Here is a 71827-nt window from a genome sequence, read left to right as displayed (position 1 = left end):
TTTATCCTCTCCAGGATACTTGAGGGTGCATGGGAGTTTGCCCAACCAGTCTACATGTGTTTTGTGGACTTGGAGAAGGCATTCGACCGTGTCCCTCGGGGTGTCCTGTGGGAGGTGTTGCGGGAATATGGGGTGTCTGGCCCATTGCTACGGGCCATTCGATCCCTATACAACCGTTGCAAGAGCTTGGTTCGCATTGCCGGCAATAAGTCGGACTCGTTCCCGGTGGGTGATGGGCTCCGCCAGGGCTGCCCTTTGTCTCCGGTTCTGTTCATAATTTTTATGGACAGAATTTCTAGGCGCAGCCAAGTGGCGGAGGGCTTTCGCTTTGGTGGCCTCAGAATCTCATCTCTGATTTTTGCAGATGATGTGGTTCTGTTGGCTTCATCGGGTGAGGGCCTCCAGCTCGCACTGGAACGGTTCGCAGCCGAGTGTGAAGCAGCGGGAATGAGGATCAGCACCTCCAAATCTGAGGCCATGGTTCTCAGCCGGAAAAGGGTGGAGTGCCCACTCCGGGTCGGGGATGAGTTCCTGCCCCAAGTGGAGGAGTTCAAGTATCTCGGGGTCTTGTTCGCGAGTGATGGGAGAAGGGAGCCGGAGATTGACAGACGGATTGGGGCTGCAGCTGCAGTAATGCGGACGCTGCACCGGTCCGTCGTGGTGAAGAGGGAGCTGAGTGTAAAAGCGAAGCTCTCAATTTACCGGTCGATCTACGTCCCTACCCTCACCTATGGCCACGAGCTGTGGGTAGTGACCGAAAGAACGAGATCGCGGATACAAGCGGCGGAAATGAGCTTCCTCCGAAGGGTGGCTGGCCTCTCCCTTAGAGATAGGGTGAGAAGTTCGGCCATCCGGGAGGGGTTCAGAGTAGAGCAGCTGCTGCTCCACATCGAAAGGAGCCAGCTGAGGTGGTTCGGGCATCTGACAAGGATGCCCCCTGGGCGCCTCCTGGGTGAGGTGTTCCAGGCATGTCCCACCGGGAGGAGGCCCCGGGGCAGACCCAGGACACGCTGGAGAGATTATATCTCTCGGCTGGCCTGGGAACGCCTTGGTATTCCCCCGGATAAGCTGGAGGAGGTGGCTGGGGAGAGGGAGATCTGGGCCTCTTTGCTTAGGCTACTGCCCCCGCGACCCGGCCCCGGATAAAGCGGATGAAGATGGATGGATGGATGGATGGATGGATGGATGGATGGATGGATGGAAAAGAAAACACTAACATTTATGTGAAACTAATTGTAATAAAAAAATGAACAGGTGGTTAACCCTTTACAGCCGATCGGAGCGGGCACGCTCTGTTTTGCGTAACTATTTTTAAATCCCGGTAGCTCTGCAACCACTTAAGCTAGCACAATAATTTTTTTTGCATATGAAACTGGAGGAGTTATACTTACATCTTATGCCATCAGCTTGTCCTAGGTCACAGTTTCCTTCCACATATAGCTTTGCAAAAACTGCATAAAAATCACTTGCAGCAACAAAAACATGATATTCCAGAAACACGCTTCGCCGATCCATCAGCTGTTTGTAACACTTCCTACGTCCATCAGCGGGAACTATCACATGACCGCATGACCTGCCCGAAACCGGAAGTGACGTCATTTTGCGGAAATGTAGTTTTTTACGATCGGGCCCTTATGAGCTTGTGTTTTACTTGTTATGTGTTTTAAAAAGTTATGTTTGAGTTTATGACTTTCTGTGTCGTTTCTGGGATGCTTAAGACTCATATTGCACTGCTGGAAATAGTTTATTTTGATGCATATGCTGTTATTTTGCAAATTTGCACTATAATATTTATTTTCGTTTTTCCTGCAGTATATAAAAATTGGTGTATTTCAAAAATAAAACTATGAAGACACTCAAAATAAATTTCCTGTGGTGGGAAACTAGTTTGTGTAACTTTTTTGTATTTACAGTTTTGAGGGATAAGCCTCTTAAATTTCTCTAACTAGAAATATATGTTAAAAAAACAAAAACGATTTTCAATTTTTTTGTAGTTTATTGCACTTTTTTGCAATTTATGTAATTACTATGCACCTAATGCAGACATATTATTAAAGTTTGGGCTATAATGGTTGTATTGATGTATAGCAACTTGAAATGCTCCCAAAAATGGCTCCACAGCATGTAAAAATATAATATAAGCTCTGGCGAACTTGGTTCTATGGTAGGTCTTAAAGGGTTAATAGATGTAAAAGAAAGAATCTGAAAACAACACTTTTTTGGTCTAAGTGATCAAAGTAGAAAACAGAACTGATGTTCAAAAACAAACCGTAGCTGCACTAATATTACACATCTCCATTGTTGTGGTGAACAGACATGTTGCTTTTAAAACCACATGCAGTGTGTGACCATGACTGTTCACTGAGACCATGGCTGTGTCCCAATTAAGAGACTGCATGCTTGAAGTACGCATTTTAAGTGCGGTTACGTCACCGCCACGCGACGACGGCTGTCCCAATTCGAAGTGTACTTCAAATGCATACTCCAAATGCGCCGTCGATTTCCTTTTTTTTTTTTTTTTTTTTTCAAAATATTAAACTTTATTAAGAAACAGTATACAGAACATGTATACAATCAGAACAAAATTAACATATGCCAGGGGGTGTAATACAAAGAATTACATACATTCAAATAATTTGTAATTACTACAAATAGTAATAGTTTTCATAGCCTTTTTGTTAAGTGATCCACTAATCAATTTTATGTAACATAAAACATCATTATAGTAATGTTTAAAATTAGGTTTTCTGTTACTGTATTTGCATTTGTGAAAATAAAGTTTAGCTAAGATAACTAATAAGTTTATTATAAAGTAAACATCTTTTTTTTGCCTTCGAAAGAAACAAAATACAACATTTTCCCATTTCACAGTAAAGTCATTATAGAGATGTCCAGCAATGAATCTACTGAAGTCTTTCCAAAATGTTCTAGCGTATGAACAGATCCAGAAGAGGTGTTGCACAGTCTCAGGATGGCTTCCACAAAATCCACAGTTCACATTTATGTCCCTTTTGAACTTCGTCATGTAATGATTAGCAGGATAAAATTTATGCAATATTTTAAATGAGACTTCCTTCACTTTATTCGTTACCAGATACTTGTTAGGAATTGTCCATACTCTTTTCCAGTTAATGTCACTGACAAAGGAATTCCAATAAGAGACCACATGTGGGATAGTTAGAGATTCTGTCTGGAACAAAGCACGAATATTCTTATTACTTTTACTGTGGTTTGTTAGACAGATTCTTCCTATGTGTGAATCTAAAGGGTTGGGGAGAGAAACAGATGATATGCAAGGTTGAATACCTTTAAAAAGCATTATAATACCCGTAGGTATTGCATCAAATAATATGGCATATTCTTTGGGTGTGGCTGGAAATTTATAGGTGTTTAAAAATTCTGAATAGGACATGAGCTGCCCATTAGGATTAAACAGCTGATTCACTAAAACAATCCGTTTCTCAACCCACCTAGAAAAAAATAATGATTTATTTTTATACACTATGTTCCTATTATTCCAAATTGAATACGTATGGGGTGTAAAGTTGTGTTTATATATAAGGGACCAAGCTAATAGAACTTGTTTGTGAAACATCGAGAGCTTTTCTGGAAGCTTATCTATATTATAATCACAACCTAAGATAAAACTTAGACCACCAAACTTAGAGAAAATGTAGTGAGGAATAAAATTCCAAATGGATACCGGATTTTTAAGAAAATGTTTAGCCCAATTAATCTTAAATGTATTGTTTAGAGTAGTAAAATCCAAAACATTGAGACCACCGTGTTCATAGTCATTCATCAATACACTTTTTCTGATGTAATGTGTCCGGTTTTTCCAAAGGAAGTTGAAGAGCATTCGGTCAATATCCTTACAAGTTTTGCCGTCCACATGCAGAGAAATTGCTGCATAAGTCAGTCGAGACAGACCTTCTGCTTTTGAGAGCAATACCCTTCCTCTTATACTTAAATCTCTCTGCAACCATTGATTTAATTTGGTTTGAGATTTTTTAATAATTGGGGGAAAAATTAGTAAAATTCTGTCTTTTGTATCTTTGCAGATATTCCCATCCATCCATCCATTTGCTTCCGCTTATCCTTTTCAGGGTCGCGGGGGGCGCTGGAGCCTATCCCAGCTGTCATAGGGCGAGAGGCAGGGTACACCCTGGACAGGTCGCCAGTCTGTCGCAGGGCTAACACACAGAGACAGACAACCATTCGCACTCACATTCACTCGCACATTCACACCTAGTGGCAATTTGGATTATCCAATTAACCTATCCCCACAAGCTGCATGTCTTTGGACGGTGGGAGGAAGCCGGAGTACCCGGAGAGAACCCACGCAAACACGGGGAGAACATGCAAACTCCACACAGAAAGACCCCGGCCTGATGGTGGAATTGAACTCAGGACCTTCTTGCTGTGCGGCAACAGTGCTAACCACCGTGCCACCGTTCTCTTTGCAGATAATCAGACCTAAATATGTTGCTTCATTTTTAACTGTTATATTACAAATACTCTGAACATTACACTCTTTGACAGGTAATAACTGACATTTATTTAAGTTTAGGACCAATCCAGACCCTTTTGAGAAATCCTCTATTACACGTAAAGCAATTGGCACTTGGCTGGCATTTTTAAGAAAAATTGTGGTATCATCTGCCAATTGACTGATGACAATCTCTCTGTCTGCTATGTTTATACCCTTCACAGGGCTATTCGAAATATGAGAGGCAAGAATTTGGGTGCAAAGTAAAAAAAGATAAGGGCTAATCGGGCAACCTTGGCGTACACCTCGATTAAGACTAAAACGAGAAGTGGTGCCATTTTTCATTCTAATAGAACTATTAGCATTGGAATACAGAGTTTTGATAGCTCTGCAGAAGATATCACCAAAACCAAATTTCTGAAGTGTAAGAAATATAAATTCATGCTCAATTGAGTCAAAGGCTTTATAGAAGTCCAGGAGAAGGATAAATGAGTCATCAGATATTAATGCTGAGTAGTCCAGAATATCCAAGACGAGTCTAATATTATTGGAGATGTGTCTGTTTGTCATAAAACCAGACTGTGTCTCGTCTACAATATCGTCCAAAATATATTTAATTCTTCTAGCTAGCAATAGAGCTAATATTTTATAATCATTATTGAAAGAAAACTCCGTCTGTGAGGATCGGGTTTCCTTCGAGACATGGGCAGCGATAAGCAGAGTTCATCCTTTAACATAAACAAAATTAAAATATTCTCATGCATGATCAATGGTTAATCACGGTACCAGCTGGAGTACCGGGAGCAGTTTGGAAAAACAAGAAGACGCGGAGACTGTTCTAGGTTGTCATTCCAAACTGACTCAAAGGTTTATTCATCTTACAACAGTATATATAGAGGAAAAAGGTTCGTGTGTCAACAGATTCTCAGTTCAAACCGGTACAGACCAAATAAGGAAACGTCTTCCTGCCTTGTGAGCAAAGAAGTATCCTTTGTGTAGTTTATCAGTTCAGCTACAATTTATGATCATCCCAGCAAAATACACTCCTAGACATAGAATACAGAGTTCTTTCATTAGTGAATTCTGAAACGAACCACCTGGCCTTTAACAAGCTCCTTTCTAGGAGATAAAGAAGGGGGGATGGGAGTAAGGAAGTGGTCTCTGTGGTATTTTCGACCTTGAGGTACCAACCTGTGATTCTTACACATTAATTCTTAGGTTACAGAGAAAGAGAAAAACAACTAGTAAATGGGCCTTATTGAGTAACAGTTTTCCTGTATAATATCACTATAAAACAATATCCTGTAAATGCTACCATGGTATCAAAATATCACAACAATTATTTAGGAGGCTTATTGGTCTCCAGTTGTCTATAAAAAGTAGGTCCTTCTTAGGTTTGGGAATTAAAGTAATAAGTCCCTGAGTAAGGCTGGGAGGAAGAGTGCCCCTTTTAATACTTTCATTATAAACCTGCAACAAAAAGGGTGCAAGCTGACAAGAAAATGATTTATAGAATTCAGCCACCAGCCCATCTGTGCCCGGAGATTTGTTGTTTTTAAGAAATTCAATAGATGTCAATATCTCTTTTTCAGTAATTGGACTGTCACAAAAAAGCCTATCAGCACTTTTAATCATTTCAACATTGTTTACAGAGTCAATGAATTGGGTAGCGACCTTTGCGTTATAATTGGATTCATACAACTTTGAGTAGAAATTACAACAAAATTGAGAGATAATTTTTGCATCATCACTGACCGTACCATTTATATTCAATTTATGAATAGTATTGGTTTTAGATCTATGTTTTTCTAAGTGGAAAAAATAAGCAGAATTCTGCTCTCCCTCCTCTATCCACCTTTTTCTTGAACGAACAAAAGCTCCTTCAGCTTTCTGGCGGTAAATCTCATCCAGTTTAGATTGAAAGGACCTAAGATGTAATCTATCCTCCTCCGAGACCTCGTCTGGTGGGAGTTGATATATTGCGGAAATTTGAACAATTAGATTTTCTTCTTCTGCTGCCCTTGACTTAGCTATTTTTGCCCCATACTGTCTCAACATTTTACTTGTCTCAAATTTAAAAATTTCCCAGTTTGTGCTATAGGAATTCTCAATATTAGCCTTGTGTATAAAGTGTTTTAACAGTCGTGTAATTTCAGATTTTACAATTGTATGGCTCAGAAGCGAGCTATTTAATTTCCAATAGGAGGATCTATTAATTGCAATAGTAGGAAAGAGTTGCAGATTAATATATATTGCTCTATGATCCGTAAGTGGAGTTGTAAGGATATTGACCGTAACACTGTCCTTTGATAGACTACTTGATATTAACCAGAAATCAATACGTGATTTCCTTGAACCAGAACGGTTACTCCAGGTAAAAGATATATCATCAGGAAATTTGTCTCTCCAAATATCAATTACATTAAGTTTGATTTGTCACCTTCCTTACGTACTATTTTGGTACAGGAAGTGCTGAATGAAAACAGACCAACCATCAACTAGGGCTAGGGTTAGGGCACAATTCAGTGTTGCTTAAAGAAATATCTAAATAACTGATCACTAATCAGTGCCAGTGTATTTAGATTTAAGAAATATTTAGATTAAATATCAATTTTATATTAGTAAATATTTCAATTTAACATTCAGTCATAACACTTGAATTCAGATGTAAATGTTTGTAAAATTTCCTGTGAAAAAAAGGGCGTGTTGAAAACATAATAATCAGAGCCCCATATCCTAAAGATTTTTTTAAACTGTAATTGCTAAAGTTAAGACATATATGGGATGGGTGGGGTTGAGTTGATAATAAATCAGTGCTATCCAGTGACCAATAATAAAAGTTGTCATGTTAAATATAACAAGAAACTAACATCTAACCAGATTATTATGTTTGCAAAGATGGGAATTTCTGCAGAGTAATATTTTATCAAAGGCTGTGTGAATGAGGAAATGAAACCAAGTCAGTCAGCTGGATCAGCTGTAGCAGGACAGGAGGAGTCAGAGAGAAACTCAGAGTTTGTTGAAGATAACTTGCCAGCATGCAGCTTCACTACTCAGGTGACTGTCTCAGAGATCTAGGTAACCCTCTTTGTCGAACAGAAAACCCAGTCGCCCCGATCTTTCACTAAGTCTCTTGTTTAAAAAAAATAATATTTTTATTAAATTGTTGGTAATCAGGTAACAAAGAAAATAATAAATTTAACAGTTACATATCAAAAACAATCACACTTTTAAAGAGTCGATTGTGCCGTTCGAAATATAGAATTAGGGTAGAGTTAGGGTTACAATTGTCACCTATGATGGCTCAAACCCCAAAAGTTAAAAAAAAAAAAGTCTAAAATTAGATCACAGTAAAATTCATTAACAAATAAGGAAATTTACTTTTTCATTTATTTGTTGAGGAAAATTACCCACTAGTGAGTGACAAAGGTTTGTAAATCTCTCTCTATATATATTTTAAAAAGTTCTCGCCACTCGCCATGCAGGTGGTCTTTATCCTTTAAGCCTGGATCTTCTACCAAAGGCTTGGGAGCTTGAGGGTCCTGCACAGGATCTTTGCTGTTCCTAGGACTGCGCTCTTTGGGACAGAGATCTTGGACGTTGTTCCTGCGATCTTTTGGAGCAACTCGCCCAGCCATGGGTCACTGTCCCAAGTGCTCTGACTACCAGGGATCACTGTTGCCCCACTGTTGCCTTCACCCTCCACCACGTTGTTTCATCCTGGATAGTGGTTCTGACACTCACTAGTTCTCAGTCACCTTCCTTAGCATACAATCTCAGGGTACTGGATTTGGGGTAAAAACTTCCATGCACGGTAAAAAGCTTTCTTATTTTGATGATAGTGGCTTCTACCTCTTTCTTTGGTCATCTTATTATCTAAGCAGGGTATCTGATAACCGGCAGGACGTAGGTGTTAATTGTATTCTTTCCATTCAGCTGACTCCTCAGGACTTGCCGGACCCTCTGCAGGTATGTTGCAGCTTTCCTAGCAGCCTTTTCATGATTTGCCTTTGTGATTGGATTTGCCTTCCAATAGCACAATGCCCTTTGTTGTGACTACTTTCCCTCTCATTGATACCATACAATTACACTCCGATATCATTGCTATAAGTGCTCGTGGTTGTATATCACTTGTTTGATATCACATTCACTCCTTAATGTCATGAGGTTAGCTTCTAGAATGAAAATTTTCATCAAACAAATTGAATGACAAATAATGATTAAAAAACAAAACAAAACTGCATGACATCTGAAGCAAATATCACAAATTTTAAAAAATGAAGCAAATATGTTTCTGGATCCAGGAGCTAAATGCATGCATATTATGAATTTAGTTCCTGACAGCCCTGTTTGTTTTTCTGTTTGTTTTTGGATGCCTCATTTCATGAGCTGTCTAAAAGAATAGTGTACTTTGTAAACATATGTTATCAGCCAATTTGTAAATAACAGATTAGATCGTGTTACAGTATTAGCTAAGGTGAGAGCACAGATTGAGCTCAGATAAAAGCACTAGACATAAAGACATAAAGTGAGTAAAAAAACGTCCTAAATGCATTTAGAATTTATTTAGAACTACAAATTAAATTTCTTTTAGCGATTATTGTTTTTTTTAATGTCCCAATTCTAACCCTGCTCCTTTATCTGGGCTTGGACCGGCAAAAGTGACCCGAAATAGGCACTCTGGTGGAGTTACTTTGTGTATGTGTGTGTGTGTGTGTGTGTGTGTGTGTGTGTGTGTGTGTGTGTGTGTGTGTGTGTGTGTGTTTAAGTAGTTTTAAACCTTGTGAGCCACAAAACAACATAACAGTAAAAGAAGAATTGATTGCGTTACAGTCATTGTGGGAGCAGAGGTTTCACTCATGCACGATCATTTGCAGTTTGGACGCATAGGTGGGAACATTTCCTGCCCTGATAGCAGCTGGGGGAGGACTATCCTCTGCCCGTGAGCGCTTTGGCACGGGCGAGGTGCCCACGGCAGCACCCGCTGCTTGTTGAGAAGAGCAATACATACTTTCACGTCAAAAGTTGTCATAAATAAGTCTCCAATAACACCAGAAAAAGTCACCAGATTTGATTTCATTTTGTAATTTTGCAAACAGGTTTTAATCAGGTTCGTACAGTTTTTGGGTTCGGGGACCTTAGTTTTACTGCAACTTAGTGTAGTATGGTACTGTAACATGTAGCTGACTTCACTAATGAACTGAATGAATCAAAACATGTAATAATCACAACCTACAGTTTTGAGATTTTCTTTTTTTTATTATTTTCTTGTAATATTACATTTTTGCTTCATTTCTATTTTTTCCTAAAATTATTATAAATAACAGCACTAGTAATATACAACATGATTTAAAATAAATAGTTTAATATGTGATATCGCAAATGCAAACTCATGTGTTAATTATGTCTCAAAAGCCTTCAATTAAAGGTGTGATTATATAGTGTGAGTGTTGCTGGGCCCTGAGTTAATATGTTACCAAACAACAAAACACAAATATATTCTCCTTCCCCAGATCATCTGAGGTGTTCAACATGGGGCCTCACTCTTTTCCAGCAATAAGAAAACTAAAAAAACAAACCAATTAATGGCCATTTAATGATCTGAATAAAGTGAGATTATACCCACAGAGTCCAATTAACATGAAAAAAGGAAAACAGACAAGGGAATACATTCTGTGTATTTACAGGAACACATCAGAAGTTCACTTCATCCACTTTATGATGTTAGTTACACAGATATCTAAACAAATAACTATCAGATGAGTACCACAACTTTGGAACTTTTATAGCACTGGTAATATGTATAATAATACATAATACATAATAATTCACATAAACTTACCACAAAACATAAACCATGTTTGGCTCATTGTTTCTTTTCTGCAACAATGGTTCTTGGCAATAAATTTTATACAACTGGAAAGCCCATTTATTTGCTTTTTACCAATGAACAATAAAATGTGAAATTTTTCATCAAACAAATTGAATGACAAATAATGATTAAAAAAAAAAACCTGCATGACATCCTAAGAAAATATCACAAACTAATAAAATAAAGCAGATATGTTTCTGGATCCAGGAGCTAAATTCATGCATATTATGGGAGAAATTTTCAGATTTGGCACCCCTGTTTGGTTTTCTGTTTGTAAACACCAGTCAGCCAATTTGAGGTACTGAACGAAGACCATGAAGCACTGTCTGCCTCAACAAGGACAATCATCAACACATTGAAGTTTATCAAGTGTATGATCTACATTTCTCTCAAAGAAACCAGACAGACAGGTTTGTGACTCAGAAAAAGCAATCAAGGAAGTTGGTTTCTCATTTGATGCTGTAGTCTGTATGTGAAGGTGTGCTGCAAAATGATTATGCTCTCCTGACAAGAGGCTTTACAGACGGCAACAACGGCAAAAGGTAATCAACTTAATGTAGAATTTCCATTACTCAGTGTCTTTTATATTGTATTATTATTCCTCATATCTTCAGACCAATTTTAAAAAAGTATCCTAGAATGTTTACCGACATATCTAATATCTAGCTATTTTGCATTTACTGCTATTCAATAAGCAGTATTGAATAGCATACTGCTATTCAATACTGCTAAAAACAAACAAATAATTAACTTTGCAAGCAAACAGCAATAAATTAAATATTTTGAATGTTTGCTATCTGTTATCGTATGACTGTCACGATCCTGGGTCCTAGGACCCAGTGTTTTGAGTTTTAGTTCATTTTGATGTTTATAGTATGTTTAGGTCATTAGGCCTCCTATGTTGATTTGCTTATTAGTTCCCCCTTGTGTTTCAACCCATGTTAAGTCTCCCCTGCCCTTCATGTCTCTCTGTGCCCCCTCTGTTCTGTTTATGGTGTGTCTTTGCATGTTTGAGTTTCTTGTTTTCTGTCACCCTGCATTGTGCATTATGTTCTCATGGTTGGTCTTTTGTTACTCCCTCTAGTCTAGTCTCTTGTGTTCAAAGCTGAGTATTTCCCTCTGTGTATTTTGGTTCTTAGACCTCTGCCTTATGGTTTGTCTCTGTTTCTTAGTTGCTGTCTCCACTGTGTCTAGTTCGCGTCTCTGTGTGATACTTCCTGTTTTACTTTGAAGGTCCATGCCTCATGTGAGTGTTTCTAGTTTTGCGTCTCTGTCTCGTCCAGTCCTGATTTCTCCCAGCTGTGCCCTCCTTCTGTGTCTCATTCCCTCGTTATCCCTCTGTGTATTTAAGCCCTGTGTTTCTCTTTGTCAGTGTCGTAGTCTCCACCATAGCTGTGTGATTTTTCCCTGTGGCTCCTTGTGCTTTAGTTTTCCCAGTTTAGTCTATTTTGTATTGTTTTTCGTGTCCCACTCCATGCCAGCAATAAAGCTGTGTTTTTTGAGTTTACCTTTTGTCTCTGTGAGTTTGCGTTTGGGTCCTACTTTTGCCTGCACACAGCCGTACTGTGACAATGACAGCTGAGACAAGCTTACAACTCCTGCTACCCCGAATAGGGTATGTTGAGGAAGACGGATGGATTAATGGATGGATGACTGGAGATAATACACTTTTCAATTCAGGAACAAACATCAATAACATCAATAACAGATCTGAGACAGTCTCAGGGGTACACATGCGCATTAACTTATTAGTTTCCTTTTAAAATAAATTATAAGACAAAAATCTTATTAGTAAGGTTGAACTCTTGGGGTATAATGCTGCTAAGAACTGTGAAACATTTATCGAGTTCATGATCCAGAACAACTAATAAACATGGGCACATTTCAGCAAACCAAACGCCATCTTCACCTAAACTTAGACTAATCTCATTGTTACGTTTTTATGTCTGTGTCATTTCTCTAACTTAACGAAATTCTACTCACACTGTGCTGCTAAAGTCAAAAGTGAGTGTTTAAATTCTTTACCACTGCTGTACATATAAACTTTATTTTAATGCACTTAGTATGTATTGCACAACACAGTGTCTTTGTTTCAAAGTCTGACATAATTAGGGATGGGTATCGAAACCCGGTTCTTGTTGAGAACCGGTTCCCACTGTTTCAATTCCTTGAAATTGTTTGCCATTTTTGCAAATGATTCCCTTATCGATTCCAGTTACCGCGAATGATGTCACCACGTTGCGGAGCGTCATTTACCTGTCAGGAAACACGGCGCCTAAGCAGCTCAAACGCTCAAATGTTTTGTTATACTTTATGAGAACAGGGCAACTTGCAATACTTGCAAAGTAGATATTTCATTTAAGGGAGGAAACACTATGAATATGCAAAAGCATTTGCTCGCGATGACCTTAAATGAATGTCATGTTTTTAACCCTTTCAGGCTCAAATTAAGTTTTTTGTTGCTAATGCACAACCAAGTCCTGCAGTGGTACTTCTGAGTAAAACAAACTCATAAAATATGTATGTGGGGTAATCAGATTGTTAGTTTTTAACTGTTGCAAATCGGCAACGCCTGCCTCGAGACGGTTAATTCCGCCCCGGACTCGTGAATCACAACCCAGCAGCAGCGGTGACGTTGCACGTCCTCTCCCGTTAATGCAGCAGGTAAATAATCAACTAACAGTGCATATTATGTTAGCGCGATCTGCCTTATTACAAAACCTGCCATTACTGTGTGTTGCATTTAGGTGACCATGATGAGAGAGAGCCTCTCTCATCATGGTCAGAGTCTGGCTGGCTCAGATGCTGGCAGTTCTCGCTGCAGTCTACGGGTAGTGTCTCCTTTCAGGCCAGGATAGACGAATGTCACCGAGCAGTGACTAAGTTTGAGGTAAAAGGCTTGCACTGTTAGGAGTTGGGTTCTGGTTATGTGGTGTTTTTGTCTGTATGTGTTTTTTGGTGCCTCCCTTTTTGTATAGGTAGGCGGGGCAGTGAGTCACTGAACCTGGCACACCTGTTAATCATCAGATGCAGTAGCGGTTTTTGATACGGGCAACACAGGCGGTTGCCTCCCAGTCAACACACATATGTGGGGCCTAAATAGGGAGCAGCAGGTCTAATATTTGGGGCCCACTTGGGAAACCCAACTAGGGTCCAGCTAATTTTGTCCTCAGTTTCCATGGTGGCCCCAAATGTGTTTTCCTAGATGGGTTTATGCTGGGTCCGAGATAAGCCCCAAATCAGGCCCAGCCAACAAATGAGTATGGGGCCCAGATGGGTAGAAGCGGGTCTGATGGTTGGGGCCCACTTGGGCTACCCACCTGGCACCCAGCTACTTTTGTCCTCAGTTTCCATGATGTCCCCAAATGTGTTTTCCCAGATGGGTTAATGATGGGTCCCAAATCAGCCCCAGACAACAAATGAGTATGGGGCCCAGATGGATAGAAGCAGGTCTGATACTTGGGGCCCACTTGGGTTACCAACCTGGGACACAGCTATTTTTGTCTTCAGTTTCCATGGTGGCCCCAAGTGTTTTTGTCCAGATGGATAATGAAAGTAAGCTATAATTTAAATCACCTGTACAACAAAGCCAGTTTATCTTTTTTTCCCCTACAGTTTATAGGAAAAACAAATGCAGCAAACCACAGCTTCTCACTCATTCACCAATCCATTGGTCCTGAAAGAAATAAAATAAAATAAAAAATTAGTGCATTTTTACAAACAAAATCAGATTTGCGATAGTACTGGAGTTGTTTTGGAGGTTGTGCTGTTCAAGTTGTTTGACCTCCTACATTGAACTCTTTGAAGACCATGAGTATTCATGGAAACAGAAAAGCTATTTACAAAAGGATTTACCAAGTAGGCACTCAAAAATACATACATGAGGTGATCAGGGGAAGTGGAGACACATGAGGACACAGCTGACTAGAATGAAACATAATGACATTAAAGGGGAGAGTAAGACTAAACACGTAGTACAAAGAAACACAAGACCTTTCAAAGTAAAATAGGAGCCATGGGGACACGAGCCAACAGGGAATACTTAACACAGGGATGACTACATAAATGGATCTACTAAAATGGCCTGTATTTATATAGCGCTTTACTAGTCCCTAAGGACCCCAAAGCGCTTTACATATCCAGTCATCCACCCATTCACACACACATTCACACACTGGTGATGGCAAGCTACATTGTAGCCACAGCCACCCTGGGGCGCACTGACAGAGGCGAGGCTGCCGGACACTGGCGCCACCGGGCCCTCTGACCACCACCAGTAGGCAACGGGTGAAGTGTCTTGCCCAAGGACACAACGACCGAGACTGTCCAAGCCGGGGCTGGAACCGGCAACCTTCCGATTACAAGGCGAACTCCCAACTCTTAAGCCACGATCGCCCGTACTAAACAAGGACTAAAGAAACCTAGAAGCTAATACCAAAGAAAGAAACAATGAAGATCAAAATACAAGGAAAACTCAGAACGCTGGGTCACACGACCCAATACCGTGACACAACTGTGATAAGAAAATTAAAACATCAGTTACTATTTTCTTATCTAAGAACAGGAAAGATTATTGGCACTCGAAAATTCTCATACTGTATATAGACCATCAGTTTTTTGTTTTTTTGTTTTTTTGCTTAGTATTACAAGTTGTTGACTTTGACAATGTTTGAAGTTAAACATTTTTAAAACTCTGTTTGCATGCTAACAAATAAACATTGACAGGCTGGTATGATCCAAATACATTTAAACAAGTTGAGCAGCACATTATCTGGAAGGCAGAAAACCTTTTGCCTTCCTGTTGGCTCCCATTTACAGAAGGAATGCCAGCAGCATGACACCGTGAATAATGACTGATTTTATTAAAAGGACTTGTGTTCTTTTCTCTTTAGTTAGGATGACATTACGAAAGGTCTCGTTATGCATCGTTATTCTCCTAGTCATATGGAACTGTCTTAAGTATGAGAGACACAGAGAGTTTCTAAACGGCTTCTTTGAGGTAAGAATAAAAATGAATGAATGTATAATGATGAAAAAATACAGTGAAACAAATCATTTTCCTCCTGGATTTTCTTCCAGGAGTTAATGAGTGCAGAAGAATCCAGCATTCATCTAAGACAAAAAAGAGAAAGTGAGTAAAATTTTAGCAGTGTTACTACAACGTAACACATGTTTGTTGACTAATAATATAATTATATAATAATTGTATTTATTAAAAAAAAACATGCTTTGCAAAGTGCTTTGAAAAACTAGACGAGGGAGGATATTCAATGAACAAGCAGAACTGAATAGCAATAACAGTATCTGACCAAGTCCAGATTATCAGTGTTATCATTGCTTTATGGTTTGTTTGGGTTTTTCTTTTTTTTTCTTTTTTTTTACCTTTAGCTTCATCAAATTCCACTGAGTATGAGTTCCAAGCTGTTATAAGCGTCTCAAATCTGGAACAATTCCAGTCGATACTGAACACTCTCAGTTTTCCTTTATTGATCAATGCCACTGGTGAGATTACAAGCATTAATACAACAACAGGTAAAACATCCATTTATGTTGCATCTCCATTGCTTGCCAATCTTATTCACTCAAAGTGTCACATTGAACCATTGTGTTGTGTTCTTCTCAGTGTGTTCACCAAACATAACTGCAAACATAACTGGATACCAGTGCACATGTGAGGAGAGCTTTGCTTGGTCATATAACAAATGCATTGACTATGAGGCCTGTGATGCCATCGTTGGTGATACGTGTGGATGCATTAATGGACTTCCAGCAGATGGGCAATATTGCCAGTTAAAAACCAGCAACCCAGGTAGGACTAGGCAAACATGTATCACATGTGATAGGTAAGTAAGTATGTAATGTAAATGTAAGTACATTTATCCAGCATATGTAGTTAGACTGAGGTTTCTACGTCTGTGTTCTGTGAAAGGATTTAATAATGTAATTTTTTTTTAAGTGTAAAGGATGTTGATTTGAATTCTATCCTAAAGCCATAACTTTGTATAAAAATGGTAAATGGCCTGTATTTATATAGCGCTTTACTAGTCCCTAAGGACCCCAAAGCGCTTTACATATCCAGTCATCCACCCATTCACACACACACATTCACACACTGGTGATGGCAAGCTACATTGTAGCCACAGCCACCCTGGGGCGCACTGACAGAGGCGAGGCTGCCGGACACTGGCGCCACCGGGCCCTCTGACCATTTGTATGAAATTTGTTTCAAAGGTTCAGTTGCTGTAGTCGCAATTTTCTTGTTTACGAGAGATATTTAAAATTTATGAAATGTTTGAGAAATGTTTTCTCAGTGTCAACACTAGCTACACCAACAGCTATATCACTAAATGATATATCACATGTAATTTAATATACATGTGATATATGTATTTCACATGTATATTATATATATAAAGTTGCAACAGAAGTAGAAACATCTTAAATAAATGGGGTGCTTGTTTTTTGTCTCCTCTACAGTGCCAGTGGAGTATGATATAGACTTTAACTTGCTCTTGCCAGTATCCAGCCTGCCCCCAAATTTCATTGATCTGTTCAGAAACTATGTGGGAAATTTGTCATTCCCCAAAACCATCACTCAGTCTTTAATAATTGAAGACTTGAACTTCACCACATGTAAGAATTTTGTACTCGGACAGATTTAAATGTGTTCATACTCTGGTGCATGGTTTATGAGGTGTGTTTTGTCATTGTTTTGAATGACTTTAACAGGGTGCTATCCAAACTCCACCGGAGGAATGCAGTGTCAGTGTGAGGACCACTTTGGTTGGTCATGTGAAAAGTGTGGCCTATACGGTGCATGCAGTAATGTCACCTCACAAGCCTGTGGATGCATCAAAGGGCTTCCTCCTGATGGAGAGTTCTGTGAACCAAACGCAAGTAAGAAACTTGCAGCTGAAGAAATAGAAGCATTTTAGAAGCATATTAAAGAAACATTAACAGATCTAACATTGCGTTCAAAATCCTTACTGACATTGCTATGACATAACCAAAAGTTATGGACTTCCTCTGAGTGGGGAGTTCTGGCAACCAATCACAAGTAAGAACTGCAATTGTCTAGCTGTTGGATGAACAGACTACTTCCTTTATCAAATAGATGAATGAACTTTTCAACTGTCTGATTACCTAACATTGTGTTATGAGAGTGATTAGACATTAGATATGAATTGCTCTGTGGAAACACACTGCAATTAATTCTATACTCACTGTATTAAAGAAACATTAACACACCTAACACTGCATTCATTATCCTTGCTGACATTTCTATGACATAACCAAAGTCATGGCGTTTAGTTTCTGGCTTGAAATTTAAATAATTAAACATGTAATGTTTTTCCACAGGTGTCGCTCCTTGCCCAACACCACCTCCTGGTATGACAAACATCTTTGTTATTCATTTGTGGAAGCACAGTTCAATTCATTCTATACACACTGTATTAAATTATCTGATTGTTTGTGTTCAAAGACACAAATGATCTTGTTATGTTTAATTTGTATTTTGGGTGTGTTATCAAATATCAATATGTAAGAAGTTATTTTTACAATGGAAAGTGTATACAATATGTTATTTAGAGAGAAAAACGTGGAGGCCATCAATTTGGCAACAAAGAAAACACTTTCAAAAGATATGGCTACTGTTGTGCTTTAGCTCAGCCGCTGCTAATTTTCTAAAACTTACCAAGTAGCTTTTTAGGCATTGACCTAAACCCATGTGTTGGTAATGGATAAACCTGGACAAGTAACATACTTTAATAAGTAATGCATTCTTAAATGATAAAGGTATTTGAAAATCTGTAACATGCATGAGTCGAACTTGGGTCAGTTTTACATTTTCACGTAAATATAGTTTCCCATCATTGCAACAGTTGTATGTGATGGATTTCCCCTTTTCTCCTTCACAGCACCAGTGGACTTTGATATAGACCTTGAACTGCACATCCCAGCATCTAGTGTGCCCCAGAATTTCAGTGTTGTGCTCAGAAATATTCTGAGAAATTTCTCCTTCCCCAAAATCATCACTGGGTCTTTAACACTGAAAGACTTGAACTTCACCACATATAAGGACCTGATCTTATTTGACTTTTGCACTCCAACACATTTAATGCTGTTCATATGGTGCTGTATGACTTGTGAACTGTGTTTTGTTATTCTTTTAAATGTCTTGAAAAGGGTGCTATCCAAACTCCACTGGAGGACTCCAGTGTCAGTGTGAAGACCAGTTTGCTTGGTCATGTGGCAAGTGTGATGAGTACGGCGCATGCAGTAATGTTACCTCACAAACCTGTGATTGCATAAAGGGATTTCCTCCTGATGGAGAATTCTGTGAACCAGTCACAAGTAAGGACCTTGTCGTTTTTATAACAAGATGTATTTTTTTTATTCACTTTAAATTCATCAAGTTTGCGTCATGAGTGTTCTCCGTGTCACTAAAACAATATAAGGAATTCTTGAATGTTTCTCCACAGATATCATTCCCTGTCCACCAATGCCAAACACAACAACACCAGATCCTACAACTACAACACCAATGCCAAACACAACAACACCAGATCCTACTACTACAACACCAATGCCAAACACAACAACACCAGATCCTACAACTACAACACCAATGCCAAACACAACAACACCAGATCCTACTACTACAACACCAATGCTAAACACAACAACACCAGACCCTACTATAACAACACCAATGCTAAACACAACAACACCAGATCCTACTACAACAACACCAATGCTAAACACAACAACACTGATTCCAAACACAACTACACCAGATCCTACTACAACAAAACCATTACCAACAACTGCACCAACACCAATTCTAACCAATACAACAATTCTGATGCCAAATACAACCACACCAATGACAGACACAACAACAACACGGGTTTCGAGTACTACAAGAGTGCCAACTACTACAACCACAGCGATGTCAACTACAACAACAACAGCAAACACAACTACTACAATAACACCAACTACTGCTTCTGTTACAACAGATCAATTGACCATAAATGTGGAATTTAGTGACACATACAATAATCCAAACAGTGTTTTTTTCAGAAATGTTAGCACTGCTGTAAGTCTCAATTAGCCCCATCTTTGTGTCATTCAATTTTCACATAATCTCAAACTACTCAATTCAGGTGGTTTAATTCATGTTTGGCAATGTCACTATCTCAAACAGATTCAAGCAGAAGCACAGAAGAACAAAATCACAGCACAATTAATTAAATTCCGGTAAGTCACATTATCTTTTTTAATATACCAATCCTAACAATTGTTTCTTTGTTTAGGTTTTTTTGTTTGTTTGTTTTTTTACAGTTGTTACAGTCTTTGAAAAGTTTCTCCTCTGTGTCAACACTGCAAGTCAAAAGAAAATATCATTATGTGGCTACCTTGAAGCTTCTTAACATAAATGCCCTACAAAAAAGGGATAACTACAACCTAAAGTTCCACTACCCATGAATCACTTACACACACACCATACTGGCAAAAACATCTAGTATAACATCTGTATAATCATCACCTTATACAGAGGCAGACTGAGACTCTAATACAGGCCAAGAACTTGACTTACAGTTTTTTACAGCCGCTAGGACACATTTCTCAATACTTAGGTCACTTTTGCAAAACTCTTCACACAATTCTCCTAACTGACCTTCAGCTTGGCAAAGCAGTTCATTTCACATTCAAAATGCACTACAACTACCAAAACACTTTATTCAGGTCTCAAATAAATTCATTCTTCCAGAACACTAGCAAAGGTTGACAGCCGACAAACACACTTTGTCACCCACAAAACAATGACCTAAAAAACACTAGCAACATGTAGCATTACACAGTGTTTTCTTGTGTAAAACAAGGACACATCTCTGTTTATAATTTCAATATATGTTACTGGAATGAATTAGACATCATGCAGAATTCGTCAATATTTGTTTATGTATTTTTAGTTTTTTGCACTAAGTAATCCCAAAATACAAGAATTTGTATACACACCATCCACTGATACACATACAATAGTAATGCTAATCTACTCGGTCTTCTCCATTTGGCCACAGGTTCCCATCCACATCACATCTTATGTCATCTAGGGAAATACACCTAGGAAAGAATCTTCTGGCATGCCAGAATTGAAGGAGTTGAAAAATTGAAGGAGTAACACCTGTGTAGATGTTCATCTACAATGAGAATCAGCTGTGGCTGGTTAAACTGCATTTTTAGATTTACAGTTTTTTCTGATTGCTTAAGCACATTTTTTGTAACTATTGGCTAATTTTGCAAAACTCTTCACACAAATAAGAAAACCTGTCACCCAATAATCAAAACATTGTAGTTCTCTTGCAAAAGCAAACACAGCTAGATTAACTCTTCACACCTTCGTAAAAATGGTCTTTCCGTATCAAACAGTACACACAAGCCATCATCTACTAAGCACACAATGCGCCAACTGCACACTGATGGTATGAATACAAAACACATCTGGCTTTTGCTTTCTCTGTGCACAAGGTAGGCTATGTCAGTTTGAGCTCATACTTCTGTCATAGATCCATAAGCATGGAGGGATCCAAACTTCAAGTACTGGTGTTTATTCAAACACATCAAAACAAACACAAGTGTTTATTTCCAAGTATAGGATTATTTGCAATCGCCATAATGACTATATGGGTTACTTGGTCTGCAGTGAACATGCTTCCTCTGCCCCCAGCATCTGGTCATCTAGCAATTCTGTAAAGTAACAATTTCAGTATTTTTACATCAATGGTATTGGTGTGTTTCTCATTGGCATATGGCAGTGCTACAAATCTTTGTGCGAAGTGACTGTACTAACCGATTCTCATTTCAAGATGTCCTTATGGTGCTTGCTACAGTGTAGCGGCTCGAGTTAGGCTGGACCCGTTGGCCAGCTACCCTCAGGGTCATTCCACGGTTGATTACATGGTCCACTATTGTAGCTCTGATGTCATCAGCAATTCTATTTCTTACTCTTCCTACCCTTCCTCTCCCCCCTCCTCATCTTCCTCTCCCCCCTCCTCATCTTCCTCTCCCCCCTCCTCGTCTTCCTCTTGCTCCTCCTTGTCCTTGTCATCCTCTTCATCCTACTTCTTCACCTCCACGTCCTCTTCCTCGGCTTCCTCTACTTCTCACTCTTTCTGCTCCCTCCATTGTACTCCGCACACACAGCTTACCTGTATTATAGTGCTTAGGCTGATTGCAAAGTGAACTAATTATCTAAAAAAGTTTTCACATGTGAAAGTGTGCCAGACAGTTGGCAAATTAGTGTTAATGATAGCCATACATGTGTATACTTTTGCTAGGAGTGTGTTGGAAATTTGGTAATTGAGTGTTGTGCAGTGAATTGTGCCTACAGTTTTGCAAAGTGTGTGTTACAAAATTGCAAACTGAGTGCAAAGCAGTTTTTGTGCTTTTAGTTTTGCAAACTCAGTGAGTGGTTTTGCTATAAGTCTGAATAGTTTTAGAGATTGTGCTACAGGAATCACAGTTAGGGTTTAAGCATTCAGAAAAAACTGTAAAGAATAATATAAGTTTCTACATGCTCCAGAAACCTTCAGATAAAACTCAGCACTTTTCCTCGACATTTTGCCGCAACATTTCAAAGAGCCGTAAAGTAAATAAACGGCAGACGTTTCATGCATACGCAGTACAGGAACGTAGCTTTTTCAGTGTGGATGAAAACAACTGAAAATGATAGTGTGGACGCGGAGTGTTTCTAGACATAAACACCGTTTTCAAATTTATCCAGATTAGTGTAGACGTAGCCTAAGCTGGTGGTGAGGAAATTCACGTAAATCCAGATGAGGCAACCCAGGAGCAATCGTAGAGGTAGGCACATTCAACTGCCACATCTATAAAATCAGTTTTCCTGAGTCATCTATGGACTTGGTGAATAGCAAGGTTAAACTTTAGTGCCCAGGAAAATAGGTCCCAGAGATCTGTTAATTTTAAGAGCTAGAACAACCTGTAAGAAGCATTATGAGATGTGATATTCATACCCTAGTTTTACTTTTGATGCTTCACAAAGAGTTAAAAGAAAAAAAAGGATTGTCCACAATATTAGACTTTAAATGGAGATTGGCATTTGCTTTGCCATGCCTAATCCTTCAGTGCTCCTCACTTTAAAAACAAAGCAGATGGAACATTTTGAGGAAGAGTTTGCTCTCTAAATGGTTCATCTGCTTGTGACAAAATCCGGAGAGCAGTTCTTTATTAAGAGAAACATCACTTTATACGCTTTCACAAACTTTACTCTCCCCTTTCCCTAGTCCTGTTGAAATCACTTTTGACCCAAATGACACCAGTTGCACCATGCTTAAATCCTTTTTTTACTGTTCATCGTGACCTTTGTACAAAAACACCTCCTATTCATGATACTATTGCACTTCATTCATTCAGAATCATTACAGAATGATTACTTCCACTTATTTTGTTACATTTATAATCCTGAATTTTAAGAAAATAACCATAGCGCAAACAAATTTTATATATTCCAGAACTCCATACTTTACCAATAATTATACGGCTAAAGATTCAGCACCTTATTTAGACCGACTCAGGCGGATGAGGCTTTGAGGATTTCAGTCTCTTCAACAGTCAGTCGTATACAGTTTTTCTGGCAACCACCAGAGCAAGATCGTATACAGAGAAGCGTTATTAATCACTCCAGTGCTCTTGAGTCTACTGGCAGCATGCTTTACACCACCACATCCTACACTTTGCATTGCAATTGATGATGTAAGGCTTGGCCATGGAAACCCATTCCATGAAGCTCTCTACACATTATTCTTGAGCTAACCTGGAGGCCACATGAAGATTAGACAGATTTGTCTAAGTATCTGACAAGTCATTGGCTGTAACAATTGACTCTGCTGAAACTTGGCAACATCTGAGCACTATTTTATATTACCCATCACATAAAATCCCCACTGATTGTTTGCCACTAATAATTGTCTCTAGAATATTCAGTACTAAGAAAGGTTCACAGCTGTACCATTCTAGAATTCACTGAGAATGACCCATTTTTTCACAAATGCTAGAGTTCAAATTCAGATTTTATTTGTCACATACACAGTTCAACATGTAGGGAAATGCTTGCGCCCAAGATTTAAGTGGGGGAGTGAAAACCTTTGGCAATATTGTGTATCTAGTGAGCGACAGTTCTCTGTAATAAATAAATAAATGAATGAATTTTAAAAATGCATTGCTAATATCAAAGCTCAGAGGAAAGTGCCCTAACTGCTTTGAGCAGATAGGAGGGAAACAGCAACTCAAATAACCACTTGTTGCAACTAAGCAGTGCTGGGGAGTAACGGAATACATGTACCAGCGTTACGTATTTGAAATACAGAACATGAGTAACTGTATTCCATTACAGTTACCATTTAAAATGATGATATTCAGAATACAGTTACAAATAAAGGAATTACACAGCGGTCTTTTCCTGTTTCATATGTTAGGCAATGCCCTCTCTATTTTTGGTAATTCCACGCCAGTGGAAACCCAAACAAAAATGCATTAAGAGGATCTAATGCCTGGGTCTCAATCTTGCAGCCCATGTCACCCCTACTTGCGGCCTGCATAATGACATGAAGAAATATTTTTCAAAATTATTATTCAAAAAATTATTTAACCCACTGGGGTCGACGGACACGCCGGCACGTCAAAATCGCATGACCAATTTAAGATGAAACAGCAACAAGATGCAGCAACCCAGAGTCTCCTTTTCAACCAATACCAATACTTTGTTCAAAAACTTAATGTGTTATTGTATTTCAAATTATAGCTTCATAATGATTACAGGACATCAGACTACTTGTTCTCATTGTTTAGTTATAAGAATAATCACATAGAAATTAAAAAACCTGAAGTTGTGTGTTAATTGACGCTATTTGAACACGTATATCTTTTCATTTTACATGTATATACTTGCCTGGATATTTCAACAAAAACATTCAACATTCACACTTTCACTCATTCACAGAAGTGCTCTGCCACACTACAAAGGCAATCAGGCAGCTAACTGGGGAAAGGGTAGTGTGCCGTGACTTATGAGATGAAATCTCTGAACACATTTTAATCACCACTATATCACTGTGATTGTGATCACTGTGATCTACATGTGTTTTGAAACTGGGTTTTTGGCGACCTGGTATATGTCAGTGTTTCTGTCTGTAGAGCACACAAAAAGGTTCAGACATTTTTCATTGTGCATGGTTGAGGTTTATTTTTTCCAAAGGAAAATAGGTCTACATATTCAACTTGAACGATAAAAGCAAAGTATCGATCCAATTTCCTTTCCTTCCTTAAACAGCTCCATTTCCTTCCAATTCACCTCTGTGTCAATTTCAAGATCCTGCTTCTTACTTTCAAAGAGCTTCATAACCTCGCTCCTCCATATTTATCTGATCTTCTCCATATGTATGCCTGACTACAGACCTGTTGGGTCTAACACTTAAACGCCGCTGGCTCAGAGACCAATCATTTGTGTACGACCACAGTGCTTTTTGTCTTTTACTTGCTGCAAGGGGAGCCTGAGCTCTTCATCTGATCTCAGCCAACTCCAAACTCTGGGACCCCTCTCACAGTCCTTTTATTAACATCAGTATTTACACAAACATCTCATTAATCATGCGACAGATAAGACACCCACCTGTGAACATGGGACGTGTGTGTCTGCGATGTGTGAGCATGTGATGTCACCAATATCCTCAGTCACCCCATATATGGCGTAACATTTTAACGAACCAGTGTTTAGAAAACAGAGCTGAGCATTCTTGCTAAAGATCTAATCACCTTGCTAAAGATCTAATCATCTTGCACAATGACAACCATATTGATGCACAATTCTCTAACAGGACTTTTAGTTGCTCTGCCCCAAGACTTTAGATGCACTTCCACCAGCTCTTCAAACTACAAACTCTCTCTGTACTTTTAAAACACGTCTCAAAACCCATCTATTCAGAACTCCATACCCTTTTATACTTGTTTATATACTTTCATGCTTGTTTTTTTTTTTACCTTATGTTTAAATTTTGTTTTGCTATACTTTATTATATTGTATTGTTGTATTATTGTAAGGTGACCTTCGGGGTCTTAAAGGCACCTATAAATAAAATGTATTATTATTATTATTATTATTATTGTTATTATTAATAATAAGGCAAGGCAAGGCAAGGCAAGTTTATCTGTATAGCACAATTCAACAACAATGTGATTCAAAGTGCTTTACAGAGACATTAGAAACAAAAACAAATAAAAAGCATGATTTAAAATTGATTAAAACAAGCAAACAAACAAACTAATTAACAAACAAACAAAACAGTATATAAAATCAAAACAGATAAAATCAGAACAATAGATAAAATCAGTAGTTAAATGTAAGTTTTGAAATTTAAGCTTAAAAGTTTTCTTCTACAACATCAGCTGTAACTGCTGCTACTTCACTGATGAACAGTTTAAGCACACCATCAACACGGAAAATAAATTATCAATAATCCATTTTAATAGCAGAAGTCTGTATGCCAACTTCAACAATATAAAGGAATATCTAAATGAGTTGGCAAATCCATTTGGAATTATTGCCATTTCTGAAACATGGATCAATGCGGAGAAAGGAATGGACTTTGGACTGGAGGGATATGAAGTGAATTTTGTAAATAGAAGGAACAAGAGTGGAGGGGGAGTAGCTGTGTATGTGGATAAAAACCTAAACTACAAGGTGGTAGAAAGTATGACAACTGTAATTGATAATTTACTAGAATGTATAACAATTGAAATTTATAAGGAAAAAGAAAAAAATGTAATAATTAGCTGTATATATAGAACACCTGGCTCTAGTATTCAAGTATTTAATGACTTCATAGAGGAAATATTCTCTAAAACAAATCAAAAAGTTATGTTGGTGATTTTAATATTGACCTGTTGAATCCAAAAAAGCATAAAATAAGATAAGATAAGATAAGATAACCTTTATTAGTCCCACACGTGGGAAATTTGTTTTGTCACAGCAGGAAGTGGACAGTGCAAAAGTTATGAGGCAAAAATTAGAATACAATAAGAATAAATACAGTACACAACTGTACAGAATAGAATAAAATAAAATACTATATACAGTAGAATAAAATAAAATAAATATACAATAAGATAAAAATAGAATACAAATACAAATACTATATACAACTGAGTAAAAATACAACGATGACAGAAAGGATTATTGCACTTAGTATTATTGCATATGTATGGATGTGTGTGCTTGATCAGTTAAAGTCTTTATTATGGAGTCTGACAGCAGTGGGGAGGAAAGACCTGCGAAATCTCTCCGTCCCACACCGTGGGTGCCGCAGTCTCCCACTGAAGGAGCTGCTCAGTGCTGTCACAGTCTGCTGCATGGGGTGGGAGATGTTGTCCATCAGGGATGACAGCTTAGCCGCCGTTCTCCTGTCACTCACCACCTCCACTGGGTCCAGAGGGCATCCTAGAACAGAGCTGGCCCTTCGGATCACCCTGTTCAGTCTCTTCCTGTCCCCAGCAGAGATGCTGCCGCCCCAGCAGACCACACCATAAAAGATAGCAGAAGCCACAACAGAGTCATAGAATTTCTTCAGGAGTGGGCCCTCCACTCCAAACGACCTGAGTCTCCACAGCAGGTACAGCCTGCTCTGCCCTTTCCTGTAGAGGGCGTCTGAGTTATGAGTCCAGTCCAGTCTATTGTTCAGATGAACACCAAGGTACCTGTGGCTGTCCACAGCCTCAATGTCCATACCTTGGATGTTCAGTGGTTGCAGTGGAGAATGCTTGTGCCTGCGGAAGTCTACCACCAGTTCCTTGGTTTTACTGGCGTTGATCTGGAGGTAGTTCAGCTGGCACCAGTCCACAAAGTCTTGGGTCAGACCTCTGTACTCCTTGTCGTCCCCATCAGTGATGAGGCCGACTATTGCAGAGTCATCAGAGAACTTCTGCAGGAAGCACTGGGTGGAATTGTGGGAGAAGTCTGCAGTGTAGATGGTGAAGAGGAACGGAGCCAGAACCGTTCCCTGTGGGGCCCCCGTACTGCAGACGACCCTGTCCGACACACAGCCCTGAGTCCTCACATACTGTGGTCGGTCGGTGAGGTAGTCCAGGATCCAGGTAGTGAGGTGATGGTCCACTCCAGAGTTCACCAGCTTGTCCTTTAGAACCGAGGGAAGAATGGTGTTGAAGGCACTGGAGAAATCAAAGAACATGATTCTCACAGTGCTTCCAGCGGTCTCCAGGTGAGCGAGGGAACGATGTAGGAGGTGAATGACGGCATCATCCGCTCCAATGCCAGGCTGGTAGGCAAACTGAAGTGGGTCCAGTGATGAGCTTATTAGGCGCCGAAGCTGAGCCAGGACCAACCGCTCCAGGGTCTTCATCAGGTGGGATGTCAGAGCCACCGGCCTGTAGCTGTTGAGGTCCTTGGGGCGTGAAGTCTTTGGCACTGGTACAACACAGGAGGTTTTCCAGAGCTGTGGGACTCTTCCCAACCTCAGGCTCAGGTTGAAGAGGTGCTCCATCACCCCACACAGTTGGTCCGCGCAGGACCTGACGACCCTCGAGCTGATGCCATCTGGACCCGCTGCCTTCTTGCCATTAATCCTCCTCAGTTCCCTCCTAACCTGGGTGGTTGAGAGAGACAGGCTGGAGCCTTGTGTTGAGTGTGTATTGGATGCTGTTGTTGGGGGTGGGGGGGAGTGAGCAGGGTGAATAGAGGAGGTGTGAAGTGTCTGAGGTGGAACAGCAGCAGTGGGGGTGGGTGAGTCTGCAGCCGATGTTGCAGACTGCCTCATGGCTGAGTCAAATCTGTTGAAGAAATGATTCAGTTCATTTGCCCATCTCACATCCCTCCCAGGCAGAGAGTTCTGCTGTTTGTGGCCCGAGATGGTTCTGAGGCCTCTCCAGACTTCACCAACGTTGTTTTGTTGAAGCTGGTTCTCCATCTTCTGCCTGTAGCTCTCCTTCCCATTCCTTATCAGTCCCCTCAGCTCTCTCTGCACCCTTTTCAACTCCTCTTTGTCTCTGGATTTGAAGGCCCTCCTCTTCTGCTTGAGGACGGTTTTAATTTCTGGGGTAATCCAAGGTTTGTTGTTGGAGAAACACCGTACAGTCCTGGTAGGTACAGTGTTATCCACACAGAAGTTTATATAGTCAGTAATGCATGTAGTAAGGCTGTCGATGTCCTCACCGTGGTCATCACAAATCACCTCCCACACAGTCGACTCAAAACAATCCTTAAGAGCCTCCTCGCTCTCCTCTGACCATCTCTGTACTGTGCGGGTGGCTGGTGGCTCCCTGCGCACTAAGGGCTCATACACAGGGACAAGGTGCACCAGGTTGTGATCAGATCTGCCCAGGGGAGGGAGAGGTGATGAACTGTATGCCTCTTCTGCATTGGCATACAGTAAGTCCAGTGTTTTATTGACTCTGGTTGGGCAGGTCACATACTGGGTGAAGGTGGGCAGTGTGGAGTCCAGTGAGGCATGATTGAAGTCCCCTGATATTATGAGAAGGGCTCTCGGTGATTGTGTTTGCAGTCTGCTGACCACAGAGTGGAGAGAGTCACAGGCTGCATCCGCGTTGGCCGAGGGGGGGACATACGCTGTTATCGCGATAACATGCGAGAACTCCCGGGGCAGGTAGTACGGACGCATGCTAATGGCTAACAGCTCAATGTCTCTGCTGCAGAGTTGCTCTTTTACAGTGATGTGCCCAGGGTTACACCATCTGTCGTTCACAAAAACTGCCAGTCCCCCTCCTTTCCTCTTACCGCTGTCTCTGGTCCTGTCCGCTCGCAGCAGCTGGAATCCCGGTAGTGTCACGCTTGTGTCCGGAGTTAGCGATGTTAGCCACGACTCCGTTAGCATCATGATGCTACATTGCCGGTACTCCCTCTGTGACCAGGTTAGCGACATGAGCTCATCCATCTTATTGGGCAAAGATCTTACGTTTCCAATAATTACAGAAGGAAGAGATGGTCGATAACGTCTCCTTCTCGGGCGACGGCGCTCCTTCCCAGCACGACACCCCCGTCTTTTCCTCCTCAGCTCGCTGGGAATATCGGGTCTGTCCGCCGGCAGTACCGCTGCAGGACTCAGCGCTAACAGCTGATCCTTACTGTAAACAAAGGATCTCTGCTCTGGGTCCCCAGACACGGGTGAAAAAAGTAGAAATGACCGACGAATTCCTAAACACTATGTACAGTTTGAGTTTACATCCTAAAATAACCAGGCCTAGCAGAATTACACCACATTGTGCCACCTTACTTGACAATATTTTCACTAACAATATGGAAAACAACATTGTGAGCGGATTATTAATTAATGACATCAGTGATCACCTACCAGTTTTTGCAGTTTATGACACTAATTATAAGAAAAATCAGCATGAAGAACAACTGAGATACAGACGTGTAAGGACAGAAGAAACTATGACTGCATTTAAGAACGATCTATTAAATCAGGACTGGGACAATGTGTACAAAGAAGCTGATATTGATATTGCATATGGCATATTTTTAAGAATATTCATGGAGTTGTACGATAAAAACTGTCCAACAATAAAATACAACAGAAAGCACAAATATTCAGATAGACCATGGCTCACTAAGGGTTTACAAAATGCATGTAAAAAGAAAAATACACTCTATAGGGAATACCTAAAACAAAGAACAAAAGATGCTGAAAATAAATATAAAAAATACAAAAATAAGTTGACCAATATTATACGTGTATGTAGAAAGGAGTATTATAGTAAAATATTGAACAACAATAAACATAATATGAAAGGAATATGGGATGTTTTAAACGGTATCATTAAAAATAATTCTGGACAACAAAGTTATCCACAATACTTTATCGATAATGGCAATATTATGGAAAACACTGCTGATAAGGTCAACAGCTTTAATCATTATTTTGTAAATATTGGACCAAAACTGGCAGAACAAATTCCTGAGTCACTGCCATCAGTAGAATGTAGTGAAAACCTGATTGATAGGAACCCTAACTCAATGTTCCTCACATCAGTGGAGGAAAAAGAAATAATTGACATTGTACACATGTGTAAATATAAAACATCTACTGATTGTAATGATATTGACATGAAAATCGTCAAGAAGGTCATTGAAGGAATTGTAGGACCTCTAACATATATTTGCAACTTATCATTTCAGACGGGAAAAGTGGCAAACAAAATGAAAATAGCTAAAGTTGTGCCGCTGTATAAAACCGGGGATAGACGCCACTTCACAAATTACAGGCCTGTTTCTTTACTACCACAATTCTCCAAAATCCTAGAAAACCTGTTTAATAAACGATTAGACAAATTCTTAGATAAATATAAATTACTCTCTGACAGTCAATATGGATTCAGATCAAAAAGATCAACATCTCTGGCATTAATCGAATCAATTGAGGAGATTATGAATGCTATAGATCAGAAACAGTATGCAGCTGGAGTATTTCTGGATCTCAAGAAAGCATTCGACACAATCAATCATGACATATTAATTAATAAACTGGAACGGTATGGGATTAGGGGGGTTGTACTGCAATGGGTGAAAAATTATTTAAGTGACCGGAAACAATTTGTGAAGCTGGGTGTCCATTCCTCATCATGCTTGGACATTGCTTGTGGTGTTCCACAAGGCTCTGTACTGGGTCCAAAATTATTTATTATTTATATAAATGATATTTGTAAGGCATCTGATATATTAAAATTTGTATTATTTGCAGATGACACAAATATTTTTTGTTCTGGGGGGAATCTAAAGGAGCTGCTGGATACAATTACTTCAGAAATGTGCAAAATTAAAAAATGGTTTAACAGGAACAAACTATCGCTAAATCTAAGTAAAACTAAAATTATCTTATTTGGGAATTCCCTTAGAAATGCACAAGTGCAGATTCATGTAGATGGTGTGGAAATTGAAAGAGTACTTGAACATAAGTTTCTTGGTGTGATTATAGATGATAAATTAAACTGGAAATCTCATATAAATCATATACATAACAAAATTTCAAGAAGTGTCTCAATCTTGAGTAAAGTAAAACACATTCTGGACCACAAATCACTCCACATTCTCTATTGTTCCCTGATTGCACCGTATTTGAATTACTGTGCAGAGGTTTCGAGCAATACTTACAAATGTTCGCTATCATCAATCTTTATATTACAAAAAAGGGCCATAAGGATAATCCATAAAACTGGTTACAGAGATCATACAAATCCACTATTCTTAAAATCAAAAATTCTAAAATTCACAGATCTGGTTCATTTTCTCACAGCACAAATTATATATAAAGCAATAAATAACCTGCTTCCTGACAATATTCTAAAAATGTTTTCTAAAAGGGAACGGGGATACAATTTGAGGGGGGAATTAAATTTAAAACATCCTCGTATCCGTACAACATTAAAAAAATTTTGCATCTCTGTGAGTGGAGTGAAGCTGTGGAACAGACTAAGTAAAGATATGAAGCAATGTCCAAGCATGGCGCAGTTTAAAAGCGGTTTAAGGATACGGTTTTTACAGGGTACAGGGAAAAGGTAGAGATTTGATAGGGTGTTCTTGTCTAATATTTTCATGTGTGTGCGCATGCACGGGTTTGTTGGTATGGGTATATATATATATATATATATATATATATATATATATATATATATATATATATATAATTGTAGGCTGTGTATCCTTGAGGTGTTAATGGGGTTATTGAAAATGTGTATATGTGCGTATGTGTGTATATACGTATGTATGGATAGATAGAAACATATATGTGTATATATTTAAAAAATAAAAAATAAAAATTACACATAACATATAATGTAATTGCAAGGAGGTATTTCTGTAGTCTATTGATACTAGATAGTGGAAAAGGGGTGGGATTAAATAAGCTTATGCTTCTTCCTGCTCCTTTTTGAACATGGACGTTATTTGGAGTTGTGGTTGCTCGTTTTCCTTTTATTTGCTTTGTTCATTTGTCTCTTTTAATTCTATTTTTTTTATACTTTTTCAACATGTTCAAAATAAAGATTCAATCAATCAATCAATCAATCAAAGTGTGGATTTGGTGCTTTATTAAAATGCAGCTGAGAATAGGTGAGTCTTCAACCTGGATTTAAATAAACTGAGTGTTTCAGCTGATCTGAGGCTTTCTGGGAGTTTGTTCCAGATATAAGGAGAATAAAAGCTGAATGCAGCTTCTCCGTGTCTGGTTCTGACTCTGGGAACTGATAAAAGACCAGATCCAGATGACCTGAGGGATCTGGAAGGTTCATACTGGGTCAGGAGGTCACTGATGTATTTTGGTCCTAAACCATTCAGAGCTTTATAGACCAGCATCAGAACTTTAAAGTCTATCCTCTGACGGACAGGCAGCCAGTGTAAAGACCTCAGAGCTGGACTGATGTGGTCCACTTTTTTGGTCTTAGTGAGGACTCGAGCAGCAGAGTTCTGAATGAGCTGTCTGACGGATTTTTTAGGTAGACCTGTAAAGATGCTGTTACAGTAATCAAGCCTACTAAAGATGAATGCATGGACTAGTTTTTCCAGGTCCTGTTGAGACATCAGATCTTTTATCCTTGAAATATTCTTGAGGTGATAGTAAGCTGATTTTGTTATTGTCTTAATGTGTTTTTCTAAGTTTAGGTCTGCATCCATAACTACACCCAAATTTCTCGCCTGGTTTGTGGTTTTTAGGTGTATAGATTGAAGTTCTCTGGTGACCTGTAATCGTTTTTCTTTGGCGCCAAAGACTATTACCTCAGTTTTGTTTTTGTTTAGCTGGAGAAAATTGTGGCACAACCAGTCATTAATTTCCTCAATGCATTTACCAAGAGCCTGTACAGGGCCTCGGTCTCCTGGCGACATTGTGATATATATTTGTGTGTCATCTGCATAGCTGTGGTAGTTTATTTTGTTGTTCTTTATAATCTGTGCCAGTGGGAGCATGTAAATGTTAAACAGAAGGGGTCCCAAGATGGAACCTTGGGGAACTCCACATGTGATACTTGTCTGCTCAGATGTGAAGTTACCTATTGATACAAAGTATTTCCTGTTTTCTAAGTATGTTTTGAACCAGTTTAGTACAGTTCCTGAAAGACCTGCCCAGTTCTCCAGTCATTTGAGTAATATGTTGTGGTCATAATAATAATAATAATAATAATAATAATAATAACTTGATTTTACCAAATGGTAAACTACTAACTCGTAAATTGAAGAAAAATGTGAGGTTTTTGGAGAATTCTTTTTAAGTTAAGTATAGTGCAAAGCTATTTAGGGGATTGGATTCCAAGTGCTAGTAGACTGAAAATATAAAACTATGACTCAACTATCATTGACTTATCTGTAGGTGTGAGAGTGAAAATGTACATTACATGCCAGAAATGTTAGCGTTTCCAATCCTTTTCCATATTATAGGAGTGGAAGCACCATCGCTGAATATAATGTCACTGCTGCTACTACAGTCATCCAAACACTAAACAATGGAATTTTTGACCAGCTAGCAAAAATCTACTCTATGATATCAGATGGTAAGCACTTGTCTACATTTGTGATTTTATTCAATTTTACATATATGTTTAATGTCATATCAAAAAACACATGAGATCAGATGATTGTTTAATCATTTTTTTATATTTATGTTCATTTTTATAGAGCCACGTTTTCTGGATTTTAAAATTGAAGGTAGTGGATTTTGGGAGGATAAAGTCATTGTAACATGTGGCCATCCACCATTGGATCTCTTTGGTACTGACTGGAGAGCAGAGTGGAGACGTGATGGCAATGTCATAGTTGCAGATGGAGTACATACCATTTCAAAAAACAACAGTCACTCAGTCTTATCTGTGTCACAGTTCATTCGTGCTGACAGTGGTAAGAAGCAAACAACTGCATTCCATGGGGAAATTCACAAATCATATACATTTAAAATGCGAGTGTAGTCTCAGCATTTTTTAGTGATTCAGCAAGTGCAATTACAACATTCTGATTGGCTTAAGGGTAAAACTTGTTTGGTTCAGAAAAAAACATCACATGTATCTTTTATCATAACTCTTTTACGTGGCCTATCGACACAATTTAAAATCTGGTATATAGTTTGAAGTCCGCACTTCTGACCCAAGTTGAAATGGAGTCGCTGGGTTGCTGCAACCCCAGAGGGTTAAGGAAAACGTTGTTACTGCAATGGAGCAATCAATATTAGTGCAGAAGGACTGAAATCATTTGATTTAAATAGTTAAACCATTGCTGTTGCACAAGCCTTTCTCAAGAGAAAGAAATACCAAATTACAAGTGCCAGTGTAAATGTGTACTTGTGTGAACACAGATGTCAACTAATTCATATTAGAAATCCTATTTAAATTTGGAAATAAGTGGTTGCTGAGCTCTTAATAATATAACAGTAAAATAAAATGTTGCTAGACAGAGAATGGTATTCTTGAAACAAAATGGAGCAAAAACTCGTTATCAGCTACATTATTGCTTTTTTGTAGGAAACACTGAATCTGCATAGGAGAACCAGCCATATTACAACTGTATAATACAGAAATAAGTGACACTGTCAACCCATATATTATTATTTTTGTTTGGCAACACTATTTTATTTATGTATATAATAATTTACTTTCATTCCAGGAAATTATGAATGCAGGCTCATACGGGAAAAGGATGAATCATTTTATCGACAACGATCCAATGGAGCCTTCACACTCAAAGAGAAACCCTTGATCAGAGTGGACCCAATTCAAAAATTTTTGAATTGTAGTGGTCAAAATGTGCCACTAAGCTGCACTGTCAACAATGACTACAATATTAATTTCACAAACGTGAATATTAGCGGTAAATCTGAAACAAAGAATCAACAAAATGCAAATCAGCTATTGGGAAATAATTTCTCTGCTCATCTTGCAATACTTACGTTATTTACTAATATGAGACAAAACTTTTTAAAAACTAGTCTGATTAATATTACATCAGATCTGAATGTTTAGCTTGTATTGCTATTCATATTGACTTTGTTGTTTCTGCGATTTATCCAAAGGTAAAAAAAGCATTACCTATCAATATAAAACTGATAGCTGTACAGACAAAGAGCAGGATACAATTACCTGTCAATCAACTACCTATCCTGAATTCAAAGAAACAATAACACTCAGATTTTACAAAGGAAGTGAGTATTAACACATTATAAAGCAATTTATTAAATTCAGGTTAAAAATTATCTACATTTAATAAGGTCTTTTTTTTGTTTTTGTTTTATTAGATCCTCAAATGTGTGATGATAAAGAATTTGGAAAGGCAGTTAGTGGTTCCAGAGCCAGAATACCCTGTGCAAACAATGAGGTAGGAGAAAAGAGTGCATTGTGCAACATCACAACATATACTGAAATACGAGACACCTGCATACTGCAACCCATTAAGGAGCTGCTTGACCAATCTGAGGTGACTTATATAAACTGCCATGTTCTTTTTAGTTCTTTGTATTGTGGAAAATGTACCTTAGAGATAAATCACAATATTACATATTTTAAAGAGTTTAGAAAGTTCACCTAAGTGAAGCCACAAAAATATTACACAAACCTCTCTTTAAGTTACTCTTTTAATTAAAGTTAATTTGCTATGTGTTTTACTTGACAACTGTGACTATAAATTTCAAAACTAGATTATATCAAATGATAAGATAGGCTCTTAAATGACTAATTTTTTCTACTCTACATTTCAATTTTGCTGATGATGGAAATGACCATGTAATGTAATGTAAAATATAAATGGTTCTCAACACAATCCTGTTGATTCTATTCTGGGCTATAATGGAAGATGAATCCACCTCTCAAATTATTACAGCTCCTTCAACCAGTTTCCAAATGGATGGTATCCTGTTAGACAGCAAAACGATCATGGTCTTAGGATTAAGTGGTGTTTTTATTTCTTGGTGAACATACTTGAGTTTTAGTTGACTTTAGTTTTCTAGTGTTAGTTTCAAGTTCCAGGGCTCTATGTACTACAAAGTAAGTTAAATATATACAGGGATTCTTTCCATTATTTGGATTCAATTGCCCTAACGTCAAACATCACAACTACTAAGTTAACTAAGTTTCAGCTATAAAATTAGAGATATAATTCTCCTCTTTCAAGGAACATTTGAATTCTCTCTCTAGCCCAAAATGGTTAAAGCATTACAGTGATGTGAACTGCACATGTTAACTAGTATCTAGTAGAAGCTGATTTTTCTGTCTGTGTTCAGACAACAGTACCTTCTGAATGCGTTGTGCTAACATGATACTTAAAATATCACCATAAAGCTTGTCTTCTCTTCCTTCCGAAAGCATCAGAGCTGGGGCAGGTGCTGTGCCAATGGTGAAAAAAAAGAGTTAAATAAATGTTTAAATTTGCATAACGCAGTTTTAGTTATTATTCTTTCAGCTGGAACCTTGATGTTGTTTAATAGTCTGAGAATAAGTAAAATACAAATACAAAATGTAGGAAATGTAATATTCCCTAATTTAAAGTAACCAATTTATATTGTCCACAAGTACAAATAGATGCCCCTAAATTGTACGTGCTTTGGAGTTTGTAAGTGCTTTTCGAGTTTTGGGAGCTGAAAGAGCCGGTTCTCTAAAAGGAGCCGGAAATCCCATCACTACAGAAAACCCTGGTTCACCCCAAAGTTACCCGGATAAGACAAAGTTCTGCTTCATAGTACAAACCTCAGAAAGTTAAAAAGAAAAAAAAGATAAAAAAGGATAACCACTGCACCAAAAAACCCCGCACAACAGAAATTAAAGTAAGCTGCAATGAGTCAATGCTTATCAAGTCCTTTAACTTTGTGCAATACATGTTTTACAGTTTTATACCATTTGTGATGACAGACAAACTGTTAATACAATTTGTGATGACAGACAAACTGTTAATACAAAATAAACTTGTCACCCATTTAATAAAAATAAAACTTGTCAAATAAATAACCACAAAGTAAGCAGGTAGTTTAAGTTTATAAAGTATGCACAAAAAAACACTTTTTCAATAAATAACCACAAAGTAAGTAAGTAGTGTTTCTTTGTTTTGCCACTACAGCACTATTTACAATTTGTGATCAGAAGACATGGAAAGCACAAATGAAACACGGTATTAGCGATGGTAAATTCGATTCTTTTTACTGAATCGAGTTTTAATGAGTCACTTACCAAAGTGAATCGGTTTTTTAGTCATTTGATTCACTGTGTCAGTTGACCAGAGAGTGCAAAAAATGTACATTTTCAATCAAACTTAATTTGTTTCCCTTTTCATGTAAATCCTACTGCTAAGATGAATGATTCTAAAAGAAAACAACTATTTTATAGAGCAAAAAAGAGCAAAAACATTTCTAAAATTAAGCAATTTCCTATCAAAGTTGCTTAATAAACATTTATTTTATTTTATTTTATTAGTATTTTCCTTAAATGTGTTAAATATATATTTTCTCATCTAAATGTCCACTGAGCTGTGAGCCAGGGGGCGGTAATGCGCCTTAACATTGGTTGCCAACCAAGAAGAAGAAGAAGCTGTGAGCCAGGAGGGAGGGGGTGAGCGAGTCCTAAGTGATTCGCTTAGGCAGAGCGATGCTACTGTGAACCGAGGAGCTATTTTCTTGATGTGAGCTTCTACTCAGGGTTTTTTCTTCCAGTTCAGAGCAGAAGTTTTTTTGTTACGATACTGGATGTTGTGTTTTTCTCCACAATTTTAATTATAAGCTAGATACATTGCTGCTAACAGCAACAGGGATGAGTCAGTGAGTCAGTTGGGCTTGTGAATCATGATTCATGAGTCAGTAAAGTGATTCTCGAGTATTGAACGATTCGTTCATGATTCGCGCATCACTACACGGTATTCACTGTTCGGTTTATAACTGCAGGCAGATTAAGGTTAAAAGACTGTAGTAAACGTAAGCCAGATTCTGTGAGGATTTCTACAAACAAAAACCTTTGAGATAGGAATTAGTAAATAGGAAGCCCAAGTTTGTCATTCTAACTTAAACATTGAGTTAAATTGTGAAACTAAATACTTTTTCTCTTCAACTCTTGCAGGTCTTGACTGCCACTACACTGCCAGCATTTTTGCAACAGCTCAGCAATGTTACTAATGGGAATTCTGAGCAAGTGGTTAACTCACCTAAAAATATTGATGCTGTTGTTCAAATCCTCAGAAATGTAGCCAACAGAATAGAATTATTCAATATCTCAATCAATGAAAACTCAATGAAGGTACATGCTAGTTTACTGAAGTTTGAGTATTCTAAATAATACATGCTTTTTTTTAATTTTGTATTTGTTTATTCAATCTAATACTTTTTTTTTTTACTGTAGGATATCCTGATAACTGCAGGTGTTCTCACCACAGATCAGGCAAGGGACTCATGGAACTTTCTGAACAAAAACAATGAAAGTATCTCGTATAGCATCTCTAACCCTGACGGTGTTAGTTCATCATTATTGCAGTCTCTTGAAATAATAACAAAACACCTTGCCAGTTTCAATAATTCTGGTATTGACACGCCTTTTATCATCTTGAACAGAACTATATACACAAACCCTATCATTGGTGATTTTAATTCTTCAGTGGTGATAGAAATACCACAGAATGAGGGTAAAAATAAGTCAATCACAGTGATAACATTTGCCTCGCTGAATAATGTACTCCCTGCAAGAGAAATAGACAATTCATCGATTAAGGTCATCGGTGGCAGGGTTGTACTTGTTCAGTCCAGTGGCCAAATCAATAATATCTCTTTGACATTTGATATTTTAAATGATACACTGAGAGATCCAAAATGTGTCTTCTGGAACTTCAATCTCCTTAATGGTCTCGGAGGATGGGACGATGAGGGCTGTGAAGTGGTAAATACAAATGAAACTGGAACTGTCACCTGCAACTGCAACCACCTGACCTCATTCTCTATCCTGATGTCACCAAACAGTCCAATTAGCCCAATTTTGGACTATATAACCTACATCGGAGTTGGCATTTCCATGGGTTCCTTGGTCATATGTCTCATCATTGAAGTTAACATTGCTGTGTCCCTCCTGATTGCAGATATTTGGTTTATAATTGGAGCAGCCATTTCAGATGCAAATCATAAAAACCACTCAGCATGCACTGCAACTACCTTTTTTATCCATTTGTTCTACCTAGCTCTGTTCTTCTGGATGTTTGCCTCAGCTTTGTTGCTGCTCTACCGTACAACTAATGTCTTTGGTGGGGGTTTGTCTAAAGCATCTATGCTGGCCATTGGATTTTCTCTAGGCTACGGAGCTCCTCTAATCATAGCAACAGTAACTATAGCTGCAACTGCACCAGACAACAAATATATCAGAGAAAATGTAATCTGCTGGCTCAACTGGGATGAGTCCAAAGCTCTACTGGCGTTTGTGATTCCTGCACTTTCAATAGTGCTGATAAATCTCATTATCCTGGTTGTGGTTTTGTACAAAATTATAAGGAGAAGGGTTGGAACAACTGCTGCACAAGCAGGTGAAAAGAGCGTTTTACTGGTTATTGTCAAGAGCTTGGCTGTGCTTACACCATTTTTTGGAATAACTTGGGGTTTGGGAGCTGGACTTCTGGTGCATCCAAGAGACATAGGAATCAATATTGCATTCGCACTCTTCAATTCGCTACAGGTACAAATAAACTTTTTACCTTTTTATACCATAATAGCAGAATCTTTAATCACTGAATCCTTGATAACGGACATTACTCTGTCTTTTAAAAAAGGGCTTCTTTATTTTGGTGTTTGGAACACTGCTGGATGGTAAGGTATGTACAGCTCAATTTTAAGTCAAGTTAATGAATAAGTGCTTATTGTTGAATTACTTTAAATTAATGTTAAATTATATAATTTGGTTTAACCAACAAAGTGCTTAATGTCTACAAACCTTTACTGACGAAGGAATATGAATTGTAATAATACTACACTAAAATCCTCTTGTCAAGTCAAACTTCTGCCTTTTAGTGCCATTTCATGGTTTCTCTGTAAATCCATATAAATGACTAATTCAGACTTGATGGTGAAAGTAGCAAACAGCAGGTGGGCCCACACTTCAATAAATAACAGTTATATGTGTCATCCAGGGAAGGACGGATGTTGTTTTGCTGTGCTGTATTTTAATGTGAAGTGTACATATTTATTTTTTATATTGCATGCATTGGTTATATTTTTGTGCAGTGTTTTATTTAGTTTGCATGTTTTAGTTGCCGGCAAATTGTCCTGGAGAGACTCCGCCTTTCCCCATTTTTACTAATTGGACACACCTGAGAGGAAAGGGAGTGTAATTTACAGAGTGCTGAGTGACACATAAGAGGGTTGGAGCTTGGCGTTCCAGGGAGAACGGACAGTACCAGCGCACAGGGCACCAGTGCAGAGAGTGACAGTACCAGCGGGGAGAGCGGAGACAGCACCAGCGGAAGGCACAGGACGGCTGTGTGGCTTTGCAGTTTTTAAGAAGCGGCGGGCGGAGTTGAGAGCTCTGCCCACCCGGGGTAAGTCTTTGACTTATCCCCTTTTATTGAATAAAAACTGCCGGAAGAATAGTGACTGCCGCTCCTCCCTTTCTCTAGCATATCAAGACGCGAATGCGGAAAGGAAGGAGAGGACTCCGCTGGGTTTCCCTTTTACTTCGCTGGATTTCTTAACTCCCTGGGACTTTTATGCTGTGGTGGATTCCACTGGACTTTTAATGTTGTGTTTTATTGATTTTTATTGTGTTATCCCTTGGCCAAGGTTGTTTTAATTTATCTTACATTTTTAACTATTTAAATATAATAAATTCTATTTTTAATCTTACAGTTTAAATTGTGTGTTTCCCTTGGCGGCTCCACTGCTCTGCCCGTTTTTAGGAAGGTTTCCTTCCTTTAAAAAACGACACTGTGGGAATAAAATCAGCCTTCCGGCTCCGTTACATAATTGGCGTTGTCGACATAGGATACGGAGCCAAGAGCAGTTGGGTTAGCCAGGGGAATAGCAAATATGATGATGCCTGTATATCCCGGAGCCCCGTGGCTGCCAAAGTTTAAAGGGCCTGATCAGGATGTGCAATATCAGGAGTGGAAGGAGCAGATGCGGGGGCTGCTGGGATCTCAGGACTTGCCTGAAGTGAGGAAAGTTGCTATTGTGTTGGGAGCGCTAGCAGGTGAGGCTAAACGTCAGGTTAGTGTTCTTGAAACCAGTGAAAGAGACCAAGTACAAAAAATCTTTTCTTTTTTAGACTCTTTATATGGTGATCGTGTCCCCACCCCAGTTCTTAGGTCACAGTTTTTTAGTTGCACTCAGAACTCAAGTGAAACCGTATCTTCATTTATCTTGCGGTTAAGAGAATTATACTGTAGGTTGCGAAAGCATGATCCAGATAATGTCCCCTCTGATGCAGCCCTGCGAGATCAATTGTTGCTAGGATTGCGGGAAGGCCCTGTAAGTCAGGCACTGAAGGTCTATGTGCGGCGTAATCCAGACCAAGATTTTGCTGCCATACGCCAGGAGGCACTGCTCCTAGACTCAGAACATGTACAGCCCCAGTCTGAGGTAACCTGTCTGTAAATAAGTCTCATGCTCCTTTTAAGGTTGAACAGAAAGAAGATTGGAGGCAGGTGTTAAAACAGGAGATACTGGAGGATGTTAAGGCACAAATTGAAGGATTGGCACAAGAGCTAGTAAGGGAAATTAGAGGCTCCACTCAGCCAGCTGTAGCTACTCTTCCGCCTGCACCTCAGTTTAGGAGAAGACCGCGACAATCAAATGCTAGCTGGGATGCACAAGGTCGGCCTATCTGTCGGAGGTGTAAACAAGCAGGACATATAGCTAGGTTTTGCCAGACCTCCATGTCTTCCCAGCCAAGTTTAAACTAGATGACCCTGCTGCTGAGGTCCGAGGGGCGGGGTTTTTTGGTTCACCTAAGGAATTAAGGGCCACAGAAACATTTATTGGGCAGTGTCCAACAGTGAAGATAGTGATCGAAGGGGTGGAGCTTCAAGGCTTGTTGGATACCGGGTCACAAGTGACTTTGATACAGGAGAGTCTGTTTAATGAGTATTTTTCCCAGGCTAGGCTTGAGAAAACTCCAACCGCCTTTAGGCTGAGAGCCGCCAATGGTCTGGAAATTCCCTATACCACCTATGCTGTCCTGGACATGGAAATAGAAGGTGTTAAGGTTCCTGGACGCGGGGTTGTCGTGGTAAAAGATGACCATTGCACTCACCCACTGATTATTGGTATGAATGTTGTGACTGCCTGTTGGAATGTATTTAAGTGGCCAGAAAAGACTACTCCTGCCCCACAGCAGTTAACGAATCAACAGGCCTGGAGGACTGCCTTCGCAACATGCAGACGGATAGAAGCAAGTACAGTGGAGGACGGAATGGTGGGGTATGTACGGCTAGCTGGCCGACGCAAAATTAAAGTTCCCCCGAGGAGTGAAATAATGGTGTGGGGCCGGACTCAGACGGGTCCGCAAGGAACAGATTATTGTGCCTTGGTGGAGGCACTGCCTGAAACCCCTGATGTGGGGGTGGCGAGAACCCTTGTCATGGTAAGGGCCGGGAGAGTGCCAGTGAGGATTTGTAACCCACACCCCTATCCTCTTTTTATAGGTCGTTACCAGAAACTGGGAAAGCTATCCTGCGTGGATGAAGCTGACGTACATGGCTCACAGGACCTGAGCCTGTCCCTTGGGACGGACGGTGTGGTGGAGGTGGCTCTGGTCGATAGTGGCACCCCCACGGAGGAGGAGAGATTACCTGAGGAGATGAATAAACTGATTGAAAGACCTGACCTGTCTGAACTGCAACAGGGCGAGCTACGTGCTTTATTGCTTAAATGGGAGAAGGTGTTCTCTAAAGATGACGAAGATTTCGGGAGGACTGACCTGGTGCATCATTGTATCCCCACAGGTGATGCAGCTCCCATTAGAGAGAGGTATCGTCCTTTGCCCCCCGCAATGTATAAGGAAATGAGGAGTCTCTTGGTAGATATGATGGCAAAGGGAGTTATCCGGGAAAGCTGTAGCCCATGGGCTGCACCCATTGTTTTGGTGAGAAAAAAGGATGGCGCCTGGAGGTTCTGTGTGGACTACAGAAAATTGAATGCGGTGACGCATAAAGATGCTTTTCCCTTGCCACGAATAGAAGAGACATTGACAAGCCTTACTCGAGCGAAGTGGTTTTCCACCCTGGACTTAGCCAGTGGATACTGGCAGGTCCAAATGGACCCGATGGACAGAGAAAAGACTGCTTTTACGACCCCAGTTGGGTTGTTTGAGTTCGAGCGGATGCCGTTTGGTCTGTGCAATGCACCCGCTACATTTCAGCGCCTGATGCAGCACTGTTTGAGTGGACAGATTGCCGAGTCTTTATTGGTGTACTTAGACGACATTATCATTTATTCACCTGACTTTTCGTCTCATTTACAGCATCTAGATGAAGTGTTTCAGAGGCTGTGGTGTCATGGGTTGAAGTTACAGCCGAACAAGTGCGAGTTCCTGCAACAAGAGGTGAAATTTCTGGGGCATGTAGTGGATAAGTATGGTGTAAGACCAGACCCGGATAAGATTTCTGCGGTGATGGATTGGCCGGTCCCTGATACCATCAGACAGGTCAGATCCTTTTTGGGCCTGGCTGGTTACTACAGACGTTTTGTGTCCGGTTTTGCTCAAATCGCACGCCCTTTAAATGCATTATTGACAGGGGTCCCTGTGAACAAGAGAACAGACCGTCGTAAAGTACAGTGGTCCCCAGAATGTCAAACGGCATTTGAGGCCTTCAAAGCAGCTTTAACGCAGGCACCTGTTTTGGCATACGCAGATTACTCTCTTCCCTTTATTGTGTATACAGATGCCAGTGGCCGCGGGCTGGGAGCCGTTCTGGCGCAGGTTCAAGAGGGCCAAGAAAGGGTAATAGCGTACGCCAGCAGAAGTTTACACCACACGGAACGGAATGACGCAAACTATAGTTCTTTCAAGTTGGAGCTGTTAGCCCTTAAGTGGGCGGTTACCGAAAAGTTTAAAGACTATCTGACTGGTGCACGATTCGTTGTGTATACTGATAATAACCCTGAGGCCCATTTACAGACTGCTCGCTTGGGCGCAGTAGAACAACGTTGGGTTGCCCAGCTGGCCTCTTTCGACTACGAGATCAAGTATCGTTCGGGTAAGAGCAATATTAATGCTGATGCCCTTTCTCGACTCCCCACTGTCCCAGCAGAGCACCTGGAGGGGGCTGGATCAGAGCGTGGAGTCACTTCAGCAGCCATTGAATTGACCTGTGAGGTAGAGGGGAGTGACTGGGCAGAAGCACAAGTTCACGATCCGGATATTCAAGTGGTAAAACAACTTCTGGAAGCTCAGGTCGCACCTACAAAGTCAGAACGTCAGGCATTGTCGCATGGTGTGCGGCGACTCCTACAGCAGCAAAAAAGACTTTTCATTAAAGACGGAGTATTGTGCCGTAAAGTGTCGGACGAATATACCCAGGAGACTCGTCATCAAGTTGTGTGTCCTAGTTCCAGGTGCCATGAGGTGTGGCGGAAGATCCATGAGGCTGCTGCCCATGCGGGGGTAGATCGAACCCTCTCTCGGATACGGCAGCGGTTCTACTGGGTTAACATGGAAGCGCAGGTACGTCAGTTTCATCTGGGTTGTGTCCCCTGTGGTCTACAAAAGGAGAGGGTAGAACCTAGGGCTCCACTGCACCCTATTTCAGTCTCATACCCTTTGGAGGTTGTAGGCATGGATTTTCTGTCCTTAGGCCGACCAACTGACACTTATCAAAACATACTTGTGGTGACTGATCTGTTTACGCGGTTCGCTTGGGCTATCCCTACAATAAACCAAACAGCAGAGACTACAGTAAAGGCTTTGTGGAAGTATGTGATACAGCCGTTTGGTTGCCCAGGCCGACTCCACTCCGACCGTGGGTCTAATTTCGAATCTGCATTAATGAAACAGCTTTGTGATACCTATGGTATAGCCAAAAGCCGTACGACACCTTACCACCCTGCAGGGAATGGTAGTGTAGAACTTTTCAATCAGACCCTATTGAACATGCTCCGCTCCCTAGAATCAGTTAGGCAGAGCCAGTGGGTAGGAAATCTGCCGGAACTCGTTCATGCTTATAATAATACTATCCATAGTTCCACAGGTTATGCGCCTGCCTATTTGATGTTTGGTCGACACTTGCGACTTCCTGTGGACGTGGTGTTAGGCGTGGCCCCCCAGCAGGCGAGGCAGGATGTAAGTGAGTGGGTGTATTCTCATCAACAGAAACTCTCCCTAGCTTACCGTTTGGCTGGGCAGAGGATGTATAGTGCGGCCTCCCAACACAAAAGCCAGTATGAGAAAAGAGGCTGTACCCTCCCATTGTTGCCCGGAGAGAGAGTCTGGGTACGTGACCGAAACAGACAGGGCAAAGGAAAACTGTGCTCCTGGTGGTCTCCTGAGCCATATGTGGTGTTGGAACAGGTGGGAGATACGGGCTTAGTGTATAAGGTCAAACCAGAAAAGGGGGGTAATATACAAACTTTACATAGGAATGCCTTAAAAGTGTGCATTGCTCCTCAAACAGACTTTACCCCTCCTACGGAGGAGCCGACCACAGGCCCTTCGGATTTCCCAGCGCCAGTGTTTTATGGATTTTTACCCCTTACTGACTGTGTGTCACCTCACCAGAGTGATTCAGGTATGTCCCTTAGACGGTCCATTAGGGCCACGCGTGGGATTCCACCAGAGCGTTATAGGGAGATGGGGCATTAGCAGGGACTGCTAATATTTCAGTGTGGGGGGATGTCATCCAGGGAAGGACGGATGTTGTTTTGCTGTGCTGTATTTTAATGTGAAGTGTACATATTTATTTTTTATATTGCATGCATTGGTTATATTTTTGTGCAGTGTTTTATTTAGTTTGCATGTTTTAGTTGCCGGCAAATTGTCCTGGAGAGACTCCGCCTTTCCCCATTTTTACTAATTGGACACACCTGAGAGGAAAGGGAGTGTAATTTACAGAGTGCTGAGTGACACATAAGAGGGTTGGAGCTTGGCGTTCCAGGGAGAACGGACAGTACCAGCGCACAGGGCACCAGTGCAGAGAGTGACAGTACCAGCGGGGAGAGCGGAGACAGCACCAGCGGAAGGCACGGGACGGCTGTGTGGCTTTGCAGTTTTTAAGAAGCGGCGGGCGGAGTTGAGAGCTCTGCCCACCCGGGGTAAGTCTTTGACTTATCCCCTTTTATTGAATAAAAACTGCCGGAAGAATAGTGACTGCCGCTCCTCCCTTTCTCTAGCATATCAAGACGCGAATGCGGAAAGGAAGGAGAGGACTCCGCTGGGTTTCCCTTTTACTTCGCTGGATTTCTTAACTCCCTGGGACTTTTATGCTGTGGTGGATTCCACTGGACTTTTAATGTTGTGTTTTATTGATTTTTATTGTGTTATCCCTTGGCCAAGGTTGTTTTAATTTATCTTACATTTTTAACTATTTAAATATAATAAATTCTATTTTTAATCTTACAGTTTAAATTGTGTGTTTCCCTTGGCGGCTCCACTGCTCTGCCCGTTTTTAGGAAGGTTTCCTTCCTTTAAAAAACGACACTGTGGGAATAAAATCAGCCTTCCGGCTCCGTTACATATGTATGTGTTCGTATCCCACACAAGCACACAAAAAAGCAAGATAAACATCACCATAGACTTACAAAAAGATTCCTTTTAGTGTTTGGCTGGGCATCATGAATTAATTTACTTTTACAGCTAACTTGTGCAACTTCCATTGTAGTGTAACATTTGAGATTTCACTTACCAGGTGCGGTCAGCAATATCATCATATGCACGACCGTCCAGAAGTGGGACAGGGGTAAGAACAGTTTTCGTGTTCCTTTTTTCTTTCCTTATTTTTGGATCTCAGCCAACTTGTTTTTTGTTTTGTTTTGTTTTTTCAAATATTGCATGATTTGTTTTTTGTATTGTATTTTAGAGCACAAGTGCTGGAAACTCATCGTCAAGTGGACTTCGATTTTTAAGGAACTGGAGACGTGGAAGAGGTAAATAACAATTAAAAAATTAACATAAAGATGCAGGAAAAGCTGTGTGTTGTTAGGTGTGCTTGTACCTTAATCAGGCAGTCCAACACAGAAAACAATTGGATGGGTTGCACATTAACACAAATTAATTTTTTTAATTTTATTTATTCATACAATTATTTTACTTCTTACTTCAGTGTCTACTGTGTATTATTTTTTGCCACAGATTAACTATACTGCTCTGTTTTTTTTAGATGGCTACAACATGACATCCAGTGCATCCAGTGATTTACATTCAGCTAGCAACACATAATGAATGCAGAAATCTGTGGTTATTCAGATAACCAACAAGAAGTCAGGCTTTTCTTTGTTCCTTTTTTCCATAGTATCAGTGAGTTAATCTGTTGTGTTTTTATTAATAGCTTATATAATATTTAATCCCAGAAGAATTTGGCTTGGTTTTTAAGGAAAACAAATAAAGAAAAATATGTGTGCTCACCAAAATATTTTTGAATGGCATAATAAATTTTGGAATTGTAATCAAACTTTAAAAAAAATTATGTCATCGTTTTCATCTTTGATTTTGATTTGCATGCATGATTATCAACACAGCACAGAGCATAGATTTGTAGTTATACTAATAGATTTTTATCAATCTATAGATGTTTTTAAAGAAAAGAGTTGAGTGTTCTTATATTCTAAAGAGTGAGTAGATTTGATGTCTGATGTAAACATAAGTAAAACATTGTACTCGCAATATACACAGAAATACAAACTACCTTTGTTTAAAAAAACGTTTTTGTGTTGGGGACATCTACTCAAAATCTTGCCGTTTCATTCTGTGTCAGTATGTATCATGGCACACAGTCCCACAAAGATCCACATGAAAACTGTTAATTGAGCTGTAACAATTTCATTCATTTGTAATTCAATAATTTCTGGTAATCTTTTATTTTGTGCATTTTGTGAAGTAGCCATGTGTTGTAAAGATGAAACAGATGTCAGGGAACTGTTGCACATTAGGTAGATCTTAATGCTGAAATTTCTCATACTCATGTTAATTTTACCCATATTTATTTTTTTCTTTGCAGAACAGATAACTGTTATTCTAATTAGCACCTTCATAATCTTTACTGGCTACTCAAAGATTAACTAAGTATGCTTTCTGTGCGCCTTTTGTGCATTTAATGTGGTATGTTTTTGGATAGCTTTGACATGCCTTAATTTTGATCCTGATTAATAATGTATACAACTAGCTTTCTATTACTTTCTATTACTAATTATGTCCTGAATTTGTTAAACTTTTATTCAGAATTTGGTGATTTAAATCTTTTAAAAATACCAATCTTGTGTCAAACTCCAGCTTCACACACCCTGTTAATCTGGCAGATTTGTTTGAAGTATCCTAAAATCCAAATTCCTAAAACAAATAAATAAATAAATAAAATAAAATAATAAAAACCTGAATTGGAATGACACACAGACGAAGTTCCTAATAGTGGTGTGCGGATCGATATTGAAATATCGATTCTTCCGATACCAGTAATTTATGTTCTAGAATCGATTCTCATATTAAAATATCGATATTTTAGTACTTTGGGGTAAATTTGTAGTGTTTCATTAACAGGAACAGTGGAAATAAACTATATCATTCGGATCGTCTAAATTGGAAGGAACTACTTCCTCTTACGCCTTAGTCATTTGTGAAATACGGCTGGATAAATGTGTAGCAGCCTCTGGCATGCACACTCACAGCAATGGCTGAGCATAAACGGAGTCATGTGTGGATGTATTTTACCTCCACAAACAGCTAAGACGCGGTTTGCGATACATGTGGCAAGACAGTAAGGTGTTGTGACAGCACCATTAACCTCGTCAAACACCTGAGAGTAAATCATAGAATATGATGAGCTTATGTTGAGGCGAACTGAAGAGGAGTAGAGGGACAGACTCAAGCGCAGACCACAAACTCCTTTCGAACAAGAGTGAATTTATTTACAGTGATCTGCCACAGTGCAATATATATACAAAGGTGTTTGGGGGAAAGGGCCAGGGTTCCAGGGTCCAGGAGTGAAAGGGGCCGGAGTCCAGGGGAGGGGGTTTCCACACACAAACAGCTCCTCTTTTCTCCACCACTCTTCTTGCTCAGTCACAGTTGCACAGGGAACGGGTCCGGTGCCGATCTGCGATGCGTTTGTTGTTCTCTTTTGTGCGTAGTAGGGCCGCTTGAGTGGCCCGCCAAACTCGACAACACCTGTGTAAATTCATTTCTTTTGAATTAATCCCTTCTTCTGAAAAAGAACCTCTCCTGGTTTAAATGGCACTTTGGATTTCCTTACTTTCTGTTCCGCTCCCAACCCCAAATAGATGCTGACAAGCTGACACAGTAACATGGAAGAGGAAAAGAAGTTGGAAGGAAAAAAAAAAAAACCTAATGCCTAACAATGAAAAATGTAAAATAAGATCAATAATAATAATAATTATAATAACGGTAAAAGATGAAGCAACAAGTTTTTAGTTTCTTGTTTATTCCAAATGATCATCCAGATGTATGTGACATGTGATGACAAACACCATGTTTGTCATCACATGCTTAAACTCATCATATATTTTTACATATGCTGAACAGGCAGTCAGACATGCTGTCACTGTGGGGTAGATAACTGCATGAACACCATACGGCAGGGGTCTCAAACTCCAGTCCTCGAGGGCCGCCATCCTGCAACTTTTCCATGTGTCCCTGTTGCACAACCCGTTCTCACTCCCGACGCGTAACACACCTAGTAGGTCATTAGCAAGACTATAGAACTTGACTGCATGCTGAGTTGGAAATTCAGCCATTTGATTCATGTTACAGCAGCTCATGAGTGAATGAACATGGTGCAATAAAAGTATTTTTAGAAGTATATGTTTCCAAATACATGCATTTACTTACTCGATGTTACAATATTTCTGAGAGCTCGTTTTTAAGCCTCCCAGTTATCAGTTTTGTGATCACACTATTGCTTTAACATTATTGAGACTACACAACACATTCATCCCTGACCTCCTCATATCCAGCTGAACAGGATTACTATACTGTGTAGATTTACAAATTCTTTCGTGGAACATCGAAATCCATTGTGTTGTGTAGATTTTTAACATATCTCCTGGATCATTACTAACTGTATGTTTGGTTTTACTTGTAGAGTTGTTGTAAGACCAGACAAGGAGCTCGAAAAATTTTATGGTTCCCAAAACAAAACAAGCAATGAAAATAATGACATAAACCTTTAAAAACAACTGTGTGGAAACGGTAAGAGTATGCAGATCATCCAGCAGAGGGCACCATTATATCAAAAAATCGTTCAAATGTGACTTAAAGATTTATTAACCCTCTCAGGCTCAAATTAAGTTTTTGTTGCTAATGTACAAAAGAATACCTCCAGTGGTACTTCTGAGGGGAAAAAAAAAAAAACTCATAAAATATGTATGTGGGGTAATCAGGTTGTTTAGCTTTTACTTGTTGCAAATCTGCAACGCCTGCCTTGACAGGGTTAAATTAAACACATCTATTAAAGTATGGTTACTACTTTTCAAAGGTGGTGGCTGTAAATGCTGCACTTGAAGCACAGTCCTTACCAGTTAGGGCTTTTTAAAGAGCTCGATGTGAAATATTGAGGACATTTTTTTCCCCCAAAAATGTTACATGTGTCATTTATAGAAGAGAAATAACAGCTTTTGAAAAATTAAAAATCGATCTGAATTCTGAGAAACCTAAAAAAATAAAAATAAAAATCCAGCTGTAAAATGAACAGTGCAACAGATTTCACAGAAGCTGGTGAAACAAACAAACTAAATTCATTGTGGTTGGAATCTGTTTTAATCAAGATTTGCATGGATTCATGCACATTCTCCACTTCCTGGTATCAAACATTTTACAGTTGTTACACCCCAGCCCAGGGAAAACTGGCGTGCAACAGAAGAAAAATAAAAATAAGGAGAAATGCCCCCACACTCCCTGCTCTCAAGGAAGACGAACCAACAAAAACAGCTACCACGGATTTCACAACAGCCTGTCAATTTATCAAGTCCCAAAAGGTAGCAGGCGTCAGGGTGAGCATGGCCAAAACAACAAACAAAAACTCTAGAAATGAAATGCAGCTGGCTTACCTTCACAGAAAACCCCAAACGAAAATTACAGGTGTCTTACCTGCCTCCCTAACCAAAAACAGGAGAAAAGGTTCCCAAAGAAAAATGGCTTCTCACCCCTACAGCTACCAAGTAAGACAAAGTATCGACAACTATTTACATCTATATACAACAAACTATTTACAACACAGGGGGAGATCGCAATAATCCATCCATCCATTCGCTAGCGCTTATCCTTTTCAGGGTCGCGGGGGGTGCTGGAGCCAATCCCAGCTGTCATAGGGCGAGAGGCAGGGTACACCCTGGACAGGTCGCCAGTCTGTCGCAGGGCTAACACACAAGGACAGACAACCATTCATACTCACATTCACACCTAGTGGCAATTTGGATTATCCAATTAACCTATCCCCACAAACTGCAAGTCTTTGGACGGTGGGAGGAAACCGGAGTACCCGGAGGGAACCCACGCAGACACAGGGAGAACATGCAAACTCCACACAGAAAGACCCGGCCTGATGGTGGAATTGAACTCAGGACCTTCTTGCTGTGCGGCAACAGTGCTAACCACCGTGCTGCCCACAACAGCAACAATGACAAACTGAAATATAGGGCTTAAATACATAGAGGGAGCTATCAGGGAATGGACAACAGGAGGGAAACACAGCTGGGGCAAATCAGAACTGACGAGACAAGGAAGCGTAAACTGAACACACTGAGATAAGACAGACCTTCAAAGTAAAGCAGGAAACACATAACAGTCACGCCTAAACAAAACACTGACAACATTGGATTGTAACACAGTGCTCAGGATGACTTCATTTACATGCAACAATTTTGTTTTTTTCTTTTAAAGAAAAAAAAAAGGTTCAAATTCATATTTTGAATGATCACTTTCCCCCCTGTAAACCTCTCTGAAATAAAAAGCTTATATTTAGATATGATAAAAACAACTGAGTCACTGACTCAAAGCAAATAACTATAAAATATGATACAAAATAAGCAGCCCGAGCATCCTCAGGTCATGGTGTTGCTCACAGTCCCATCACAGAGGGAAGCACAGCAGCACCCGTGGATGGAAGGAGAGTGCATTCAGTCCACTCAGACGGACTATCTCATGTCCGAATCAGGGACTTTCCAGTTCAACTGGAAGCCTTTGTCGTAGACTTCGTAGAGCACCTTCATCACGTAATGATTCCCTCCTTCCTGATACAGCTCCAGGTACTTCCTGTAAAGCTTCAGGGCTGTGCATGAGTCCTCCGTGCTGTCGTGGGTTTCTCCCTGGATGTTGAGGCCTGTGGACATGAAAAAAAGGTCAGGAATGATTAAAATGAAAGTGTTCAGCTTCAGATTACAGTGTGGATATGAGGAATTGACACGTACGCTTTAGTGCATGAACTCAAAAAAGCCTCTAAATACTTTGTTGTTCAGATTTAATTCCAAGATGAGTTTGATGACAACTAAAACATCATGAACTATACTGACTTAATACTGAATACTTAACTTAATACTGACAGTAATATGAGCGGATTATCCAGTTTACATATTTAAATCCTAATCCCTCTCACTGTAATAATGTGATTTAATTCGATTACAGACTCATATTTGGATTAGATTTTTGTTTTTTTTATTTCTACTAACTTACCAAGAAAATACCAAGCAAGGAATTTCGTGTCGATAACTTGATCTTTGGGAACCTTAAGAAACAGAAAATAAAAAACATTAAAATCAAAGCACATCTATAAAAAAACATCTCTAAACTATATGAACTAATTTGAAATATATAACAGATGAAATAACGTACCACTAAATTAATGACACGAAAGTCATTCTGCAGGCCGTGGCCGACGAAGCGAACTCCTGCATTGATGAGGAAGCGTAGCTTCAGGTAGGTCGACTTCAGCGTGGTCACGTGCTTAGAGGATACTGTGGCATCCAGGTCTCCAGGTTCGATTCCAGAGTATTTTGTCAAATAGTCGACCACCTGGAAGAACAAATTGACAAGTTAGCGGGTGGATCCTTGAAACATTATATATTCATTCTTTCAGGTCATCGTGGTCTTTTCTCTCTGCAGCTTCTTACCTGCTCCTGAGTGGAGATGTAGTCATCGATGAAGGGGACCCCCTCGTTGGGCCCCTGACCCCTCACACAGGTGATCCTGGCCACAGACATCTGACTGGGCGTGATGGTCGATTTGGTGCCGTCGCTATGCAGCACTGCTTCCTCCTGCAAACGCACACATTCAGGGGTCAAATTTGTTTTAAATACTTGAGTCAGATTAGCTGAACTACTGAAAATATGTATTAGGAATATTTAAAATTGTTTTTGATCCTATATTATAATTAATGATGGTATCATAGCCAGACTTACCTCACTGAGCTTTACAAACTCAGCGTCCAGCCCCACCAGGTCACCAGCCTGCGGCATCTCACTGACTGTGAGTGGGATGAAAGTGGCGTCTGTCTTGCTCTGCTTCTCAGTCCGATATAAGTCGGATTTGACTTCAGACTGATTGTGCTGACACTCACTGCGGAGGTCGTATTTGGTGTGGTAGTTTCTCTTGGCGTAACACAGGATGGCTGGCACTTTCCAGCTCACATCAAACTGTGCAGCCTCAGTCTGAAAACAAAAGGAGAAACATTTTTAAATGACTGCACACATTAAAGTTAGCATGAATAAACAAGCAGGAATCTTATCTAGGATCCTTACCTGCTCAATCGGCTCAATGAGGAAGTCATTGAAGAGGTACCACTGCTGGCGAGAGACTCCCTGAAATAATAAAATCATTTTGAATGTTAAAAATGAAACTTTTTGTAGTCAGCAGATGTCAAATTTTCTTATCTAAGCGTCGCTCACCTCTTTTCTTTGATGGTAGGTCTCACCCACTTTGATGTGTGCGACCATATTACCACCCGCGCCAGCGTCCAGGATGTGCGGCACCGTGGCCACCAAGTCATACAGAGAAGCTCCCTCCGCCTGTTCAGCAGCACTTAACTAGTAACAGAAAGTGCAAATAATTGTAAGATAAACTTTTTCATTTCACAAAAGTTGAGAAATTCATGTGTTACAGAAACAAAAACACTAAAACCAACCTATAGTTCAATATCTACAGATTAGTGTAATAATGTTTTAAAAATATTGCTCCTGGAAATATGGATTTAATTTTGAAGTGAAATTTTAACTCAGTAATGAAAAGTTACTCAGTTATTTCTTCAAGTGCAAAGATCAGCTGAAAATCTAAAGTCCTCACCTCCTCGCCCTCAGGCCAGCTGCTGATCTCCAGTCTCTGACTTTTGCTGAGGGACATCTTGAGAGTGGCGGGGATCCACACGTGACGCTGATCCTGATCTGTCTTCTGCATGGATTTGTTGAAGGTGTACTATAAAAACAGAAACATGGGCAATCATGTAAATAATGAACAGATAAATCATTACTTTCTTTTAACTGTATTTAAACACAGTGAATCAGTGGCTTACCTCGGCCTGAACCTTCCAGAATTCGGCCTCTTTGCTGCTGTTCACCTCACAGTTTATCACCAAAACATCTGGGAGACGTCGAATGTTGCGTGTCTGCACCTACAGTGTAACACAAAGAAATGATTACCCTGCACAACAGGTAACAATCAACCATAAATGAATTGTCATTATGAGTGAATGAAAGCTGTAACTCACTGTGGGCTGATACTTGTCACAGTTTCCACACCATGTGTGAGATCTCTGCTGCAGGCAGATGCTTTTCTTCAGGATCTCAGCAAAGTCGTGCTCCTTTATTCTTTCTCCTGAAGTGTCAAAGTACAATGAATATCAGTGTATACATCAAATCAAGCAGATATTTCCCTCTGCTCATTCAAAAACTAAATTAATTCAAACCATTATGTAATCATTAATAGTTCAAGTTTCAAAGACAGAGTAATTCACAGTCACAGATATCCATGCTCTCAGTGCTCTCAGACTCACCTTGAGAGTCAGGGTAATGCATGTTGAACAGCAACATGAGGGAGGAGTAGACTGTTTCTATGCCACAGAGACACGGGCTGCGGTTCTCAACTTCAGAACAAAACAGCTCTCTAATGACAGAGTCGCCAGGGGAGCCCAGAGAACTGCAACACAAACACAAATCACAGTTTCAGAAACCAGAAGGAAAACTCTGCATTTATAAACAAACATAATGATAAGACTGGGACAGTGTCCAGTAAGAATGCAGGTCAACAACGATGTGTTTTACCTACTCCTGGTCGTCCTGTAGGCCCGTGGATCCTCCTGCTCCTGTGTCTCCTGGAAGAGCTGGTAGAGGATGAAGTGATTCCATCTCTGGATTAAGCGACCTAGCTTGACTGTTCCTGTCGTCTCCTCATAGTTTTTAACAAGTTTTTTCTAGTTTGATGTCTTTAGTGTGATGATGTTATTCTGATGTGAATAACTTTTTTATTTATGCTCTTTTATAAATTAATATTTTATGCGTATATACATGCCTTGTTAGTTTCTTACTTCATGATATACAAGAAAACATTGACAACTGTGATTAATAAAGAATTGTCTAGCAGACCAACCACTTATTAGATCAGAACTTTTAAACTTACTGACAACTGGGCTGAATTAACCACCCTGCTCGCATTTCTGTTGTTTTTAACAGAGGCAGCCCAGTTACTGTTTTTAAACTGTTCTTGTTTTTTTTCAATCCCTCCTTTACGTTCAGGCTGCCCAGACATCCACTGCATGTCTTCCTGTTGCAGGTGTTTGGAGCCTGACAGGAAGGGCATGGTTTGGTTTTTGGCTTTGTCATTTCTGCAAATGAAAATGGAACATGTAGGGATTATTTCAGGTCTGTTTTGGTGAAATGATTACAAAAATAATTTATGACCAAAGAAATAACTTATATTACGAGGCAGTATTACACCATATTTAGAAAAAAAATCAATTACGAGATTAAAGTCGTTAATATTGAGTTAATTACGTGAATAGGGTTAAAAAAAAACTGAATTGATTACAGAAAAGATACATTGCTAAAATCGAGCAGCACTAACATTAGCTGGGTGGCCAAGCAAGTGTCTTACACATGAGAATACATCACCAAAAAAAATTAAATAAACTTTTGCAGAAGTAGTTCTCTTGGTACACAGACTGCTCTGTGAAAACATTTCAAGTTTAATATCAGTTTAACATGCAAATTACCCACAGTTTATTACAACTTACTTAGCTAGGATCTGCCTCGTGTCGAGTCGAAAGATTCGCTGCAGGACCGTGAGTTGAAAGATACATTTACTACGACTCCCAAGATGCATTGCAGTAAAAACCATCCAATCGCCTTGCTTAAGATCTGTTGACATGTCACTAAAGGCGCGCTGTAGATAAATATTGCAATTTGTAAAAAATAAAATAAAAAAATAAAATTTGCAATTTGTAATTACATAATTAAACACTGGGCCAGTTTATTTTCGTATTATCGCTGGTTATTATTTTAGAGTAAATAAAGGAATAACGGGTAGCACCAAGCTGTTGTTATCTTCATTTCTATAGCAACGGCGTTTGAGGATTATGGGTAGTGTGCAGTTACGGGATTAGTGCGCCGTCTGCATAAATTGGTCTGATTGGTTGGAGCCGAGCGCATCCAAAACTAACAGTGGTGGAGTGGTGGATGAATCTATAAATGTGTTTTACGTGTGAAATGAAAATAATAAACCTAACAAAGGATTATATACGTTAAATCTGCGCACTTTCAGCTCGTGAATCACTTTGGAAAACACTGTGTGATGGCCACAACATGAAGCGATTTTATTGTTGAATTATCCGTGATACTTTCATGTGTTTTTGTTGAGAAATGTTAACGATGTCATTAAAAGAAAGCATTCAATTGGGGGGGGAACCCTAAGCATTTATTAAACCTCATGTTTTCCTTTAAACGTTTTATTTTGCTTTATATTTTAGTGATACTCTGGTAGAGAGGCTCTTATACTGTTAATTCAGCATATACTAAAAAAAATAAAAGCCTTTAAAAGCCTATTTCTGGACAATTATTATTTTATAATTATATAATTATATAATCAACTATTTTGCAATACTTCCAATCAACACACATCAAAAGAAAAGCTTGTGATGGCATCACATGAGATAACTTAAAGCTCAAAGGCTGTTCCATTGACATGTAACCAATCACTTCAAAGCACAAAACCTCTAATGTCATAGTCTTTTTGTGTGTGTGTGTGTGTGTGTGTGTGTCCTGTCTGGCACTGTAGCAATCAGAATTATTGTCTGAAGGCCAAGAAAAATGCCCAACAGATTTACTTTCCCAAGTGGGCCTTTTGCTATACTGGTCCACTTGATTGTCATAGTTTATTTGATCTTTATTACTTATTTTTATTCTAAGTTATTGTAATCAGGCCAGACTCGTGGACGGGAAAGAAAAACAAAAAGAAAAGTTCAGAAGAAAGTTAACAGAAGGAGAGGGAAAGAAAAAGGAGAAAAGAGATAGAGAGAAAAGACAATGAAAATCTGCTTCATCACCTTTGTCTTTGTGTCCTTTTTTTTCTCTTTTTCTTTTCCTGGATCACCTGTTGAGAAAGAAAAAAGAAAAGAAGCAGAAGAAGACTAGAGCAATAGAATAAACAACATCACGATGATCTATGGGAATATAACAGTAAATACTAAATGTTAAACATTACTGTGCAGCACGTAAGATCGACAGCGCACAGTGTGCTTTAAGGTAGGAGCCAAAAAGGGTGTAGTTTGTGTGTATGAGCACCCGTGTGTACACCTGTGAGCATGAGCGCGCTTGTATTTAAAAGGTTCCATGTAATGATCTGTTAGAGGGTGTGGGGGGGCCACAGCCCCGTCCACCAGGGCATGAAGCAGGTATGGAGGAGATCAAAACTCCAGACATCCAGAGACCCTCAGAACACAAGAGACCAAGGAAGACTAAAAGAGGGGCTGCAGCACCACTATCCCAGAAAGAGCTGAGGAGAGTCCCAGATGAGGGGTCACTCAACAGCCGCGGAGCATAAGCTGTTGAGTGTTCATATAGATTTTAAATAACATACCAGTTGATACTGACATATTTTTGTTACATTTGCAGTGTTGTGGTGTTATATTCTCATGATTCTGTTCATTTTATGAGTATATCCTTCTGCCTTGCTTCACATATTTAATGCTGCTTGGCTAGTTTTAGTCGTGCTAGCATCAGTACAGGTAGAAACAGAGAAACATCAGAGAATCTGCCATGCATCGCCCCATCTAAATACAAATGGAAAGTACGAAAATAAAAATATAGATAACTTTATTAAAGCAATCAATGTTCCCAGTGTTCCCATGGTGAAAACACATTTTTTCATATTATGTTCAAGTCAGTTGTTATCCAATTTTAAAACTATAAAATATAATAAAGTCTATTTTTAGTTTATTTTGTTAATAAATAGATTTTTTTTAGGATTTTCAGAAACACTAACGTTATACATAGCAAAATATCTGTAGCCGTATGACAGCCATGTATAGTAGAAGTCCAAGATATTTCTACAACTCTAGCGTTAGGTTCTTCCAGTCAAACTTTTTCCCCTCACTGTAGATTTCTTGCAGTGTTTGTGTTTGTACAAAAGTGTTGCGTTTTTCAGCCCCCGCCCGCCCCCAAAATAATAATTAATAACAATAAAACCTTGCATACTTTGAGGATAAAAGTTATTTTATAAATGTAGAATGCAGAACTTTAATGAATAATAGTGAAGTTTGTTGAACTGAGTAAAAAGAAACCAACTGATAATTCAGAAGTCTTTTTGACAATCAAAAACAATAATTTTAAATTATAATATAATTAAAAAAATAATTAACACAAAGACGAAACTTAGCTTTAGCAAAGTTGCCATTTTTTTATTTAAAAAAAGTGAATTACTCTTGTTTAGAGGCTCTAGACGAACTTGGTCCTACACCCAGGCCATTTTACCCTTCTATATAGCTTCCGGAAAGTTTTCTCTGTCTTTGAGTTCTTTTGGACATGTTTTCTTTCAATTTAGAATAAGAAAAAATATTTCTTAATCGCGACATTTTTGCTCCTTCATACCAACTCGAGTGTTTTTCCCCCCTTCTTCTTCGGTGCTTAACGGCAACTGGCATCCTTTTCGGCGCATTACTGCACTATCACTTTGAGGTCACTCAATACTGTCGCCCTTCCTGTGCCACTGACATTATGTACTCGAGCCAGCCGCCGTAATTTCCACCACCTTTAGAGTTACCTCCCGTGTATGGCAATGGGAATGATTTATTCTTACAAACTTCTTACAGTATGTTTAAAAAGAACAAAGAAAACAAAATGAATGCATATGAAATATAAAATACTAAAACAAATATAATAAACGAGAGTATATATACTAAACCTGTAGGCATTAATTATTTCATGCGTGTAGTTATTCGTGACTGCGCTACACACTGAAAGCAAACTTCTGACAAGCGTCATAATTCGGTTACAAGAAACGTTAAAGTTTCATAACTGCATACCTGTGTCTAATAACAAATGCATAAATGTTGTTGTTTTTTCATAATCAGTCGCACGGAAGTAGCTGTCAACGTGCGTAATCTGGGCGCTGCAGCTTTATAAGCAACTTTCTGGCAGACAATCACTTTTTGGCACACCACCTGTTGAGGATCATGGCCTCAGATTTGGTGCTGATTCTCATTCCCACCGCTTCACACTCGGCTGCGAACCGTTCCAGTGCGAGCCAGAGGCCATCACTCGACGAAGCCAAAGAACCACATCAACTACGAAAAGCAGAGATGAGATTTTGAGACCACCCAAGTGAAAGTCTTCCGCCACTTGGCTACGCCCAGAAATTCTGTCCATAAAAATAATTACGAACAGAATAGGTGACAAACGGGCAGCCCTGCTTAATGATATACAGCAGGAGAATGCATGGAGCACCTGTAATAAATACTGTATCAATAACAAGGTTAATAAAGTGTATTTCTTAACCTTTCAGTTTGTGGGTAATGTCGCAGGTTTGTTGTACGGACCTGTTTACACTGTCTCTATAAGTTTTGTAAACCAAAAACAAACAAACAAAGGCGTCTGTTTAGTCTCTTGGCCACACAACAACAACTCACAGCAGAGCAGGAGTGGAGGGGGAGGGGCGCGGTTGGCCGGTTAGGCTGTGACTGGACAGCAGGCGGGAAAGTGATGTGACGGAAGTGAAAGGAGAGCAGAAGTAGATGGCGGGAGAGATGATGTAGAGGTGAAATAAGATAACGGGAGGAGGGATTTCAAGTGATCATAAAATCCAGAATGGCCGTCGTTTGGTGAGTGGAACCAGATTCAGCAGCAACACCAATAAATAAGCACGTTGGGAGACCTTCTTAGGCCCTGGGACCATTTTTGGTCCCTTTAGTTTTTCGGTTACAAGCCATTTGCACTGTGTTGAATGGAATATAGCCAAATTCTCTAAAAAAAAAGTTTGGCATAATTTCATTTCAAAATTCAAGTCTGACTTCCTTAAATTAGCTTCAGTGGCTAAGCTAACAATACACATCCCCTTAGAGCCCTAGGGACCATTTTTGGCCCATTGACTTCCATTATAAACGCTATTTTTCACTGCAGAATTATTACCGTTAACATCTGGGTGACGGCTTAGGTTTCGTTTTTGTTTTGTAGAAGAGGCCTTAGAGTTGTAATTTTTTTATTTGTCCACCGGGTGGCGCCCTTGCTCCACATTTGATCCCTGCTGGAAAACAGCGGGCTGCTTGCACAGACAGGCGGGAAATGAAGCCTCATTTCCGGCGTGCAGCAGCGGCTTCGCCCAATTTAAAGTGGAAAAAAATATGAATATATAATCTTTTTATTGCACTTTTTGGGGCGGGACCATTTTTGGTCCCCAGGGCCGTAAAAGGATGCATTTTTAAGGGCCAGACAAGGGTTAATACAGGCATACAACGTGTTATGGAAAACATTAAACCCAGAAATCTAGGCGTAAATGGAAAATTGTAGTATTGAATTATAAGACTGATGAAAGAATATAATTGTCTTCCCTGCTATTCTCCTGTTCACACTCCAGTCCAGAAGGTGGGATAAATGCATCTGTAAGCTGATATGTCAAACGCCATCAACCCCCAAAGAAGAAGGGAGGAGGACAGCACTACTGTGGTAGTGGAGCAGTGTGTTTGCAGACATAGCTGCTGCTGAAGAAGCGGACTGAACCTAGAGAAGAGACAGAAGCTAAAGTATTGATCCCGTCAAGTTAGTGTGGATCTGATACCAATATTAACATCTGTGTCACTTCTATTGATGCTTGTATTGATCCGCCCAGTCTCAGTTGAAGCAGCAATGAGTTCAGTACAGTATCTGAGAGAGTTCATCAAGGAGAGACTAACTGCTGTTTATGAAGAAATCTTCTCAGAGGTTCAAAAAACCATCATCCAGTATGAGGAGGAGATCAACCGTCTACGCAGACAGGATATCAACCGGAAACCTGACAGAAACTCACACATCATAGGTATGGACATGTTTTTAACAATGTGCTGTTGAAGCTGAGATTCTTCAGTATGATTAGCTTTACTAGAATATGTTAAACTGGGTATCCTTTGCTCATCCCAATCGGTCGCAGCAGATGGCCCGGCCCCTCCCTGAGCCTGGTTCTGCCGGCGGTTTCTTCCTGTTAAAAGGGAGTTTTTCCTTCCTACTGTCGCCAAAGTGCTCACTCAAAGGGGGTCATATGATTGTTGGGTTTTTCTCTGTATTTGTTATTGTAGAATCCACTGTACAATATAAAGTGCCTTGAGGCGACTGTTGTTGTGATTTGGCGCTATATAAATAAATAAATTGAATTTATCAGTGCTGTAGTTCAATGTTCAGTGATGGACTATGTTGAACTGGTGCAGGTCGATGGTCACTGATAGGTTAGGTTTTAATACATTTTAATTCATTTATTTATTTCAATTTTTTCTCTAACAGATTCCAATGTTGAGTACATCAGGCATTAGTGTTTTAGATCATCTGTAAACACTGAGATTGTGCAGTAAAATATAGTTAGATGTCAGCGGAATACACATTTAACAAGTTGTTAACAGCCTTCTCTGAAGTTGAAGTGAAGTTTCATTTAAAAAAGGATTTTACACACTGTAACAGGGCAGCCCTTAGCGGCTGGAAACACAGTGAGACAGACCAAGGCAAGTGTAGTGGAACAAAGTATTTATTTGCTGTATGGCTCTCCTTACAACAATTAACTTGTCGAGCTTCTGCACAGCACAAAAAAAAATCCACCCTCTAATGACAACTGGCAGCCTTAAATATGTTCAGCTGTCACAGACTTAACCATTATTCCACTCTCAGGTCAATTCTTAAATCCCAACCTTCCACCACAGTACACAATATATCAATAAGAATAAATAAATACATAAATACATTTTCACATTTACATATTAATAAATATTTCACACTTTAATGTTACCCCAAACCCAATATTATAAAAACCCAGAAACCCAAGCACAAAAAGATTCACCACACTCTCTTTACCAATGGTCTCTCCCGGAACCTTTAAATGGTGTCTGGACCCCAGGGGAAACATTTGCCCAAACACCTTGAAGAAGACACAGGCAAGAAAGGTGAGTAATCATTAACTTACAAACACTTATTTGCACCACTTTTATCCCTAGATTTCACACACACATTTGCCTTAGTTTTCCTTATTGGTAAACCTTAATCACAATCTCAATCACCATTCTTCTCTCCTGACAGACAACCACCACATTCCTTGACGAGGAACAGCTGTGCAGGATCTGAAACAAGGCCACCAACTGACCCTAAAATTCCCAATAAATAGTCAACAAATATTTAAACTTCTTGTGTGCAAATCCATGCTTAAAGTGCAATGCTCATAAATTGCTTGATAAGGTGCTTTTAATAACGTGAAAGGTGTGCTCTAAAGTGCTATACAGACAATACAATATAAATAAATACAGTAAGGGAGTCCTCTTCCTTACACACACTGATGTTTTCATGGTGGTCACATTGCATTTTAGTTTGGTGAACTTTGTGTCTTTGCTCACAGTGAGGATCCTTGCTGTGAGTGTGCACAACTATTTCCCTGAGCGTGCGTGTGCGTGGGGCTCGTAATGGGTCATATGATAGGCTGATCACCATTTCTTGGTTTTTGATTCATGCTTTTAAAAATATTAGTTTTTATATCACTGTTATGTTCCCCTGAGGGGTCTAGGTGGTGAGGGGGAAGTAACAAAAAGTGTCCGGGTGAGGAAAAAAGAGTTAAGGAGGCAAACGGGTTAAATTAAACAGTTTTATTAAAGTAGCTCAACTAAAAGAGCCGCTATCACCATTTAAGAAAACAAACAAAACTCAGGCGTTGGTCAATAAAGTAAAACATAAGCCAAAAAGAAAGAGCAGCTCACTAGCTGCAAACCACAATAACACAGCTCACTAGCGGCAAACACCACAAACTCTCAGCTCACTAGCTGTAACCACTCACATGGCACTCTGGCCCAGAGCTCACCTTCAGGAGGAGGCCCTGCTAGGGCCGTAACAATCACTAAATATAAAAAATATATAGTTTTTGTATCACACAATAGTGATTATTGTTCTTGTGTTTCTTTATTCCTCAAGACCTCCCAAAACAACATGACTGTAAGGAAGAGGAGGATCTGGATGAGCAGCAGGTCTGTAACCAGGAGAGGAACTCCAGTCTGGACCAAGAGGACCCAGAGACTCCGCAGATTAAAGAGGAAAAGGAGGAACTTGGCAGCAGTCAGAAGGGAGAGCAGCTTGGGCTGAAGCAGGAGGCTGAAGGCATTATTGTCTGGACTGATAAAAAGCAGCTCAGACTGCTGGAGACCATCTGGAAACCTGTGATAAAGTTACACAGAATAGGTATGTAAAACTATGTTGATTTAATAAAAGTGAATATAACTCACAGACAGCTCAGTGGACCAGTGGTTAGCACTGTTGCCTCACAGCAACAAGGTCCTGAGTTTGACTCTACCAAGTAGCCAAGCCTTTCTGTGTGGAGTTTGCATGTTCTCCCCTTGTTCACTATCCAGAGACATACGAACAGCCGGGTTAGGTTAGTTGGTGATTTTAAATTGCTCATAGGTGTGAATATGAGTGTGAATAGTTGTCTGTGTTTCTGTGTTGACCCTCCGACAGACTGATGAACTGTCAGAGAATTGAAGGTCAAAAAGTAATAAGCAACATGAATGAATCTCTTCAGCCTGATTTTCTGTTCTTTATTTAAACACATTTCCACCATTAACCTGTGCAAAACGGTGAAAATTAGTACGTAAAAATTCACCAGAATGAAAGACGTGAAACATCTGGGTTTCAAATTTCCACTCACTGGTCAGACAAAATCTACACAGAGACACAAAGTCAACAACACAAGTTTCATTTTGTTCTGTTATCAGTTTAAGTTAAAGAATTATGTTTCCTCTGCAGCATGGAAATGGTACATTTGAACAGTTTACAGGTCTGGGTAATATGAATAAATATTTCTATTCTGTTTTGGAAAATATGGAATTCAGAGTTTCTAAAGTTAAATTTGTTAGACAAGAAGAGTGTTTTCATGGCATTTCAAGCACAGCCAAAACGGTTACTACTGTGTAAGAGAGCTCTTCCCCAGCATGCCTTCTTGTAACTGCGGCCAATTCAGACATCCACATTCATTTAACAAAAAACAACATCTATTTATTTTATATATCAAAGACATAAGAAGCTGAACTTTGAAATTTGCTAATAAGAGTGTCAGAACTAAACATTTGCATCAGTGCCCAAATAATTTGTCCCGTTTGTAGACTTTAATTTTAGTGGTATATGTGAGCAACAGGCTCACTATGTAGAGACCTGCTAATGGTTCAGACCAGTAAATATTTTCTCAAATGTTTGTTTTACTATCATCTTTTCCCCTTTGTGCATTCAGATGCCCTACAGCAGCATGCTTTTGAGGAAGAGGAGGTTCTTACAGACCAGCAGGTCTGTAACCAGGAGAGGAACTCCAGTCTGAACCAGGAGAAACCAGAGAATCCACAGATTAAAGAGGAAAAGGAGGAACTTGGCAGCAGTCAGAAGGGAGAGCAGCTTGGGCTGAAGCAGGAGGCTGAAGGCATTATTGTCTGGACTGATAAAAAGCAGCTCAGACTGCTGGAGACCATCTGGAAACCTGTGATAAAGTTACACAGAATAGGTATGTAAAACTATGTTGATTTAATAAAAGTGAATATAACTCACAGACAGCTCAGTGGACCAGTGGTTAGCACTGTTGCCTCACAGCAACAAGGTCCTGAGTTTGACTCTACCAAGTAGCCAAGCCTTTCTGTGTGGAGTTTGCATGTTCTCCCCTTGTTCACTATCCAGAGACATACGAACAGCCGGGTTAGGTTAGTTGGTGATTTTAAATTGCTCATAGGTGTGAATATGAGTGTGAATAGTTGTCTGTGTTTCTGTGTTGACCCTCCGACAGACTGATGAACTGTCAGAGAATTGAAGGTCAAAAAGTAATAAGCAACATGAATGAATCTCTTCAGCCTGATTTTCTGTTCTTTATTTAAACACATTTCCACCATTAACCTGTGCAAAACGGTGAAAATTAGTACGTAAAAATTCACCAGAATGAAAGACGTGAAACATCTGGGTTTCAAATTTCCACTCACTGGTCAGACCAAATCTACACAGAGACACAAAGTCAACAACACAAGTTTCATTTTGTTCTGTTATCAGTTTAAGTTAAAGAATTATGTTTCCTCTGCAGCATGGAAATGGTACATTTGAACAGTTTACAGGTCTGGGTAATATGAATAAATATTTCTATTCTGTTTTGGAAAATATGGAATTCAGAGTTTCTAAAGTTAAATTTGTTAGACAAGAAGAGTGTTTTCATGGCATTTCAAGCACAGCCAAAACGGTTACTACTGTGTAAGAGAGCTCTTCCCCAGCATGCCTTCTTGTAACTGCGGCCAATTCAGACATCCACATTCATTTAACAAAAAACAACATCTATTTATTTTATATATCAAAGACATAAGAAGCTGAACTTTGAAATTTGCTAATAAGAGTGTCAGAACTAAACATTTGCATCAGTGCCCAAATAATTTGTCCCATTTGTAGACTTTAATTTTAGTGGTATATGTGAGCAACAGGCTCACTATGTAGAGACCTGCTAATGGTTCAGACCAGTAAATATTTTCTCAAATGTTTGTTTTACTATCATCTTTTCCCCTTTGTGCATTCAGATGCCCTACAGCAGCATGCTTTTGAGGAAGAGGAGGTTCTTACAGACCAGCAGGTCTGTAACCAGGAGAGGAACTCCAGTCTGAACCAGGAGAAACCAGAGAATCCACAGATTAAAGAGGAAAAGGAGGAACTTGGCAGCAGTCAGAAGGGAGAGCAGCTTGGGCTGAAGCAGGAGGCTGATACCTTCATGGTGACACCCGCTTATGAGGAAAGTGCCTACAGTAAACCAGAACCAAACAGTGAGCAGCTCCTTTCTCACAGCTCTCCTGAAGCAGAGACCCGAGATAATGAAAAAAGTCAGCATGTGGTCTCAGGAACTACTAGAAATACAGAGCTGAATGAGAGACGTCACAGTCAAAGAGTAGACAACCTTCCTGTGTCATCGAGTAAAAGTAGAACGGACACAAAGAACAAGTCTGTACAATGTGAAGTGTGTGGAAAAACTTTACAGGATGAATACAATATGATTACACATCTAAGAGTTCACACAGGTGAAAAGCCGTATTCCTGTAGCACCTGTGGGAAAAGATTTGCTGACTTATCAACATTCAAAAAACACAAGAGAATTCACAAAGGTGAGAAGCCGTATTCTTGTGGCACCTGTGGGAAAACATTTGCTACTTCATTAGAAGTCAAAAAACATACGAGAATTCACACAGGTGAGAAGCCGTATTCCTGTAGCACCTGTGGGAAAAGATTTGCTGCCTCATCAACATTCAAAACACACATGAGAGTTCACACAGGTGAGAAGCCATATTCTTGTAGCACCTGTGAGAAAAGATTTGCTTCCTCATCAACATTCAAAAGACACAATAGAATTCACACAGGTGAGAAGCCGTATTCTTGTAGCACCTGTGAGAAAAGATTTGCTTCCTCATCAACATTCAAAAAACACATGAGAATTCACACAGGTGAAAAGCCGTATTCTTGTAGCACCTGTGAGAAAAGATTTGCTACCTCATCAACATTCAAAAGACACATGAGAATTCACACAGGTGAAAAGCCGTATTCTTGTGGCACCTGTGGGAAAACATTTGCTACTTCATTAGAAGTCAAAACACACACGAGAATTCACACAGGTGAGAAGCCGTATTCCTGTAGCACCTGTGGGAAAAGATTTGCTACCTCATCAACATTCAAAACACACATGAGAGTTCACACAGGTGAGAAGCTGTACCCTTGTAGTACCTGTGGGAAAAGATTTGCTACCTTATCAAAGGTCAAAACACACATGAGAATTCACACAGGTGAGAAGCCGTATTCCTGTAGCACCTGTGGGAAAAGATTTACTGACTTATCAACATTGAAAAAACACAAGAGAATTCACACAGGTGAGAAACCGTATTCTTGTAGCACCTGTGGGAAAAGTTTTGCTGACTTATCAACATTCAAAACACACATGAGAATTCACACAGGTGAGAAGCCATATTCTTGTAGCACCTGTGAGAAAAGATTTGCTTCCTCATCAACATTCAAAAGACACATGAGAGTTCACACAGGTGAGAAGCCGTATTCTTGTAGCACCTGTGAGAAAAGATTTGCTTCCTCATCAACATTCAAAAGACACATGAGAATTCACACAGGTGAAAAGCCGTATTCTTGTAGCACCTGTGAGAAAAGATTTGCTACCTCATCAACATTCAAAACACACATGAGAATTCACACAGGTGAGAAGCCGTATTCTTGTAGCACCTGTGAGAAAAGATTTGCTTCCTCATCAACATTCAAAAGACACATGAGAATTCACACAGGTGAAAAGCCGCATTCTTGTAGCACCTGTGAGAAAAGATTTGCTACCTCATCAACATTCAAAACACACTATCTCCCCTTCTCTGAAGATAACCGTATTGTGAAGAAGCAGAATAGCTTGAACTAAGTTGTCACATGCAACGTGGGGTTTTTTCTTTCCTTTTTTTTTTTTTTCTTTTTCTTTCCTGCTTCCTCTCTCGGCCACATTGTTTATGCTGCGGTTGACAGGACAACCAACTGCTGGACATCCAGGAGGATGTTAAAATTCAACATATCTCTCCTGACAGCTTGTAACGTTGCAGAAAGGAGACTTTTGTGTTTTTTCAATGTGTTGGTGACTGCATAAAACACAAGTTAAGAGAATAAAAGGATATGGTTTAGCTAGCAATCATTTTTGCAAGCTATAATTTTATAGTTAGCTAATTTAGTTGGCTAATTTACCAGCCACATAAGCCCTGGGAGTTTTTGTGTTTCAATAACATTAAAATCAAATGAAGGTTCCTCCATTATTCAAATTCCTACTGATGCTAAATAAAGTTGACCCTGATGGATAAATTCCATGGCTGTTCCCTTTCATGAGTGAGTGATATTGGTTTTTGGTGTCTTCTCCCTGTCGTATGATGAGGGTAGAGCTGTACATTTTAGTTAGAACATGGTTTATCATATTTAGGTTGAAACTAACTTGCTAAATTCATGTGAACTTCTAACTCCACTGAACTTGGTGAAGTCCTTATTGTAACACCTCTGAGAACAGCTGCACATTGAAAGACCGTTTTTAACTCTCAGAGGTGCCTCAGTTGCTTTGACTGTGGGGACTGAAGGAGCATCTGGATCTGGAAACTTCAAACAACATCAAACAAACAACTTCAGACAGGACAACAAATCTTTCAGCCAGATATTGCCCCTTGGTAGCATAAGAAAGAATGCAGCTTTAAGACACTTCTGTGTCAGCTTCACTATTAAAAACCTAAAACACATCCATCTTTAATACGATCTATTATTGTTACCGATATAACGTCTGAAGCAAGAGAATCACTTACATTTTAAATGAAGCAAATGTGAAAATCAACCATAAATTAAATTATATAATAAAACAGTATCTAAAAAGAGCTTCTTGCATTATTTTAATAGTCAAGATCAGCGCCTCTTAAAACTTAGAAAGAAAAATCTAAGACCAAACCACATCAACACAGACAAATTCAGCGTTTATTCTGACCTCAGTGCAGCTCCTACAAGCAAATATAACGTTTTCAATCCAGCTGCTGATTAAACTGAATAAAACTTGTCATAATAAAACTTTTTGCAAAGCACTTGACAGCAGTCAGACACTTTTCTTTTTCCCTGCCATGTTTTCTTTACAGCCCAGGTTTTACTGCTCAGGAAAAACAACTCTAAGGGGAAGCCTTTGTTACTCAGTGAGAAGTCAAGACTAGGGTTATTTTTTAAGCTCATTTAAAATACCTGCTGTACAGGCTATAAAAAAATGTACATTTATGATCACTATATCAACAAACATGCACAGAAATACACAATAAAAACATAACACTCAATAAAACAGCTGAAACAGCTAAAGCTGAAAGCCAGTCAGAGTAAACTGATTTCTAACAGAGTCTTAAAATGATCAGACAGCTCTTATGTTAATCGGGGAGGTTATCCTAAAGATTAGTGGCAGCCACCAAAAAGACTCTGCCACCATGTTCACGAGATACTAGACATATTTCTTTGGCTGAATGTGATTGTGCTGCTGATTTTTGCTGGATGTTTCACAGATGTGCTGAGCAGGCTCACTTTGACTTAAGCTACCACTGTACTGATTCTTTGGTAAGTGTTGTGTTTCCAGGTGCTGAATTGTACTATATGCTGTTTAGCCAACAGAAAGCTGAATTTCATTTAAAATACACTTAATGACAAAAGATACTTGACTGTTGATTTGGTTTACCATTAATAATCCTGGAAGTTAGACGACCTCTGGAAGGTGGACTAGCTTTAGATGAAAACCATACTCAGGTCTCTCCACTTATGCTTATTTTTAACAGTGGACGTCTTTCAGGATCTTTCTCCACCAACCAACATGGAATCTACTGCCTTCATCAGATGCTGCTCTCCGCATAGTTTCATTTGCCTTTCATGATAAAAGTGACCACTCCATGAGAACCATGAAATACTCTTCAGCGTGTGACACAAATTTCCCTCTTGAATTCACAATGTGTAGTTTCATAAGCATTATATGTCTAAATGATGCAACACAGATACTCATTTTTTCTTGAGCCACAAGCATGTCTGCAAGAAAAATGTCATCTTACCTTTCTCTCGTTGAGCAGGCATTTCAACTCTACTAAGTTAGGAAAATAAGTGAAAAAGACCAAACAATTGATCCAGGGCAGGCAAAGGCTCTTCCATGCTCACGAACAAGAGAGTGTAAGGTGAAGATAAGGGTTATTTGAAATCAGCAAAGCTTCCAGAAGAGCTTGTGGAAGATAGACTGAGAGAGAAAGAAAGGAGAATAATTTCTGATCATTCTTTTTCATGTCCACAGGCCTCAACATCCAGGGAGAAACCCATGACAGCACGGAGGACTCATGCACGGCCCTGAAGCTTTACAGGAAGTTCCTGGAACTGTTTCAGGAAGGAGAGAATCATTACGGGACGAAGGTCTGACACAGTCTGACTTACACTTCAGCTGCCATCTTGTTTTTAAAAATGGCTGCCCTCCAGGAAAAGTAACATACCTGTATTTAGTCAAAGGAGCTTGCAAAGAAAAGCGTCTGGACTTCTTTAAGTTGCTTGAAGACGTTTCACCTCTCATCCGAGAAGCTTCTTCAGTTCTAAGGTCAAATGGTGGAGAGTCCCAGATATAAACCTAGTGGGACTAACCCCCCACAGAGGGACAAAAGGACCCCCTGATGATCCTCTAAATGCCTGAGCCAAGGTGTGAAACTGGGTGTGGGTCCCAATCAGCCAGAGTTTCGGGTGAGTTCATTGTGAAACCTGGCCCCACCTTATCATGCGAATTCCTGAGATCAGATGGCCCAGGATGTGAGTGGGTGTTGGATATTCACAGACGTGGACTACAGCTTTCTTGGCTGCTGCCTCAAAGCACATTGTGCGCTTTCTATCTTGCGTGCTGCACATTATCGTTTATTATTTAGTAAGTACTGATATCTACTGCTAGCTAGTTTATTGTGATGGTGCTTTTTTTTTTTATTATGTTGCTCTTTGTTGTTTGCTTTCTCTTCTGTTTTTTTTCTCCATACAGGTGACCCAGGTGTTTTTTTTTTTGTTTGTTTGGTTTTT

At 39.6% G+C, this 71827-nt stretch overlaps 4 protein-coding genes across 4 annotated transcripts; 3 read left to right on the top strand and 1 right to left on the bottom strand.

The window, feature by feature from the left end:
- The first annotated feature begins 15210 nt into the window (after positions 1 to 15210).
- Positions 15211 to 47768, top strand: LOC146610157 (uncharacterized). Its single transcript, XM_085345050.1, has 22 exons — positions 15211 to 15360; positions 15441 to 15492; positions 15750 to 15893; positions 15985 to 16170; positions 16839 to 16994; positions 17091 to 17258; positions 17721 to 17750; positions 18281 to 18436; positions 18549 to 18716; positions 18845 to 19464; positions 19573 to 19625; positions 33844 to 33956; positions 34081 to 34299; positions 35059 to 35262; positions 35465 to 35593; positions 35687 to 35865; positions 38487 to 38663; positions 38766 to 40079; positions 40174 to 40215; positions 47239 to 47289; positions 47410 to 47476; positions 47710 to 47768. Exons 1-22 carry the CDS (start codon positions 15211 to 15213, stop codon positions 47766 to 47768), a joined length of 4437 nt encoding a protein of 1478 aa, XP_085201176.1.
- LOC146610158 (uncharacterized) lies at positions 41426 to 46798 on the top strand. The gene is made up of 6 exons (XM_085343993.1): positions 41426 to 41588; positions 42286 to 42953; positions 44517 to 45062; positions 45708 to 45905; positions 46009 to 46122; positions 46724 to 46798. Exons 1-6 carry the CDS (start codon positions 41426 to 41428, stop codon positions 46796 to 46798), a joined length of 1764 nt encoding a protein of 587 aa, XP_085200119.1.
- Positions 47769 to 52693: 4925 nt separating the features above from the next.
- On the bottom strand, positions 52694 to 55891 carry LOC146610156 (PAN2-PAN3 deadenylation complex catalytic subunit PAN2-like). The gene is made up of 12 exons (XM_085345056.1): positions 55812 to 55891; positions 55540 to 55682; positions 55255 to 55361; positions 55060 to 55158; positions 54834 to 54962; positions 54440 to 54577; positions 54293 to 54352; positions 53954 to 54202; positions 53666 to 53809; positions 53388 to 53567; positions 53229 to 53280; positions 52694 to 52878 (listed from the first exon to the last, which is right to left on the bottom strand). The coding sequence occupies exons 1-12, from the start codon at positions 55889 to 55891 to the stop codon at positions 52694 to 52696; spliced, it is 1566 nt and encodes a 521-aa protein (XP_085201182.1).
- A 5946-nt stretch (positions 55892 to 61837) lies between these two features.
- LOC146610155 (uncharacterized) lies at positions 61838 to 68660 on the top strand. The gene is made up of 5 exons (XM_085345051.1): positions 61838 to 62045; positions 64166 to 64429; positions 65475 to 65738; positions 66784 to 68451; positions 68536 to 68660. Exons 1-5 carry the CDS (start codon positions 61838 to 61840, stop codon positions 68658 to 68660), a joined length of 2529 nt encoding a protein of 842 aa, XP_085201177.1.
- The last annotated feature ends 3167 nt before the right edge of the window (positions 68661 to 71827 follow it).

The sequence above is a fragment of the Diplotaxodon limnothrissa genome, linkage group LG20 (assembly GCF_057381915.1).
Source record: "Diplotaxodon limnothrissa isolate DT_005_m linkage group LG20, D_limnothrissa_male_GT1.1, whole genome shotgun sequence".
Lineage (NCBI taxonomy): Eukaryota > Metazoa > Chordata > Actinopteri > Cichliformes > Cichlidae > Diplotaxodon > Diplotaxodon limnothrissa.
The sequence above is the reverse complement of the archived record's forward strand: the minus strand, read 5'-3'. Positions and strand labels throughout refer to the sequence as shown.

Excerpts from the sequence above, each read along its gene's own strand:
- LOC146610157 (XM_085345050.1), top strand. The coding sequence starts at position 15,211 with ATGACTGATTTTATTAAAAGGACTTGTGTTCTTTTCTCTTTAGTTAGG. Across the intron at positions 38,664-38,765 it reads TCAATGAAAACTCAATGAAG|GATATCCTGATAACTGCAGG; the intron begins GTACATGCTAGT and ends TTTTTACTGTAG. Across the intron at positions 47,477-47,709 it reads GAACTGGAGACGTGGAAGAG|ATGGCTACAACATGACATCC; the intron begins GTAAATAACAAT and ends TGTTTTTTTTAG.
- LOC146610158 (XM_085343993.1), top strand. The coding sequence starts at position 41,426 with ATGATGATGCCTGTATATCCCGGAGCCCCGTGGCTGCCAAAGTTTAAA. Across the intron at positions 41,589-42,285 it reads TGTGTTGGGAGCGCTAGCAG|CCAAGTTTAAACTAGATGAC; the intron begins GTGAGGCTAAAC and ends ATGTCTTCCCAG. Across the intron at positions 42,954-44,516 it reads CACTGCCTGAAACCCCTGAT|ACTGCTCGCTTGGGCGCAGT; the intron begins GTGGGGGTGGCG and ends GCCCATTTACAG.
- LOC146610156 (XM_085345056.1), bottom strand. The coding sequence starts at position 55,891 with ATGGAATCACTTCATCCTCTACCAGCTCTTCCAGGAGACACAGGAGCA. Across the intron at positions 54,353-54,439 it reads CCTACCATCAAAGAAAAGAG|GGAGTCTCTCGCCAGCAGTG; the intron begins GTGAGCGACGCT and ends TTATTATTTCAG. Across the intron at positions 53,281-53,387 it reads TTCGTGTCATTAATTTAGTG|GTTCCCAAAGATCAAGTTAT; the intron begins GTACGTTATTTC and ends CTGTTTCTTAAG.
- LOC146610155 (XM_085345051.1), top strand. The coding sequence starts at position 61,838 with ATGCTTGTATTGATCCGCCCAGTCTCAGTTGAAGCAGCAATGAGTTCA. Across the intron at positions 65,739-66,783 it reads GATAAAGTTACACAGAATAG|ATGCCCTACAGCAGCATGCT; the intron begins GTATGTAAAACT and ends TTGTGCATTCAG. Across the intron at positions 68,452-68,535 it reads ACACATGAGAATTCACACAG|GTGAAAAGCCGCATTCTTGT; the intron begins GTGAGAAGCCGT and ends GAATTCACACAG.